At 44.7% G+C, this 60,948-nt stretch overlaps 1 protein-coding gene and 1 long non-coding RNA gene across 2 annotated transcripts in view; one reads left to right on the forward strand and one right to left on the reverse strand.

Moving 5' to 3' along the window:
- BRINP1 (BMP/retinoic acid inducible neural specific 1) overlaps positions 1 to 14,936 on the reverse strand; it is an 87,592-nt gene extending 72,656 nt beyond the window's left edge. The window contains exon 1 of the mRNA XM_021414066.1: positions 14,672 to 14,936. The gene's annotated coding sequence lies outside the window, so the exon portion shown is untranslated. The remainder of the gene's footprint in view (positions 1 to 14,671) is intronic.
- LOC110406956 lies at positions 37,720 to 39,658 on the forward strand. Its single transcript, XR_002443656.1, has 3 exons — positions 37,720 to 37,813; positions 38,728 to 38,889; positions 39,448 to 39,658. It is a non-coding gene; the product is annotated as an uncharacterized LOC110406956 (long non-coding RNA).

Below are 60,948 nucleotides of genomic sequence, written 5' to 3' on the forward strand. Positions count from 1 at the left end.
TTCCATGTTAGACAACAGTGGAACAAGTTGGAGGCAGAAAAAGATGATAGAAGATGAAGAAATTTTAAAGTTGGGACTTAGTAACTTGAAGGGTGATCTTATCCCTTGTCACCTGCACATCCATAATATTGCAACCCCATCCCTTTGACAGCAACAGTACCACCGAGCACTGAATTATCCCCTGGAAGAGTCCTTGAGCAAAATGCTTCGTGATGCCAAGCTGCACTGTAGAGTCTCTTTGGAGAGGAAGAATGCTCCTGCAGGGAGAGATTGCCCATCCAAGCCAGGTACTGGAAATCATTAGCCCTTCATTGCCAGAGGATTTGAAGGCTGCTGACAGATCGAAAAGAATTGGCATGGACACTTGACCTTTCTCCATTGCCAGCAGGAAATCATTGACCAGGAAGAATAGCACATGCTCTTCTCGTCTCTGCAAGGGGAGGGAAGAAGGTCTGAAGACTACAGAGCTATTTGTAAAACAAACGCTACAGCTTCAACACAACCTGTGCAGTTGGCCAGTGCTGCACTTATGGGCATAATGGAGGGGTGACTTTCAGTTTGGCATGTGTCAGATGTCATCACAGCTCCTCCTGTTCCAAAGGGGACTTTTAGAATGAGGGTCTACCCAGAAGATTCCTTGTGGATGCCGATAGATTCACATCTTTGCAGGCTGGGAACAGGACAGGACATGTTGAAGTGCAGCTTATTATTCATTAGTACAGTGTCCTGCCAAAGAAAGAGCCAGGTCCCCTGCACCAGCATGCACGCAGCCGAATTCCCTACTCTGCATCCTCCTCAAGTGACTGCCTGACAGCGATCTGAAGCAGGCATCACATTTGTTTCTCTAACAGCCTGACTCCCAGGAAGACACTGTGCAATCAGCTAGCCAAAACCAAATCTGAAAAACACCTCCATCACTGGTCATGACTAATTAATTCTGCTTCGACATTCCCCAGGGCACCTACCAGCTAGTAAAAGCTGCTGGAGAAAGAGACACTGCTGTGGAAAAGGAATAAATAGATTTTCTTCAACTGCAGCCATAGAATTAGATAATAAATAACTAGATAGATAAATAATTTTCTATGAGTGGCAAATCAAATGCAGAACAAGAATAAGAATGGCTAGCTGGCTTATCCCGTGAGATCGAAGGTGTTTGGAAGGAGTTTCCAAAGAAGGATATTTAAAGTCTACTGTGCTCGTGAAGGCATAAGCCTGAAGTCATCTATCATGTCTAATGTGACTGTTTACAAAGACAGCCAACTATTCTTGGACATTTTATTCTTGATATAATATTCTTGGCTCAAAGTAGCTCAAGGAAGCGTCTTCCTAATTTACATCTCAGTTTTCTCCCTTCCCCTGCCTGGATTGCAGGCTTTGTTCCCAGAGTATCAGTACAGTCCCCCCCCACCAGCTGCCATGTGCTTGGTCTCTATTCTCCAGAGAGCTGTAGGTACCAGCCCAGATATGGATTCTTCAGTCTTTTCTCCTGTCTGGCCCTTAAATGCTTCTCCTCCCTAAATCCATGTGCTCTGTTCACATCAGTCCATTAACCACACAACAGAGACTCCAGAGACAAAAATGTTATTCTGCACAACTTGAGGACATCGGCAGGAGTTCCAGCAGCATCCCGGATTCAGGTACTGACCCCATACTGTGCATTGTACCAAGCAGATGGCAGTCTAATCCCTGCCAGCACGCAATGCCCAGTGCGCAGAGAGCACCCGTAACCCCTGTCTGATCAAATATGCATACTCACATCTGATTTTACTTGAGCACTAGAAGTCCCTGTGCACTAACTCATCCAGGCAAATCAAATGCAAGACATCCAGACTTCAGTTCCTGCTACAGCAAAGAGGAAGAAACTGTTCATTCCTCTTTGCCCACATATCTCTGCTCTGTAAGTCTTCGCTCTACCTTTGGCCCTTGAGGATACAGGTCCCAGCTTTCAGACAGGTTTATGCTTTCCTCCTTAGACATTCAGTTTGGATCCTGTGCTCCTCCTGCAACCAAGGCTTCCACTCCCTGCCCACCTTCCTACACACCTTCAGCTGAAATCTGTTCACATCTGTCCCTTCCCTCCTTCTTTGCTTCTCTTCTCCTTCACCCATCCTGCTCCTTGTTCAGCCCTTGCAGCAGGCCCAGACAGGACGCGTTATTAACACTTGCCACTTCATTAGTCATCTTCTGCAGGAGGAACAGAGGAGGAGAAAAGAGGAAAGTGCAAAAAGGGAGAGGAAGGAAAGTCGGATTAGAGAAAGAATGACAAAGAATTGAAGGTGTGAATGAGAAAGCGCTGCAGAAGAAGAAGTATGAGAAAAACCTAATGGGTGAGAAAGGGATTTATAATTAATCTGCAGTCGTGTGAGAGAGCAGGGGAATGGAAGTCAAGACCATATACTTCTCCAAAGGCTTCCACTACTGATGTACTCTATGACTCCAGACTAATCTTTTTATTTTCTCTTTTATCTCCCACTGCTCTGTACCCTTTGAGCATAAGTTATTTGAGGTATGAATTGTTTTTAACTGTGTGTAGCACAAAGGAAACTGCAATCATAAGCACTGAAGATGTGAGACATTATTTTTAACACACGCTAAAATCAGACACAAAAAAGTGCTTAGGGATCGACTGACAATGCTTATTAATTCAGGCTGAATCCATTAGATAGCAGTTGTCAAAAAAAAAAAAAAAAAACAGGATGGGAGAAATTTAAACCAGTCAAAGTACAACTGCATTATTTCTAAACTCTCACATTCAGCTGTTGACTTTCATAGTACTTTACTCTCTTCTAGTCTAAACCTACATTTAAGAGAGAATTTAAAGTAAAACTGCTAGATTTACCAAAAAAAAAAAAAAAAAAAAGAATGAGCTAATCCTTATTTCCAAAATGTGAGAAATAATCCCAAGAAATAATCTCAGGGAGATTAGGTTTACTTTTTCCATTAGAAATTGCCATGTACTGCTGTTTTATTTTCAGACAGTCACAGCATCCCTTTTCTCTCTCTGAATTCTTGCTTTCCTCTTCTTTTGGATCTTCTCTGTTTTTTTAAGCACGGCTGTCTCTTAACATGTAACCAGAGGCATAAGGTACCTACAGAAAATTGGAATGAGTGATATCCAAATGCATTTGACATTAAACAAAACGCATAGCTCACTACTATCAGCGATCCCTAATCCAACAAACCAAAGAGTGCTCCGAATGAGATGTAGACAGCAGGAACAGAAGCAGCATTTACAGGGCATCCTGCTCTCCTGCTCCTCGCGCATCCTCTGCCATCCATTCCCACTCCTGAGCTCTCAAGCGTGCTGCTCTGCTCCCAGCCACCCACTGCCAGTCTCAGTCCTAGAGATACTGAGGGAAGCATCACCTGCTTAGCTTCCTGCGTCCAGTGGATCCACTGAATTGTATTCACAGATATCTGCAGACAAACAGTAACGCTGCGCAAGCACAGCAGAGTGTGTGTTTGTCCCCAGCCCTTCTGGCCATGTCTACTACGGCACCTGGGGCAGGATCATGCCCCAGCACCAGAGAAGTATACCTGATCTCTGTGACAGGATGGGTTTGGGGACTGCTCTTTGCTGGTCTCAGGGCTCTGTGCTCCCTCCCTTCCTCTCAGAGCCTGTTGTATTAACAGGGGAGAAGATGCATCTGTGCATTACCTTGACATGAGCTGCAAAGGCAGAGAAAAACCCAGAGCTGCGTCCTTCCTAACACAGTGATTCTTCCACCATGAGCAGCCTGGAGGAGCAGAAATGAGAAAAAAATGCTATGGGAAAACACACTGACTGTTTTCAAAATTAAAAACAAACAAAGTAATGAGAAACACTGCAGGAGAATCCACTGGTAGGAAGGACTTCTGCTCTTCTTTTTAATGTAAGCAGTTTTATCATTAATTGCCATTTACTGCAAATGTTGAAGTTGCTAAAAAAGCTAATACACTGCACTGAAATAGCAATCTTTATTCAGGTGTCTCAAAGCACAGTATGTATGTGCATGCATGGATACGTGCACTTGCATACTTCCTTGCGCACACTGTGTAAGCAAAAACCCCACATCTGTGTGCAGGAGAGGGAAAGAGGTACAATTAACATATTCTTCCTTTACATATTCCAGCAAAAGGTTAACTTCATTAGTGGTCTTAGGTAATGAGAAGATAAGTAAATGCAGGTCAAACTTCTAAACACAGAGCCATTTTGCTGAGGTGGTAGTCAGATGCAAACTGGAGCTGCTCTTGCCCAATACTGGAAATGTAAAGACTCAGCACTGCTTAACACCAGTCTTTGGGGGACTATATTTCCTGAGGACACAGGTTGCTGAATTCTTCAAAAAATCCAGATTTCTCCTCATGCCAAATGTGGAGCTGAGTTCCCTCAGTGGTTCATATTCACTGTGTGAGCCGGAGGGCTCGGAACTGCAGCTTCGACTGAAGAAATTCAGCTCCTACGTACGGAAACACATGCATTTAAAAAGCTCTTCTGGAAGATACCAACCTAAGTGACCTGCCCAAGGTCATATATAACACGTCGGTGACAGCATCAGAATTGAACTATCTTGCCACGGCGCTGCTTTATTCACACAGCGCTGCTGCATCCCAAAACAGCCGCTGCTCCCGGTCCGCTGCTGCCTTCCACTCCTTATCGCAGTCTCCTTAGAGACGCATCTGTCCTGTGCTCCGTAAACCATAATATACCCATAGTCTTTTATTCACTATCCGTCACTGTGCAGTTTTATTGCAGATCCCTGAGTTATCCAGCCTAGCTTACAATCTGCTTATTCCTGCCAGCCGTTCTCCTTTCCAACCCGCACCTCACCTTTCAGCTTTGTCAGTGTTTTAAGTCTTTCAGGTTCTTGAAATGCAGGGACAATTCTCATTCCCTGGGGTAAATCCAGCAAAATTTCGCCAACACCAACCTGCTGGTTTCTTTCTCCCTTTGCTCTATTTTTAATGCAAATGGTTGGAAGCCAGAACCTAGCACTGGTCTCTGCAGTCACATTTGAACCAGTCCTTCAAGAATACTAACTCACAACTGCCATTTTAAAGCTCTGATTCCAATTCTTGCTGTCTTTAAATTTTACTTCCCCCCTCTTTTCTTCTCCCTTCATCAGAAATCAATCTTCCAATAATGCAAGTAAGCTGCAGTCCAACCCACAGCTACTTTTTGGCGTGCATCTTTCTCATGCATTTTGCAGAATGAAAACTCTATTGTCCATCCTTCTTTCCTGCCAAGCCTATAAGCACAGTAATCATCACACCTACAGAACACCTTGCTGGCCGATTTGCACCTGCCTGTCACATCTCTCTATTGTTTGCAAGCCAGGAAGCAAAAGAATCATTTTTTTCTCGATGTGGCAATTTGTCTCAGCACTTGCACTTGCTTTGCCAGTGAACTTTGTGTTCCTGCCTACCAGCTCTCCTCTCCTTCCCAGCTCCAGCCACATATCTCTCCCCGAGCTTTATTCTATCTACAGTATGAGCTCTCCTCACAGCCATCTTTCATCACATCCCATCTTTCTGAAGGAAATACACTTTAATTACCTGCCCTAGGGCAGCTGGTTGGGGAAGAACAGTCTCTTTGCACACCTGGTGATGTCTACAGCCACAAGACATGTGGTCTTCAGAAAGCATCCCCTGCCAAAGCAAAGCACCCCTGTCTGTATACAACAGCCTGCCGTCCCTCTGGCAACAGGAAAATAAGGCTGATGTGAGAGGAAGGGTATGGAGGAGGCCAGGTTCCTCTGTCTTCCCACCAATGCAGCCCTGGTGGTGGTGGAAGACACTGGGCAGGAGACAGGATTCTGGCCAGCATACAGCATCATGGGGTGGTCCCCATCTGGGGAGCACCTTGGAACACCGTGGTGCACAGGGCTGCAGCACTGGATGGAGGAGATGGGACACAAAAGGGCTCTGTCATTGGTATCTCCTCTACCAGGGCAGTTTGGTTGAAACTCCAGATGCACCAAGTCATTTATCTCTGCCGCAGCCTTCCTCCATGAGCCTGGGCAAATTCTTTAAGGTGACAATTCACACACATCCTAGAGGCTGATTTTCCAAGTGTTCAACATATCCCGCTGTGATATTTAAGGCCCTGTTTTCTCAAACATTCCGTTATCTTGCCACTGACTAGTTTCAAAATTAGTAAAGGCTAAGAGTGAGCTCCCGTTCCTGCAAACTGAAATGCTTCCACTGACTGTAATAGGATTTGAATTGATCCCTGAGCCTTGTGCTGCACTTCCCCTGCTACAGAGCAGAGGTGACAGCATTCCCTGCCTCTTTTCCTACTCCTCTGTCTGGACTGCAGGCCCTCAAGGGCAGAGAGCTTGCACTCATACAGTACCTTGCACAGGAGACTGCAAGCTCCTCAGGGCTCCGTGTCATCCCGCAGACAACAGCAGTGATCGAGGAAGTCGAAATGTGCAGCTCAGGGTCATTGCAACTGCTTACAACCACCCATTTTATGCGCTGCTTCAATATCTACTATAATCTTTGAAATTACTTACGTGGGAGTTGACATAGAAGAAGAGACTGTTGGATTGATATTCTGTTTGGCAATGATGAAAACCTTTTTAAAAAATACCACCTAAATCCAGCACCCACAGAAGCAATTTGCTAATCTCTTTGCTGACTGAGCTTCAATCAGTCGTATTACCACCACCAGCCATATTACCTGGACAACCATGTTATATCCTTCCTAGGCAGAGAGAAAATGTCCTTCCTGACCCCAGAAGATGGTCAGCTTTTGCTTTGAAGCATGAGATCTGATTACCATTGTCCTAGATTGCAGAGCTGCAAATGCTATTAATTGCTACAAAGTTGTGTAGCCCTTTACACTTCAAATCCACCCAGACTTTCATCTCAGCGACATCCTGCAGCAGGGAATTCTGTAGCTTCGCTATAGGCCGAAGAAAGGACTATTTCCTTTTAATTTGCTTTAAAAGTTGTGCCCTTTAATTTTGATGTGTCCCTTGTTCTTGTATCATCAAAGCATTAAAATGTTTCTGATCGCTTTTCTTTCTAACCTTCAGATACTTTTGTGCTGGAACCCAAATGTACCTTCTTACTCCTAAGCTTTCCCAGACTAAATAAACTAGTCTTTCCAGTCTTTCCTCATTTAACTTGTTAATATTTGTAAAGCAATTTAAAATATATTAATATAGTTCAATTATAATATTGTTTCTATTTTTCATCCTTCCTTTTAATGTCTCAAGTATCCATTTAATTTGCCATCCATCTCCATTGATTCTCCTTCTGACGATATGTTAGTCTTTATAATATCCTGGGGAATATTTCTTCTGCCTTCCTGACCAGCATTTTGGAACAAAGGAACTGAACTCCATCGGATCATAAACATGATTCACTCTGCACTCCACACGCGTATGGATTTGCAGTTGCTTATACTTTGATCTTGGAATCAGATTTCATTATGCCCATGGTAATTGGAAATCTGTCTGTGTGAATCAGGCTGCAGGATCAGGCCCTTTGCAGACATGATGGCTGCGGGTTGGTGACACTTCAGCACATATTTAAAAGCCTGCGTTCAATGTTCTTTGGGCAATATTTAAGCCCTCAGTAATGTATTCTGCAGAAGATGCCATGAAGACAAGGATATGATCCAATGTCCGCCCAGTCACCAGGAGGGCAAGGATGGAAAATGAAAGATAGTTATTCACTCCTTCTCATCCTACAGAAAGTTGGAGGCACCCAAGGAAATCATGTGGCAGCAGATGTACAAAACAAAACAAAACAAAACCAACAACAAAATTGAAACTCTTTTGCACACAACCTGAAACTATTTCCTTTACTGCACAATGTTGTGAAAACCAAAAGCACAAAAAGACTCTGGGAGGAAATAACCGCGCTCACAAGAGCTAGGCCTCCCAGTGACACTGCACACAGCCACCGTGAGACAGCTGGTGACTTCGAGCATCCCCAGCCAGCTGGGGGAAAGCTCCAGGCTTTCCCAATCCCACTCCCCTCAGGGCCCACTATTGACCCATAGGACACAAAGCCATTGCTAAATGGACCCTTCACTTCACCCAGGGTGGCAGCTCTCGTATAGCTCTTCCGTTGTCATCCCATCTCAGAGTCTTAACTGAGGGACTTCCATTGGCCTTTGATGTTTTTTTATTTCTTGGAGCACCCCGTATTTATTTTTCCCATTCTGTAAAGATACTCCGTTCCAGCAATTTCAACAAATGTTGCTTCCTCCCATTGTTTTGGTGGTACCACTTCTGAGCTGCTCTCATTTTCAGCGCAGTCTGACCCAGCTCCATCGCCAACACAAACCACCGCTTCCTCCATTTCACTACCGAACATCCTGAGCAGCACACTCAGTTCTGATCACTAACTTTTACCATTAACTTTCCTCCCTGAAAAGCAAAGAAGATTATTGATATGTGTATCTATAAATGCATAAAAAAATTAAAATATATATATATATTTATAAGAACTCATAGGCTGCTTTTAGCCAGCACAGCATAAATATTGATGGAGAATCCTAACTGGTGGCTTTCCACTGCCTGGTTACATTCATCTGGCTGGCCTAAAATACAGTGCAGCAACCCACCCTCATTTTCAAATACTTTACAGTTCTCTTCAGGAGAATGGAAATGGCAGATAAACACATTATCAGCATTCTCAGGCACAAAACAGTGAAGCCTGGAGTTGTTTTGCAGAAACAACTCCGAATTTGGATGGCATGACATAAGCAATTCTAGAAATAGCTCCTGGTCTTAAGGCTACATTACATGTGTCCCCATCGCTGCTTTCCCTCCGTTCACAGTTTCAGTACAACCAATATGTTGTCTTTGTTAATTCTCTCCTCCTCAGCATTTCTCAAGCGTTCCTCAGCCTCACCTCGCGTCTCATAATCTCTCCCTGCTCCCTTAAAACACGCAGCTGCTTTTGACTGCAAGTCTCCCCCCCGCACGGAGCAGTGCAAGAAATGCCTCGAATAACTCTAGCATCCTCATACTGCAGGCAAGGAGGTGGCCTGAGCCAGGAGGGACCTAAAGCCACATATGTACCCCAGCATATGTCTGAGGGTTTTGCTACCCGCTCACCATCTGTACCTGCCTGAAGAGCAGTCACATGCAGAAAGCAGTCAGGCTGCTCCAGCACTCGTAGCCTGCCTGGCTGCTGCGTATTCCACCGATCCCAGAAGTCCAGCTAGAGACTCGCACCTGCTTGTCTCGGTTCTCCTGCTTGTCCTGATGCACTGGCCTCCTGCCGGGGTCACAGTTCAGTTCCTTCTGTCCTTCCATGCTTCGTTTTAGCTTCTTTGCACTTTTCTAACTATTTCTCTGAACAAACATCTTTTATTTATTCTCCTGGTCCTGGCAGCATGTCTGGAATGTATTGCTTACACAAGGCAATGGTTCTACAGCTCACCCTCCCCATCTTCCACGCTGCTTAGCAAGTCAGCATCCTCAACAGCAAGGATAAATTATCACAAAGGTCTCCAGTGTTTGCAGTGTATCTGACAACCTCATACATTGCTCCAGCAGGTAAAGAGATGGCTAAATGGGATCAGTTGTGCCGACTCAGTACTTCTGGCCAAAACTGCATCCAAAACCATGACGGACACAGCAGAATCTAGAGAGCAGGCCAGGTTCTAAATCACATTCTAAATCAAACCCCATGATAGAGATCCTCACTCACCACGAAGCCAGTTAACTCCCCTGGCTTCGGCAGGCTGTGCTGACTTACAGCAAGCAGATCCTGGCTTTTCACAGGTACTCACTGTACAACGCATTCCAGCTGCAATATGCATAGGTACAAAAGTCCCAGCCACAAGAACACTTGCCAGAAGGCTCCAGGTTTTTTCTTCTATAAGCACAGTGGAAGAACACGCTTTCTCCCAGGAGAGCCACGAGACAGGTCACAAACATGAAGGGACTGCAAGAACCAAAGCTCCTCTGTGGTTTTAGGTCCCCTTACTCTGCTGGAAATCATGCAAAATGGGAGAGCAGAGGGGAGTGTGAGAGCTCCCTCTGCTCCTGTGTTGTGTTTTCATTTCCAACAAAACGCCCTGGAGCCAGTTTTTTTCTGGAGCTGCCCTCGTGTGTGAGAACCCCTTGTAGCTTGGTTTGCAAGGCTTTGTGTCACTCCTTGGTACGTATCAGCACAGAGTTGGCTTTGTTGTGATTTGTTAACCTGGGAAAGATGTCACTGCGATGGTGTTATTCTATTCAAAAGTGCTCACTGCTAATGCACACAAAAAAAATTGTTGTAGGGATTGAAAGCTGTACTGGTGCTCCTCACACCTGAGCTTCTACCTCTTCCCAGCATTTCTATCACCAACACCAACACAGCACAATGACGGCGTGTCTGGCAAACGCTGTTCACCCTGTCCTCCTCTGGCAGCCACCATTTGAAGAAGTCAGTTTAGATTCTTTGCTCTGCTCAGCTTCCGCTGCTTCAACTTACTGCTATTCCCACTGCCACTGTAAGGGAAGAACCATCAGCAGCACAACAAAATAGGAGGGAGAAATGGTGCGAGCAAGAGCATTGCAGCTTACTGTGTCAACACCCAGAGACGTGCCGTCAGCAGGGTGGGGGGGCTCGGTGTCACCAAGGGGACCCAGCACTGAGCAGGCCTGGCAGCAGGCATGGCAACAGTGCTGAGAGTAGGTAAGCAATGCCTTGTAGGCAATCGTAAGATGGATGTGGAGCACATGACTTCAGAAGAACAAATAGAAAAAATAAGTACGCATCTTTCTCTCCTTCTCTTGTGATGCTGCTCAGAGGCCTTCCTGCTTCCAGGCTGCAAACAAACAGCTCTGAGGTCTGCAGAGGGGCAGACATGTTGTATACCCAGCCCAAGCACTGAGGGGACCCAGGCCCTGACGCTCAGCTTCTTTTCGTAGTGGCATGCTCATGCCACCTTCACTTCGGATCTCATCCAGCATCCCCGAAGTAAATTTCACCCTTTAGATTTTCTTCATCACAGCCTGCATCCACTGCCTCTCTGATTTCTGTTCTTTCTTGCACCCCTCCCACCCACTAGTCCTAGCACTTTTTCTTCCCTGAAATGGAACGGTTCAGCTCATCATGCCAGCACAGCTGTCCCATGCCTACTCTCAAACATCACCTCGTTCATCAAGTCCATCCCTGCCCATGCTTGACTCCCTCTGGACAGAGGAACCCAGCAGCCGTACCCTATTTCCCATTCCCACACTGACCACAGGCCGCAGCCCCATCACATCGAGCTCTGCACCTCTGCACGGCAACACAGAGCTGCACGGCGAGCAGGGAAAAGCCCAGAGCACTCGGGGCTGCCCCACAGAGCTGGGATGCTCTGCCCCAGCCCAGCCCCATAGGGCGGCCGTGAGAGCAGGACCGTGGCTCTACCAGCAGCCCGCTCCCTCCATGCATGGATGTTCTCCCTCTCTGAGAAGCGTTCTGGGAGGAAATGGGCCAAGGTCCTTAGGGTTGTTAAAGATCTCGTGGTAGTTTTGCGAGAGGGACGGCGTAAATCAAACCGTAGGACACCAGCTACCCAACTCCGGGTAATTTATATTCTGCCTCACTAACTTCATCTCTGCACTTTCAATGCGTGATTTTTCACTTCCCCTGTAGTATTTGCTGGCACGGAGAAGCTGCTGGGCTCTGTCCCAGAAGTAGCTGCATTTCATCACCAGCTAAAGGGTTCCTGCGTGCATGGGGCCAGATCCTCAGCAGGACTCCTGCACCCGCCAGGATCCGGCCCAAACTCATTCAGCTGCACCTGGGCTCCTCGGAAAAGAGAGCCCTGTTGTTATTTACCGCTTTCCTCACCCTCGCCCCCAAGTTATAAACAGCGCTTGGCTCCCACTCCGGGCAGGGGGAGGCGGGCGGGCCCTGCTCGGCTCCGCTCGGCCCGGCTCGGCTCTGTTCGGCCCCATTCGGTCCCGCTCGGCTCCGCTCGGCTCCGCGCCCGATCGCTGCGTGGAGCCACAGCGCCCCCTCCTGGGCTAAAGCAGCGCCGCCCGCCCCGCGGCCGCGGAACGGCTCCGCACGGGCGCAGCGGGACGCGGAGCTGCGCGGCGGCGAATGGAGCTTTGCCGCCGAGGTAACACAAGAGAGGTCCCTGCGTGGTGCCCAGTCCGGGAGCGACGTGCTGTGGGGTGCCTCAGGGCTTTGCAGCTTCGTTTCCTGAGCTCTGGCAATACTAATTTTGCTTTTTTTTTGAGGGGATTGAGTAAACCTCCCTGCGTCAGCTGCTCCACACGCTGGGTGTAAACTCCAAAAATGCACATCCAGCTCGGGAGGTGGGCAGGGAGATGATACGGATGGGTCTTGGCCAGTGCCGGTTTGCACAGCCCCTTCCCGAGCAGCGCTCAGAGCAGGTGCTGGGATTGTGCCTGAGCAGAACAGGAGGCTCTGAGGTATTTCTGCTGCACAGACAGCAGCAGTCAGAGCTCCACAGGAGTGTACAGCATCAGCCTCACGCATACTTCCAGTGTAGTAAGCAGTGCAGGTGAGGAGGGAACGGGGTTACGCTCTCCATCAGGATTCTGTGATCGTCTCCTTTGGGATGCCCTATTACCTACAGCACACCTTTCCACCCTGTGTTCCTCCTCTCCAAAGTTTCACCATGGACTTCAGTTGGCCTCATCGCAATCCTGCTCTGGGAGAACAGCACAGCCTCCTTCCTAGGCCCTATGGAACGGGGAAGGGGAGGAAGGTCAGAGGGGGACGCTGCTTAAATACCTCTAATGCACTGACATCACCTCCCCTGTGTGTACTGTGCCTGCCCTGATTGGGGGGTGCTTGCAAAAGCGGATTTGTGTTTGCACTCTGCGGATGGGAATTGCTCTGAACCTAGGTGAGACTGAAGCAGAGCCTGCACTGCGCGTATTTAGCTATAGATGCATGTGTGATTTTGCTCACAGATGGAAAAAGCCATGCGACTCTTGCAGAGCTCTTCACATTCTCACAGAGTGGTCCTTGAACAGAGAAGGAATGACGGCTGTGGGATTGCCTCTGCTCCCCCAAGCCATTCCCTGGTCCCTGGCTGCTGCTCTGCTCTTCCAGCAGTGAAATCAGTGCTGAGTTCCTGGGAACAAGCAAAGAGCACTAAAACAAACGTAGACTCACAAAACGCTTTTTCTGCTGAGTGGCAAAGGGCTTTGGAGGCAGACAAACCCCAAATCAATGCCTGGAATCAGCTACAAAAGAGAAGACGATACTGAAGGAGTAAATCACCTACCAGGAGACCCGCAAGGAAGACAGCGTGTGCATGCTTGTGTGAACGTCTGAATCCTTGATTCACATAATGAGCCCTGCACATTACGGCGTTCATGTGTAGATCAGCACCGTGTGTCTGCGTGCAGGGGAACTGCGGGGCTGTGCAGCTTCCAGGCGAGGGTGAGACCAAGATGCCGTGCTTAGCGTGGGGTGGATGGGGCGAGTTCACAACGTGTGTCTTGTGTGCTTAGCGTGTGCAAGCGTGCAAGGAAAACCCGACTGCTTGTCTGTGTGCTGTGTGGGAGGGAGAGAGCCTGGGTTTGTCTGGCTGTCACTCACGAGCAGATCTGATCAATCTTTTTCCTTTTCAAGGCGTAATATATATATATCCTTCTATATTTCTTGCTGCAAAGCATCACCTCCTTTTGACTTGGTGTCTCCTCAGTAACCCTCACGTACTTCTCTACAACTCCCAGAAAAGCAGCTTAACTGCCATTAACAAATTATTATGCACCCAGATGAGCAGCCAGAGTAAAGCACGAAGGATCCTTCTGCCCTACCTAGTGCAGATGTCAATCACAAGGCTAAATCCACACATTAATGCTGTCAGCGCTTCATCTGCCGCTTGTTCCTCTCCACAAAAAGAAAACTGTATGTAAGAACTGACCCCCCCTCTCCCTTCTTGTCTCTCAAGTAAAAGCACAGAGTGACTCTCCGACGCCAAAAGGCACACACACACCTACAGCATCACTCTCTTTTGGTCATAGCTGGATTTTAACCCCAAGCTATGCCGGACCCCGGGGATGATGTCATGGTGGGGAGATGCCCTCTGTCATCCTATTCCCCATGGGCAGGAAAAGGGAAACTTGTGCTCCACGACAGCACTGAGCACTGAGCTGAGGGAATCCAATCTCCTGCTCTGTGGGATGCGGCCCCTCCGCCATCGCTGCCCTCCCCCGGCTCTGCTGCTGTCTCCCAGTCCCCACTCCAAGTAGAGGCAATCAGCCCAGTGTGAGATTCGAGGCGACAGACTTTCCTTTTCCTCCGCGATTTGCTTGTCACTTGCTAAAACGGAGCGGTGGATTAAGTGGAGATGACACCATCTCCTTGGGGACGGTCCCCCCCCCCCTCTCCGGGATGTATCGATACTCGGAATACAGATGGAGCCTGGCTGCCTCCCACCCCCGGCTCGCTGCCAACACAGCCGGGGCTGAGCCCCCCCATTGCCGGGCATCCTCCAAGGGCTGCGTCCTTCCCAGCGCTCCCAGTGCTCCCAAGTGCCGACAAAGCTCGGCCCCACGCTCCCCCCACAAGTACTACACAGGACCTCTGCCATCCAGCCCCCCGGGAACTCCGTGCTGCCCAAGGTGGGGGTGCGGAGCGGAGGCACACTTGTGCGGGGCTGGGGACGGAGGTGCCGCGGGCGTTACACAACGCGGCCGAGGCAGGACGGGGACGCCGGGGCAGTGGCATCGCTGCAGCCGCAGCGCCGCGCTCGCCTTACCTGATGCTAATGTCCCTCTCTGGCGGAGATCTGCTCGCCCGTGGGTTTTATTCGGCTCGGTAGGAACTTGTGGGAGAGCTTCTCTGTCCAGCTTGCATACTGGGTGCTGGCTTGATAATGCAGGCGTGAAAATCCTGGGGCTCTAGCAGTCCTTTTCATGCTCAGACAGAAAATCCCCCTCCTTGATCCAGATCGCGGGCATTAAGGGCAGAGGAAAAAAAATCCTTCTTTTTTTCTTCCCTCTTTCTTTCTGCTTTTCCTTTTATTCTTTCTTCCCCCCCCCCCTTTCCTTATTCCTGTGCCCCCCCCTCTCCTCTGCTGCTCAGTTCGTAGCCATCGGGGGAAGGAGCAGAGGCAGCAGGGAGAATGGAGAGGGGGTTAGAAATAAAAATGAAAAGGGCTCCAGGAGGGAAGCGAGAGGCTGGGCTTGCCACAGGGGGAGGGGCTTGGAGCGGCCTGGAGAGGATGAATGGGGAAGAGGAAAGCAGGGAGGAGCCCCAGCCTGGCCATTTTATTCTAAGAAGTGTTTTGTACATAATTAGGAAAGGGGGTGGGGCGGAGAGGGGGGGAGCAAAAAGGAGGGACTTAAGCTCCGTCCAGACGGAGCCTGGGCCGTGGGAAGGGAGGGTGAGACGGGGAAGGGCCGCTGGACGGGGCTGGGGGAATCTAAACTTGCCCGCTCCCCGTTTTCGGAGAGCAATCTGCAGCGGAGCTGGTTACGATTCCAGGCAGCCCCCATCCATTAAATATTTTTAATACATATTTTTTCCTTTTCCTCTCCGTTCCCCTCCCTCCCTCCTTTTCTCCCTACCGGAGCAAGGCAGCGCAGGGCTCGATCCTCCGAGCAGGCTGGATGGAAGGAAGGAAGGAAGGAAGGAAGGAGGGCGGGAGGACGCGGGGGCTGCTCCCCCAGCCCTGGCTCCGCGCTGGGCTTCCACCGCCTCTCGGGGCGGGGGGAAGGAGCCGGCCGGCCGGGTGCGGTTCAGCACCACGGACAGCTCCGTCCCGGCGGGGCGGCGGCGCCCAGGGACCGCCCTGAGCCCCCGGAGCCTTCCCCGGGCAGCATCGGGCGAGCAGAACCGAGTCGAGCCGAGCTGAGCTCCCCCGAGCCTCCTCACTCGGTTCTAGGCTGGGTTCGCTTGGCAGAGTGGGTTAAAATCCCAATGCGCGACTAGGGAAGGTTTGGGAATGGGATCTCCTGCTCCTCCGCAGCTTGCCTCTGGTTCATGTTAGCAGGATGGACCTCTGCAACTGCCTGAGTGTTTCAAAAAATATAAGAAAGGCAAGGGAGGAATGAGTTGGAGATGGAGGTGCCTCAAGGGCATCGCTCACCCAGACAAATCTCCGCAGCCCAGCAAAGCCCAGAAAGCGCAGAAAGAGCATTTAACACTCCCTACCATTGTGAGAGGTTTCTAGCCAGAGACCTCTCAGACAAATCATTAGCAGTGCTGTGTTGCCAGAAGGGAAAACACTCAGCCACGTTGTGCAGGGTATATGGGGCAGGGAGGACAATGGAAGATACCCTCCTCCCATCTCCTTTCTCTGGCCTGCAAGGACAGTCAGTTCTGCCCTTCTCTCACCCATCCCCTGTGGCTGCAGAACATTGTCTTAAGCTAAATCTTCAGCAAATCTTTCCTAAGCAGAATTAGAAGTTGTTTGCTTAAAATCCAGGCTGCTCTGATAGGGTTGAGGCTTAGCTTATCTCAGTTACAGTGTACCCAAAGCTTTTGAGTTTTACTTTTTTCCAGGCAAAGTTCAGCTGCAAAGCATACTTCTTGGTACACCACTCTGATTCTATCATATTGGCTCATGTAAGAAATCATGAAATAATTCTCACAGATCTTCCTGGTACAAGGCCGCAGGGGAATGGCATACACCATGACAGAGAGGTTTGAGAGATTAGCTCTTTTATAGGCCATAAATCTGCAAAGCATTTGTTTAAACAAACAAATAGTGCCTGGAGTTAACACTAGTGCGTATTTTCATTGTTGATCATGGCATTTACCAGAAATGAGAGGGAGATCTGAGATCTTAGAGAGAGATCTTAGATGAGGATGTTTTAAATCAAAACAAAATCTCCAGGAAGAAACAACTGCTGTTGTCACATGGGATTTACTGATTCATCTAACAGAACAATACTGGGTATCTTTCCTCATTGCCCCAGGGAAGGTTACTGTGTGATTAGGTCTAGCAAGACCTGGGACAGCTCAGATGAATATTTCATATTCCTGTGAGGAGTCAGTGAGAGAAAACAGGTGAGCTGATACTACTCAGTCACCCAAAGGTCTCAGAGACCTAAAGAACAACTCAAAAATTCTCTACAAAGTAACACCTTCTTCCACAAGGTCAGAGTCAGCAAAAGCCTGTGATCAGTGTCCTGCCTGAAAACAAGAATTACCATCGGTATCATAAACTTATAAGAGGAGAACAAAGCAAAATGAAAAGAGAAGTTTTGCCCATAATTCTCCTGCCCCGGACTGTTGTCTCTCTTCCACCCCAGTTCATAAACACACTATTCCCTCCTCTTTTCCAAAAGCTTTTACTGTCTCTGTATCAAAAGAGGATTATTTGGTGCATTGAGTATTCAACATGTTCTTTTACAGTATTGTTGTGTTCAATGAGCATTGCTCATCTGAATGGACACTCACTGCATAGTCCACTGGTTTAATTTGCTGCTTTGGAAACCTAAGCAGGTTACAGCATATTTAGCTATGTGTCTGTTCTTATGTGTCAAAGATAAGGCTTTTGGATGCCATTTTTAAAAACAAAATTATTTCACTCCAGTAGCTTTCTCTTCTCAGTCATCTCTTCTTTTTAGCCTTGGATATTTCAGCTCGCCTTCTGCCTGCAATGAACGAAGCCTGGATCTTCACCCCAGATCAGCAAAGCTCCATTGAACAAGAGTCTTTATTTCTTCTTCCAGTGAGGAGTTTTTCTGAGTTGTTAACAATTTTAGCGTGTCCAATTCTCACTTCTTCTCTTCCAACAGTTTTCTTGAAAGCAATGATTAGGGTTTTTTAAATTACAATATTCTTTCCATGAAGAAAATAGAAACTAGTCAATCAAGACAGGATATGAAGGAGAATAGAAATTCGTAACATGTGGTGTAAAAAAAAGTCTCCCATTTGCAAATAGTAGGCAAAAAAAATGGTGGTGAGGATAGAGAAACAGTAATTTGGGCTGTCAGAAGCTTAGCAAGACATTACATGAAACTGAGAGATCTGAAAAGCAGAAATAAGTGTCCATGTTCAGGTGAGTTTCCACTGCACGCTCCAACTGTTATTTCCTAGTGCAAAAGTATCTGTATGTGCCAACTGCACATGGTGAGTACTTCATTTCTATCTGTGATTCTACAGCAAAAACTCACTTCAGAGTCCCCTAGGTTGGTGAAAATAATCAGACCCTACTCTTGAGTTTTTCTTGTGCTACCAGCAAACTTCTTCTTTCTAGGTACCCTCTTGTGTTACCCTCCTTGAGGATGCAGTATGTATTCTTGTCAATGTTTTGCAGACTTCCTTGTTTATTACAGGCTAAAAATGGATTAAACTTGCTTTGTGAGCATAGTATTGGTATTCTGGTGCTCTCCCAGTCTCTTACGAAATGCATTTCCTATCTCCCCTGCAAGCAATACCACAATAAGTACTGATCTTATTTAGACCGTGTTATGTGTTTGTTGAGTAGATATCCAGCTCCTAAGCACTAACCATATTAATTTGCTGTTGGTATCCCTTAACAGGGTGGCAGGTGTCTCACTGTTCACAAAGTTGGATGGGTGATACATGGGGCTGTGTGGCCAGATAAATACCAGGCTGTTTTGATGGATGACAGAAGAAGTCTGGGAGTGGACTCAATGGTCAGGGTTAAGAGGCAAGGAGTGGACAGAGACTTGTTTGCACCATGCCCAGTGCAGAATTAAAGGTTTATAGACAAAGCTAAGCAAAAATTTTGACAGGTCCCAGGAGAGTGGGAAGAAACTGTTGGGAACTTGGTTTATCTGAAAGGAGTTCTTGGTACTGGCTCCTCTGCATTAAATTGAATCATCCTCAGAGCAGTTCTAGAAGACTGAAAGACACCGAACTCACTGAATTCTCCAAGTGGGTGCTGTTCCATCTTTGCTCTGCAACTAAATTAACATATCCCCAAATTACCTATTGAGATAAATCACTTTCCAGTTTCAAATCAGCAAAGGAAGAAATACCACAGTTTTAAAATTGAACTTGCTGTCCTAGGCACTCATCTTTCAGGATACTTGTTCTGAGCACTGTGAGCCTCTGGGGCTGCAGAATGAGGTTTTCAATCTCCTGAGATTTAGCTTTCTGATGAGCTTTTTTTTTTTTTTTTTTTTTTTTTTTTTACTATTGGTCTTGGGTAGAAAGCAGATGGCTTGTGAAAAAAAAAAGTGATAGTAGTTTGTCACTGAAGCTTAAAATAAGACAGAGACCACTATAAGGTCAATTCTAGGAAGACACCGTGGGCAGAAAAGAGTAGGAACAGATCAATTCCCAGCTCAGAAGACAAGTTGATATGAAAGTTCTTAGCTAGGGTTAATTGAAGCAAAATTAATGATATGACCCACTGGATAAATGTGGAATTATAACACAACAGGTTTTTAGTTTCAGGTATTTGTCTAAACATTTTCTTCAGTCAATGGAAAGAGTTTTAACTTGAGGTATTTTCTTGTTATCTTAGACACTATCTTAGATATAAGATGAATTTCCTCCTGAAACTAGCTCTCTTTTTTGACTCTATGGGGAAAAAAATTAGCAGCTTAGACTGAACTGCAAAATTTTAGTTGGATGAAGTCAGAAGAGTTGAGTCCTATCCTCTGGAGCTTGCTGATGTGCATGGGAATGCAAGCAAATGAATCCATATCTGCTGAGTTTCCCATCTTAGTCACAAATCTATCCTTTTTATTAGCACTCTTTCATATTCACCATTGTTACTATTGTGTAGTAACAAGTACAAGCCATCAGTATTCATCACCTGCCGCTTAGCTTCCTTCTGAACTTGGACTAAGGCTTTTAAAATCGAACTACTTGTAACTCCCAAACCATCATGAGCTGCACACTGCACAGAAGGCTTCAAGCCTCACTTTTCTTCTATCTGCAATCACTTAGCACTTCAGACCACTCAAAAAAGTGTTGGTAGATGAAACCTACATGCAGTCAAATGCAAGAACTAGAGTGTTCAATTGTGCTTTTTTGTCTTATTCTTCACTCCAACTTATCTATGCTCTTGCACCTGTTTGATTTATCTGGGAGCCCCAGAAATGTTCATTGCAAATGGGATGGCAAAGGAAGATGCACTGTTATCTCCTGATGCTTGTGAAACAGGCATGAGAAAAAAATCTTTTAGCCCAACAGGGATTGCTGGATGAACTGGACAACCACTGGCATTTGTATTCTTTATAAACTAATTCTGAAGCAAGTCTATTCTGATTTACCCAAGAGAAGAAGCCAATGCATGTCTAGCAGGCCTGAGATAAGACTGTACCATCAGATGTTAGTATACAATAGTAGTACCACCCGCAGCATAAAACCAATTCATAGCATACATACACATCTGACTGCATGACTTAAATTAATGCTGGTATAGTGTAACTGTATGGAAAACTTTTGGGGTTTTGGGGGGGTTTTCTTTTCCTTTGGTCTTCTTGAAGGGATGGTACAAGGCTGCTTCATCTTTCTCTTTTTAACTTTGGTCTATAAATATTGATCAAGACACAAAATAAAGGGGATACATTTCATTTTCTGGGGCCTGAGGATCCATAACACTAGGGCAGGCAAGGCAGTCCAGCACCTTGCAACAACTCCATGCAACCAAATTGCACCTTTTCATCAACACTAGTCTAGGTCAGAATGAACTATCTCCAGTATCTCCTCACAAAACAATAGACCTGGCAAGCTCCTCTGTTGTAATCACACTTTGCCTCAGGTGTGCAGTATGTCACAAGGTTGAGAAGTGGTGCATGCCAGCACCCTGAGGACTGGGATTATTGTTATCATACAGTAACCACAATAACATTCAACCAGGACGTGCATTATTCCTCACTTACAGCAGTGACTTTTTGTCTTGTTAAGAAAAAGTTGAGGTGGGCAGTTTTCAGGAACTATGTTGAAAGATGTCTACCAGAGTGCTTTACAGAAAATCTCTGCATAAACACAGCCTCTTAGACTGGCTAGTGGTCAGAGTAGAAGACAAGTCAAAACATTTGGGAGTGTGTTTTGGGAAATGCAGTCAAGCTACCCAAGAACAAGCCCTTGAGTACCATATACAGGTGTCTAGGATGAAGATCCTGGTGCATAGTGAGGAGCACAGCTGCCAGACTGTTTAGATATAGCTTTTACGCCACAGTTTCCCAAGCAGCATGTTAAAGAGCATGTATAAAAACTGCACCTTGTTTATTTTATTTGGAATCTTCCCAAAGCAAAGACTACTACTTGCTCTGTGTAGGCACCTCTCCCAGAGCCCTCCTCAACTCAGCTGCTGCCTTTCACTGCTAGCAGTAGTATTGCTAACAGTGAACTTTACTTACATGATTCTTTACCTCCTGCAATCCAGACATGTCTGGGTGGCATCATGGTACGTCTTAGGGTAGTATGGTTAGGTTACCCACAGTTAGGGTAGTATGGTCAGGCTGAGGTTGGACTTGATGATCTTGAAGGTCTTTTCCAACCTAAGCAATTCTATAAGTGCTAAACTGATTACAGATTTCTATAAGCTTTCCAGGCTAAGCACTCCATTCACTGCATTTCTTTTGTACCACGTTATTTCCCACCTTTTCCCTGTCTTGGGATCGTGTTTGCCCATGGCAGCTTCTAAGATAGCCCCGGAGCACTATCCTCCCCAGTGTCCCAGTGCTATTACAGTAAACTCACACCTTAGGTTCAGTCTTTAGAACCAACACTGCTTTTCGGTTGCCAGCAATTGATTTTGTGCACAGATATTCAAGACTATGTCTGTCAAATGTTTCTGTACGTAGTGTTCAATTCTTTTTTTTCCAGCTTTTCTTTTCCAGGAAGAAATCTCCGGAAACAAACAGTTCTTTCCCTGCTAGTTTTAGACCTCTTCCCTCCAAGCCACTCAGCATTTAATTCTTCCCACATCTCTTGAGGAAAATGAACCTGTTCTCTTATGGAGGGAGTGACCTATTGCACAGGAAGCACAGGACCTACTCGGACACCTGAAGTCTATTTCTGGCTCTGCTGCTGTATGGCCATATAACCTCAGGGGGATCATTTCACTCTCGCTTCCATCTATGCAATACAAGTGGTAACACATCAATCTAATTCTCTCATCTTGTCAGAATTATAGTTGTTCCTACAGCTGTCACCCAGAAGCCAGAACTGAGCTAACTGCAGTTATACACCCAGCTTTTTGTCCACAAGCAGAGTGGAGGCACTATGGCAGCAGACATTAATGTATTTGTACTGGGTTTACCCAGCTAGTGTGGGAAATGGCAGCGCTGAAAGCATCATGGTTTGCACTCACGTCTCCATTCCTGCAGTTACCCACACCAGCAAGACTAAGACAATACAGGAATGCTAACACGCGCTGCCAAAGCATCATTTGGCTTTGTAGACTTTCCCAAGGGGAGATACAGGGCTTGCCTTGCAGACCTCAATATCACAACAGGTGAAATCAAAAGGAGATGCTAGTCACCCTGTTGTTTCCCCTGCAGTTTATGAGAAAGAACGTGTTTTGCACAAAACCAGAAGCAGAAGTAGGGACAAACTCAGATATCCCCAGCCTCTGTTAAGTGTCGTTAATCTCCAAATCATCCATCTTTACACATGTGCTGACAAAAGCCACCATAGAGGGGCAAAGTAATTATTTTTATTCTCTTTCTTTCCATTCTGCTTCACCAATAGCTGATCAATATTGTCATTAAAGCTCTGAGAATAGGTTCTGTTGGTTAATCTACACCTTTAGTACCACACAGGAAAACAAAGGAAAACAAAAACCCCTCGATCACATCATTCTTCCATCATCACCAGCCCCTTTGTTCAGAAAAAGGGGCACGTCCATGGATGTCTCTTTCACAAATGACACAGCGCACAGGTCTGTGTTTTCAATAGGCATTTGGAGCCTGGGAGATATTTCTCACCAGTGACAATCTGTAGGTAGGTCAGATTTAGAGGATGAACTGACGGAGGTATCCTTTAAATAGCTGGCTTATTGTATACTTAGCGTATTCCTTTAACAGGCTCATACTATCATTAAGTCTTCTATGGAGGAATGGAGCCATTGTGACAGTGCAACACCGACCTCATTAGCTTTGCTGAGGATTTATTTAACAGGTTTATTCTAACAAGTTTTTTCTTTAAATGTCTGATAACTGATTTGTTATAACTCTTTTTAATGAGTCTCTGTCTTCATCTGTTGAGTTTAATTCTTTTTGCTGCCTCTCAGTAAGCTTTTGCATCTATGCAGAAGGCCGATTGTATGGTGTTTAGGTTTTGATAAGCTTTATTCTTTCAGCAGATATTCATTTCAGTGTGCTGAAGCAGGGGGATGTACCAATATTCCTGTGAATAGTGAGGTGTGGAAGAAGGAACTTTTTTTGACTTCTGAATTTCAGTACAGTGTCTTTCATCCCAGTGAGAGCCAAGCAGTGTTACAAACCATCACATTCAAGTCCTGCTTGCTAAAAAGTAAGATTCCAATTGAATCCAAGTAGGTTTATCATCAGATCCATAGACAAAACTCCCAACTGGTGCACTCACCAACAGAATGGTAGGAGAGAGCTGGAGAACCATGGACAAGCTTACTCCAAGATCATGTGCTCTGATCATGTATCCACTGCACTTTGATGCTGTCTTCAGTGACAAGGAGAGATGCTCACCATAGCTTTACAGGATCAACACAAGGTTATCCTGACCCTAATGCTGAAGGTGAGATAGGTACAATTTCTCCAACAGGCTAAAATATTCTACTACTCTTTCTCTTCCTGAGGTAGAATAATGAACATTAAAACGTGCACAGATGATCACTTAGCTGCTTTGTATAACTCTAGGTACATTTATTTTGAAGGTACTTTACTAGCATCCTCTTCAGATGAGCTTATTCACAATAACATTCAACCAGGACGTGCATCAGCTACAAAGAGCATCATGAGATTGATGTCTGGTGGCAGAATGTTGTGTCATCTTTAGAATGTAATTTTGAACAGCAAAGAGAGAAGGTTCAGGGACAAGCCAACAATTTTGCCTTCAAGAAGCTGTGAATCTGCTGTAAGAATAAGGAACATCTCTGCAGAAAGGGAGGAAGGAGTGTACGTATATGTCTGTGTGCACATAGGTAGACAGAAAACCTCGGCCTTCTGTATTTATTTCGTCATACATTTAGAGTAAGGTGGAAATACTCTTATCATTTTTATAGACAAGAATCTGACGGACTGAGGGGTCTGATCCCCAAAGTAAAAGAAAAAATGTGCCAAGAAAACAAGTTTAACAATTTCTTCTAAAATAGCAGGCCTTTTCCTTCACCTCTGGACCAACCACCTTCTAATGGAAGCTTGAATTCCGTAGTGCCTTAAAATGCATGACTTCGTATCACCAGAAATACGTGAAGAATTAACCAGTGTATGTTTGTGTGTAAAGGAAGACTTGACTCCCTGGGGATAACTGGCTGTCCTCACTTTTGCCACCTCATCTCTGCCAGTGTTTCTTTCAGGGGGTCTGCTCAAAAGGTTTTATAATATAAATCAAAAGGAAAAAGAAAAATTCAAAATAATTATCCATGAAAATGTTACTACGGAGTTCTCAGCATGAAGGGATGTATTTCCACCACACAGTGATATACATGCTTCCTGCTGCTAAAGATAACCTTTTCTACCCCTTAGAACCCAAATGGGGAAACATCTCCAATAACAGAAGGCTCTGAGAGCAATCCATCAAACACATGGTTCCCCCAAACAAGCCATATTCACCAGAGACAAAATGTTCCATCTCAGCACTTATTACAAACATACAAATTGATCAATACCTACAGAATAGAGCTGGATGTACATTTTCTGATGAAATGTGTTTGTTGTTTTTTTTCTTTTTCATTCAACAATGTTAGTTTTTTTTTAGACACCAAACTTCACAGGGGAAAGGTTTTTCTTCAGTAAACCTTCTCAGTCTCTGGATGGTACTTCCAATAAAAACAAAGGGAAACTTTCAGCCTGGCAACATGGGATGTGCAGGTGTGTCCAGAAGGTCAGATCCTGGGGTTCTAACTTAGTTACTACTTAATTCTTACATGATCTGTCTGTACCCAAGCACCAGGTAGAGTTCTCCAATACGTAGAGCCTGTAGGAAAGGGCACTGTGGATCCACCTTATGGTTTGTCTGACCCTTCCATCTTCTGTGCTCACTCTTCTGTCCTATTGATCAACACTAACGTGAGGCATAGAGAGCCAGAGGCAGAAATGGCAGTCCCTGTACTCTGGCACAGAGTGTAATGCATATAGTAGGATTTCTTTCCAGCTCTTCTGCATAAAACCCACACTGGTGCTGTGGAAAGACCAAATTTTGCTCCTGGAACGCATCTTTACCTACAGCTTTTCCTGCTGATAGCATATTGCAGAAGTAATTTGAGACAGGACAACTCTATTGACGCTGCTCTTCAGTCCCAATGATAAAATTAATTCAGCTTGAGCCAAAGTCTGACCTTAGCCACAATTCTGGGTGTGCAGAGGCTGTTGACTGAAGATTTGTTTTGACATCTCTTACAGAGCAAGAAGGAAACATCATCTCCCCAGTTCTCCAGCTTGACTTGCTCTCTGTAAGTATAAACCTCCTCTATAGAAGAAAGCCCCATCTGCCACTGCATCTCCTCAAATATCACCTCTTATTCCAACCCCTCCACTGCAGTTTTGTGACCACTGCACAGTGCCTTTGAGAAAGCGATGACTGTCTGAGCTGACCTGCATAGGCTTAGATCTCTATCTGCAGCAGCAAGGCGACCTTCTACCAATGGGCTTCTGTTCTGTTTGCAGAGATAATAAAAGAAGATATACCTTGGCTTCCCACCAGTTTAACATAGTTGTTTAATACAGTAATTCTGTGAGAATGTACATGTTGTGAATGACTTACTGTTATTACATGCATTTAGGGCAGCCTGAAGATTCAAAAACAGAGATAAAAGTGCTATTATCCAAGGGACCCCTTTGCCCAGAACAGTGTTTATGAAAATCATTTTGTTCTCTTGCAATTTGATTTTCCATTTTATTAAACTGTAAAGCATGTTAAAAGGAGAGTGGAAATACATTTGCTTGCTGGAGCCACCTCAATCAGATCAGGAGAGGGCATGGGATCATCCCTCCAATTTCTCTTCTATCTTGTGAGAAGAAATGTGGTCCTGGAAATTGGAAATAAAGGTGTGGGATTTAACTGATACAGATATTTTCTACCAACTGGTGGTAGAGCACCAGAGAGGTTTAAAAGCCAGGCTGCAAAGGTGGAAAACAGCACTGGCAGATCACAGCTACCAATTTCAATTATCACCATTGTACCACTTGAACAGTCCCCACTGTGACTCTGAACAGCCACCCTCTCTTCTGCAAAATGGGACTTTGTTTTTCTGTTGTTTGTTTTAGATAAAAGATTCTATTATAGTCTGAGTCGTCATTAAAACCAATGCTTTTACCGAAGCTCCAGAATGTCAAGGTTTTGTCCATTTGCTTTGAGTAGATGCTTCCTTCATTTGGAAAGAAGTAAGCAGTACATTCATACCTCCTTAAACCAGCGGAAAAAAGATAATGAATATGAATGTTCTTTGGTCAGCAAAAGAGGGCACACTCCACCTCTCCAAATTCTTTTGCTATTTTTTTACCTAAAGTCATATGCTCTTCAGTCAATATTGTTACCTTGGAAAAAAGAGTTTTTATTCTGGAATATTTTAGTTTCTAAAAATTCTTCTGTATATTCAGATGGGAATATCCTCAGTCCACATATGTCTCTACTTTCGTGTCTGAAGATTCCCTGGTACAACAGCGCCTTGATCTTTGCAAGAGCTCTGAATTGCTCCCATATTGAAGTTGATAATTTTGTTTTTCCCACTTTTTCATTTGAGTAATTTCACCAGTTACCATCTGAAACAAGAACGTTGCTAAGGCTTCTTAATGGCTGTTACTTCTGCCTTGTGGAGGTTTGTCAGAGCAGGCAAAACTCATCAATATCGCCCCACCTGCAGTGCTGATCTTGTCATCCTCACCAGCAAGGGAAGGCTAATATGTGCAGGAATGCTTACAGAAGTGTAGCAGCAACATTTTTGCTGTTATTCATGTAATTAATGATCGGTTTATGCTGGTCTCCAACTTTCAGATAATTTCTCTGACCATGGCACTTCCAGTGACAGAACAAAGAAGATGAAAGGGCAATGCTATGTATTTGTGGTAGAAATAGAATAGAAAAAAAAATAGTGAAGATATCTAGAAAATAGTACATCCTGCTAGAAATAGAATGGTGATATAGCAGATCTGTTCAGTTTCGGATTGGAGAGCTCCGGGAAAAAATCCATGTATTGACACAATGTCCATGACAAGTTCAAGCATTAAAAAAAAAAAAAAACCACAACATTTTTCTCTACAATCTGTAAGATACTTTCTATAAAATAGAAAACATGAAATGGGAAAGGATGTTTTATGTTCCTTCTATTTTCTGATCCTTCAAAACGGTCACGCAAGATTTTCTAGCTTTTATTTTCTATTATGAAGATTGGAAGCTTGATGTTTTTATCAATTAGCTAGCAGATGAACTATCCAATAATTGTATGTCACCAGAATATGTCTTTCAGAATAGAATTGATATTATGAGGTTCACAATAATCTGATTAAAACGATACCAGTGCACATTACTGATGAAGTCCTTTTTTCCCATTATTTTCTCAGAATGCCTTGCATCCTATTCCAAATAAAACAAATTATTAGATTTTCCCTTGTGTATATGCTCCCTTCTCCTTTCCGATACCACTTCTCAGGCTCCAGCAAACATTGCTGAGCTCTACTCCAAGAGTTGCCTCTTTTCCAAGCCAGTGAGTTCCTTTTTCTGTAGGGTTTATTGAAGTACCTTTAAGAATTACTATCTTGATCTAGCTGCCCATGGAAGGGGTGTTGGAACTGGATGATCTCTGAGCTGCCTCCCAACCTAAGCCATTCTGAGATTCTATAAACATTTCATTTTCTTGGTGATACGGAACAGTCAGCACCCAGAGACCTATCATAGCTTTAAAATGTTGCCAAAGGCAGCTTTTCACCCAAGTGCCAAATCCAAAAGAGTATGTTCATAATATTAATCTCATTGCCACAGCGCTGTCATTTTAGTAGTGGGTGAGTAAATCTGTGCTCCTTGCCTCAGTATTAAAACATCACACAGGGACAGGATGACCTGAGATACAGAAAATAAGCAAAATGACAGCAAAAGCTGTCCTCCCACCAAGCTGTGAAGGGGGAAGTGGCAATCCCTGTTCCAGGAAGCTGTGCCATTCCTGGAGAGCCCCCTCCTGCACAGTCAGATATAGGACGATCTAACCTGACTCACTTTTCCACCCACTGTATTTCCTAAGCATTGATTAGATTTTGCAATCAGAGATCAATTGATAATTTCATAAAACTAAGTGAATGGTTGTCAAGACTAATCAGCCTGGTATGGTGTGTATGCATCGACCTTCAATCCCAGGAGCACGTGTCAAAGATAAAGTGCCTCTTTGCAAAGCCTCTCCCTCCCACTCTCCCCAGGCTATTGCTGTTTATGAACCGAGCTTTTGTTTAATTGGTTACAGCAAACAGGGAAATAAATAATACCAATACTCAGTCTGTCTCTAGTGACTCCCAGATGGCCATGGTGAGCAAGCTTTGCTCTGCAAGCAGCCCTCAGGAAAAGTTTGTAAGTCTGCTATGAGGGAAAAAGCACACTGACTTCCAGCTCCACTACAGAGGACTGCATTTCTCCTGTACTTTAGTAAGGGGAGTGAAGTAAGAATCGTGTGAAAAATTTATTTGCGCCTTTTCAATTCATATTGCAGAGCTGGCTGTCTTTTCCTCTCCAGATCCTCAGCGTGAACTGCAAGGACATGACACAGGCAAGGCTCATCCCATGTGTTGTCCTTCCTCTTTTCCATTCCCCCTTGACCTACAGTTGTCCTTGAAAGACTATCAATATTATCCAACATTTACAGACATGAGAAGGGAGCAAGAGAATTAAATTACTAACATGAAAATTGACTGAAATCTTTCAAGAGCATCACTGTATTTCATATCTGTTTCCATTTGCTCATCATTTTACACCAAGTAAATGTAGCAATTCCTTTTCACTTGCATCTCCACATATGCTTTTCTGCAATTTGTTATTCCTAGAGCTTGAAAAACTTACAAGCCATGCAAATTCTTTCCTACTGCCAGAGATTTCCACGTACAGACATTAATTTTCTGAGACATCTTCACAGTGCATAGCCACTAGTGCTCGGATCCCAGGCAGCTCCTCCTCTTCCAACAGATGCTCAAAGCATTCACAAGGTGGTAGTTACTATGCAGCGATTGGTCAGTTAAAGCACCAAGTCCTGTTGGACCTATTTCCATGTTTGATCATGGCTCCCAAACTGTTGTAGCTAGAGGCTTGCACAGTTTCTGCAAGTCCTCACACAACATCACAGCAGCAAAACAGTTCAATTTCACATAGACTGGAAGAGAACTCAAAGTGCTGATTGACTTAGAATTCCCAGCTGAGGTTCCCAGGAACCCTGTGTTGCACAATGCTTTCACAGTCACCTCTACATGGCTCTCTAATCATGGAAAAAATAAAAGCCCTTTTGACTTTGGTATAAACATGGCATGAAGCGTGAAATTAACCCATGTTGTACATCATTTGGAATAACCACTTGTGTGCAGATTCTAGTCTAAGTAATTAGCCAAATAATTAATAATCTGCTAAATAATTAGCACACAATTAGGTGTGGACAAAAATCAAGTGCCTAATTAAGTATGTGTTCCTTGAGTTTGTGTTGTACTGAAGAAGATCAGAATGCAAACTATATTTTAAGCCCATAATTGCACATTCTGGCTGGTGTGGCTTTGGAATAGCTTTTCTAATGATGTCACACGTGCCTTAACGTTATTTCGAAGGTGTTTCTCTTGATTAATAGCAGGCCTGTCTCTAACTTCTTAGAGCATCTGTCCCCAAGAACTTTACAAGAGATAGGATTTACTACTGTTAAAATCCACCTCCAGAAACCCATTGTGGACAAACAGAACCACGTGTCCAGGGGATGCCGCATTGCATTCATTGTGGTTCTAGAGGGAAATATTGTGCATGATGGCCTTAATTCCCTTACCTGAGTTGTCTTGCTCTGGATGTACCATCATTCAATCTATTTCAAGCAAGACTTTTCACCTTAAGTTTGCTATGGGACGGGATAGTGGTTCAGTGTCCAGATGGAGATCAGGGATGAGTGGTGTCTCTCATCTGGGACTTGGACCAATGCTCTTTAATAGCTTCATCAATGACATCAACAGTGGCATCAAGTGCACCTCAGCAATTTTTTTTGTTACGAGTAGGGAAGCATTAGCACAGGTTGCCCAGAGATGGGTGGATGCCCCATTCCTGGAGACATTCAATGTCAGGCTGTACTGGACTCTGAGCAACCTGATCTATCTGTAGGTATCCCTTTCCATTGCAGGGGAATTGGACCAGATGAATTTTAAGGGTCCCTTCCAACTCTAATGATTCTGTGATTCTAAGAGTTGATGGCACTGGATAACCTGGAACTTTCTAAAGGAGGAAGGAACATACTCCCTGAAGATTTTTTTTTCTTGGATTTGCTTCTTTCCATTTCTCAGAGTTGCACAAGAAAATGCTCATTAATCAAAATGAGAGGAAGCTGTTTTTGCCCACGGTGAAAACCAGCAGTGCTAGCTCTGTGAGGTAAAGCCACGAGAATCCAAAAGCCTTCTCCAAGATGTCAGCAGATGGCCACCTGGTAGAAGGACATTTAGTGTTATGCCTCACCTCCAAACTCACTGATGAATTGATGCCTTACACACCTTCTTCTCGCCTTCCAAAGAACTATTCATCATGGGAGGCAGGACAGCAGGCAACCTGGCTAAGTGGCACAATAAGCAAATCCTGTCTCTTGAGAGGTGTGTTCTGTACAGCTTCCAGCACACATGCAGGTCTCCATCTGCAGCCGTGCTGAGCCAGTCCTCCCCTGGATGGGTGTGGGGAAGGAAGCTTTGGCTGCATTTTTCCCCCTGAGGCTGATGTGATATATTAGGTGGAGGTGACACATGGGTCAAGTGAGCACCTGTTCTCCCGAGGCCTCAGGGAGCCTTACTAACATGGGAAGAATTTGTTTTAACAGCTAGAATCTGGGGGAGATTATCACTATACATTCTCTCCCTGGGAGTTGTAAACTGCTGGAATTCACGTCTGCCCTTTGGGATGCTGAACAGAAGAGAGGAAAGGTCTCTCCACAAGGACAGGAGGAAGGGCTTTGGCTCTATAAAGCCAGGCTCTGTGTCAGCTTTCAGTGTGGATTACAGAAGTTGATGGATATCCTTGATATGTTAAGGGTGACAATGAAAACTCTCCACCAAGGAACCTGGAGTAGAGAGCTGAGCCCATTTTGTGTAATTCAGAGGATTTGACATTTTGTTAAGACAAGGGATAACTTCCATTTAACAATCACTCGAAAAGATGCAGCTAGTGTCTCATGTTGTCAGTGCTCAAGGAGCATTTGGATAATGCCCTCAATAATATGCTTCAACTTTTCATTTATCCCTGAAGTGACCAGACAGCTGGACTGGATGATTTCATAGAATCATAGAATCAAAGAATGGCCTGGGTTGAAAAGGACCTCAAGGATCGAGTCTCAACCCCCCCTGCTAAGTGCAGGGTCGACAACCACTAGACCAGGCTGCTACATTTCTGAAGGTCCCTTCCAACTCAACTATTCTATACAAGAATTGAACATCCCTTCTAATTTTGCAGCACTTGTATGAAGTTAGTTGTTGTCCTTGCCATCTTCCAATATCTGGACATGCAGTGCAGAGACCCAACCTGGTGTTTGCACTTTTTCAAGGGCCACATCTAGGCTCAAGTAGTGCTGGAGACTAGAGAGGAAGGAGGAGTTTTAGAGATCATTTTGGAAGAGAAACCAGTCTTTGGTCACACAAAAACACCCTGGAGAATTTTAATGTCTGAATTGCTTTCTAGGAAAAGGGAATGGGGAAAAGACAAATGCAGTCAGGATGAGAGGAATCAGCATTTTTCCCCACTTGTCTTTAAAATGTTGATTTTATTTGGGCTTGAAATGACCCTTTTGATATTTCCTTTAATATCTTTGTCTTACTCAGTCTAGTTTTAGTAGTCAGAAAAGCTACTCTTTCTCTGGCTCTAAATGAAAGTCATTTTGTTGTTCTGGTTTCCATTTAACTAAAAAAAAAAGAAACAAAAAAAAAAAAAACTGGGTTATTCGCCAGCCGTGTTGGAATTGCTGCTCCCCTCTCATTCCTACTTCTGGTACTATTGGCATCAGTTCAGCAGATGAACAGAGCATTTCAATCTTCTAAAGCTGCCAATCCTGCACCTTTCAAAAACGCCAACTGCACTTACTATGATAGCGATGAATCCCTGAGCTGGTGACGGCAGAGCCCACAGACAGTGCCAGGAGCAGAATCCAGGCTGAGAAGCCTGAGCAGCTCCCTGGAAATCAGTCATGTCCATCTTGTTTTCCACTGGGATCAGCTGAACTCATCCCAGCCTCTCCTGATCCCTAGATGCAAGCACAGGCCACATCATTTGGCCCAAGGACTTTGCTCATCAGCAGCCCAGCTCATCCAGCTGTTGGAGAGAGCTTGGAGCAGCACATCCCTCCTCTGTGTACTGAGACAAAGGCAGGGAGAGTGGGAGTGATGTTTTTCGATACTACTTCTGCCAAACAAACTTCTGCCTTTCCTGCCAAATGTGCCCACCTCAAAGGAATAACACCCTTACACCACCTGCAGCTGCTGTTTCTCCAGCAGAGTGCCACTTGCTTGGAAATGGCTGGTTTCCACCACTGAAAATAAATTGAAGTCACTCGTAGTGGCAGAGATTCCTCCACGAAGAGGCACTGCACACAGGCAAGAGGACTGGGTCACTCAGACTCCTTCACCAGCCACAATCTGTCCTCCTATCCGCAGTGGTCCCAGTGGGTCTGGATAAATCCCTGCACATCCTAAAGCCTTTACTTAAGGCCATATAAACAACACCTCCCCCCCAGCTCCTGTGCAGCCGTCCCATTGATGCCAAGAAGGGATAGCCATGGTAATTAAAAGGTAGCAAAGCTCCTCGTCTGCATGAACAGGGGACGAGTCAATACAGTTCAATCTGCTGCTGAATTGACTGCAATCAATTTCTCTTTCTGCCCATCCAAGGCTGCAGCTGTAAAGCACTCGCAATCTGATCAATGGTGACCTTGAGAGCAATGAAGAGAGACAAAGCCACAGCGCAAACTGAAGGAGGGACGGGGAGAGCAGACATTAAGGGAAAGTAGAGCATAGCCCTCTTCTAGAGCAAAGCAGAGGTGTGTTGCTGTCGTGTGGTATCAGCCAGGGAAGCATGCTGCACATAGGGATGTGTTCTTTCACCAGCCCTCCAGAAAGAGCAAAGCTATCATCCCACTCACGGGCTGCATCATCAGAAAGAGGGCTTAACCACAGGGTGGGATGGTTCTTGCCCAAAAGGCATTAGAAGTGATACTGATACGTCACCACTCCTTACTTCTCATCTCCATGCTGCAGGAATGGAATACTCCCAAAGGCAGTGCCAGGCATCCAAGGTAGCCCAGCATCCACACTTGGCTTTGGGATGAGTCTGCCCATCTCAGGCAGCTCCTGCAGAGATATCCAAGGAAATAAAACAAGATTGTGTCTTAGCACTTGCTCTCACACTCCCAACCAGCTCCATCCCAACCCAATCACTGGTAATGAATTAATAATTAATCAATCACTACCTGATTTCATTTTCAGCTTGCAAGATGAGAAAAAGAAATGAGATCTTAAAATAATACTCTGCAATGGGTTGTGTCTGTCTCTAGCAAATGCAATTTAACTGCCTTAATGAAATGCTAATTGGTAGAAAATATATATAAAAAACATCCTGAATACTACTCTAATTAAATTTCCTTTTTCCAGATCTGCAAAGCAAAATGCTCAGTGCAGAAAGAACAGTAAACAGGCGCAAAAGCTGTCCTTTTCAAGAGGGGGTAAAACTACAAAGAACGGAACGAGGGTTCTTCGGGAATAACACCATTGTTGTTCCTAATTGTGTGCGTGTGTTGTGTGCGCATGTGGCACAGCAAAATAAAAATGATGTTTATGGAGAGCTGCCTGCTTCTTTGCTGATGGACTGGAGGCGCTGATCTGACAATTAAAGCATCATCTCAGTAATAGCCATAAATAAACAGGCAGCATTAGAACAGACTTGCAATAAAGATGATATTAAAAGCAGAACAAAATGAGAAGCAGCTCTGAATGGGAAAGGGTGAAGTGTAAGTCACGTTGATTTGTTCTTTCTTGCAGATAAGGAAACAATGAGATGTCCTTACAGTGGACCCCAACACTCAGCAAAGCTACTATAAAAAAAAGTGAAGGACGGGTCTCTAACAAGGGGCAGTGAGTTTGTAAATGGCTTTTAATCAGAAAGAGGGAGGAAAAAAGGGAATAAAGTGGACACAAAGAGAGCTGGTTAGAAGTCTTCCATGGAAACTTGTGTAGGAAAATATTGATTTGTCAAAATTTCAGGTTCTTGCAGGCCAGGGTCAGTTCCAACCCATCTTCTGTAATTCATAGAAGTTCTGAATTGTCAGAAATGTGACACTGTCAGAATGTCAAGTTCCCAATTTCAAGCTGGAATAGCTTTTCATATAGAAATTGTATATCGCTACAATAAGAAGAAAAAAAGATTTAAGAAAAAAACCCACAAAAACAATACCTCATTTACCAACACAAAATGCCAGCTGACCTAACACAGCTACTGTCCACTCCCCACAAATTACTGACCTAGGAACTCTTCTAAAGTTCAAAGCCTTCGTTCTCTTTTGGAGAAAAGTGCTGACACTCCAAGAACTCCCCTAAGTAGGAGAGCAGAGCAGCATCCTCTGCTGTGATGGACATGCTGCAGCACAAACCTGTCCATAGCAATTCCATCAGCAAGACATTGTCTGCCTCTCTCATGTAGCATCAGGGTTCTCCAGCAAGCACCACCACTAACAGCAGCTTGAGCCTAGTAGTCCACACGGAGAGCACACTACACTTGCTCCAGGCCCTATCTGTAGTACTATCTTTAAACCCAACTTGCCAGCTTTAAGAGAGCCTTTAAATGCCTTTGTAAATAGCTTTTCCAGCTGAGTATAATTACCTTAATTAAAACCCCACCTCATCCTTCTGACTGGAATGGCACACGTAATCACTGTGTTTATCTTAATGATCTCATTAGCAGCTGGATCAGAAAGTCCTTCAGCACCTCTGCCAATGGGCTGAGACCTGGATGAGTGTCATGTGAGAAGTCACACATCTGCCTCTGAGGATTGAACATGTGTGCTGAGGTTTTGGGCTGGATGGGTGGACAAGGTATCTTCATCTTCTGTTTTACACAAGCCTTGCTAATTTCTGGCTCCCCCTTTCTTCCATGGTATTGGAATCACTTGAAACTCTGAAGACCGGGCTTGGGTGTGTCCTAATGTCTTCAGAAGGTAAAGGGTGTCTAGGCTTTTTATGCCTAGCGGAGGAACAGATAGCAAGATAGTGATTGCTATGTGGTAGCAGAAAATACTTTTGTTCCATGGTTAGAGCAGGTAGGGGGTGTTCATTGGCCACTAGTCTAAACAGAGCAAGCCAATTTTCTTTCTGTGTCCCAAGGAGTTGCTTATGGGGCTTAGAAAGCAGAGAATAGCCACTTCGGATATGCATCCTACTTACCTTGTGTCTGCTTTTTATGGATACATCATGTAAAGCTGTCCACTCCTTTCCTTTAGCTGTTGCTATCAGGCTCACAAAGTCCAGAGGTAGATTTGACCACTTACACTTGCTCTGCGTTAGATAATGGGACTGCTGGGGCAGCAGATTATTCTAAAAAGACCTTTTCTATTTCCAGCTCCCACATCCTCGTTCCGCTCAAGCGGAAGGGGGACCTCAGTTTTTGGGCTGTAGGCTGGTGAGAGCTGAAGTGAGGCAGCAGCAAAGTCCGGCCAAAGGGATCTGGGAGACTGGCTGCTTCTTCCTCCTCATAGGCTGTGCAGACACCAGCACTGCTTCTTCTTCCTTGCTGCCATGAAAATTGCCTTATTGAATTTTTAAATAAACTGTGCTGGTTGGAATATCTAAAGAGCCTTTGCACAGATCCTGACAGGGTCCTTTCTTTCTTTCTTTTTTTTTTTTTTTTAAATTAAAAATCTTGGCCTCAGGCGAAATGGAAATGTCTTCAACTTTGCAATCAGTGCTCATGTAACATATCTGAAACGCAGTTTATAAACTGGTGATTTGATGGGATTTATTCCTGGGGGCTGTAATGAATGGATTTGCAGATTCTTAGAGCCCAGGATGACATGACACAAATTGCTACCAATGACCATCACAAGGGACGAGGGGAGAATGGGGGAGGAAAAGAAAAGAGCAGTCCAGTTCTAATTGCTGAGTTACACATGGGAATCACATTGTCTCCTTACATCCTCCTCTGTATCTTTGACCTACCAAGACGTCAAGTCTGTGCTGAGGGCAACACATTTAGGAAACGAAAGAAAAAATATGACCAAGTGGAAAACTTCTATGAGTTGCAGGACCAGTGACCTGCGTGCACCATCTGCCTGATGGAGGTGGGAAATTAAAAACTAAGGACCTGCTGCTAAAGGCTGAGTGTGAACAGTCACAAGGAAGCTGCTGAGGAGAAAGAGGCTTGAACTGTGCCTTGAGGCAGCTGTCCCCACTCTCTGAGCTGGATCTTCTGATTAGCTAAGGCCAAAGGGAAATCTGGCTGAGAGATGGCCAGGGAAAAGAGGGAAAGTAGAGTAAAATACCTTGTTTGCCTTTCCTCTCTCAAGGATACAGCTCCACTGGCCTTAGCTAAGGATGAAATGGATAATGAAATCACTAACGTCCTTGGGTTAAATGGGTCGAGAACATGAAGGGAGGGAGCCACTGAGGTAAGACTGAATGTTGAGCAGAGCAGCAGAAGAGCTGACCACAGAGATCCAGTGAGGCCAGAGCTGTGTAGAGGAGAAGCTGAGCACTGAGGCTCTTTGCTGACGCCATCCAGAGCATGCAAAGACAAGTGATGCAGAGATCATCTGTCATTACTAATGCAAGGCTAATGCAAGCTGTGAAAGCCATACATCATTGTGCAAAGCTGGATCGGATGCTTCAGGGATGTTGTCTTGGAGATAGAGCCCCTCGGCTGCAGATCTTTCTCCTCGGCACTGACACACCAGGCTCAGCTGTCACCTGGTGGGATCATCTCACCTGGAACAAGCAAGGAGGGAATGTTCCCTGTCCCCAGAGGGATGTCCCACATCCTAAGTATTTGGAAATTGCACCTCACAACAAACAACGTGCTGTCCTCACAGCCCTGTAATTCACACCTGCGTATCCCACAAGCATCACCTTATTTTTTCTTCACGCAGCTAATCCAAAGGCAACCCTGATCTCTGCCAGCCCATGCCTGACCAGTGCCAACCCGCTCTCCTCATCCCACCACATGACACACGGACCACCTTTAGACACACAGCAGCACTCAGCAGAGTGTGTGCGGAAGGAAAGCTCAGAGTTGCAGCAGGAGGAGGAACGGGCTCCTAGGCAGATTGCACAATGCCTGTGAGGTCAAAAGTATATGAGCTGTGGGGTATCGGAGCTAAGCTGTAGGGCAGGGAGAGGAATGTGCTGAGATGCTGAGCACTGCTCTGGGAAAGGAAGCAGGTCGGAGCAGAGCTGGGCTTCACAGTTTGAGGCAGGCCTGGGAAATGTTGTTTTTGCTCTGCCTCTCCCCCCGCACTGTAAATGATTCTTATCCATCATTATTATGTCACTGTGCATGGGGATGGCCTAAGGGCTCTGTGGAGGTCAGCAAGCTGATCCATAAAAAGGCGCCCAGCAATCAGCTGACTTTGTTGTGCACTGAAAAGGAGCGGGTGAGATCTTTAAATCTCTGGAATCAGAAACTGCTTGGACCATTCGTAGCCTGAAACTGCAGTTTTCAGCATCCATCATTTCTCTAACGGCTTCTCAGGATCTATTTGATATGACTTCTCTCAGGGTTCTCTCAACCAAAACTGAAAATTCATTGAAAAATCTTTTTTTTAAAAAAAAGGAAATGTAGTCAGTTTCAATATCTTCTTCACTCAAAAGTTTTGGGGGAAGGGAGGTTTGGACACTGTCCAGAAGCTATCACTGGTGTGAGATGGAAAATGACAGTTCTCTAGTTTGCAATGTCTTTTCTCATTCTGTAGCTTAGCAAATTATGGGATTCAAGGGCTTTTTGTTTGCTTTGTCAATACATGACAAGAAGAAAGAGAAAGGTTTGCACCCTGTTAAAAGAGCAAGTTTCACTTGATTGAAAGAGATTGGTTTTCTATATGTATTTTACTTATTTTGACTTTGCAGAGGACTTGAAATTTCATCCTTGCAACTTGCTTCGGGATATGACCATTTTTCAAACTCACAAAAATGTTTGGAGACAGATAACCCAGCACAGCTGTGCTACCCTGGAAAACGAGAGGCTCTCTCTGTTGCCTTACACGTCCCCAAAGCATTGTGACAAACTGGTGAAAGGTGAATGAGTTCTTTCCACTGCCTCTCAAAACCTCTTTTGCTCTGGATCAAGTGTATATGCATTGGTCCATTGTGGTGCCTGCAAACAGCTTCATTTCCCACTGCCAAGCTGTATTTAAGGGTAGTCAATGCCTTGCTATGGCATGTCCTCAGGAAATATTTCGTCTCCTGGTTGAATCCAGAAACAAGTGGTGTCTGATGGGCAGCCTGGTGACAAAACTCCTTGTGACTTGTTTAATGACCCCAGAAACAGAAGAATCCCTTTCTTTCACAGCAAAGGTGCCTTAAAGCCTCATCTGGAGAAGATCCCATGTGGGTGGAAGACCATCATGAAGCTCAACCCCACGGGATGCTACACTCTGACCTCCACAAGCAATGAGGAGCACCGAACAGCAGCCTGGATAGGGCTTTATCCAGAAGGATGGAGAGAGGAGAGGTAAATACAGAGAGTGTGCAACCAAAGGGCAGAAAGACTGTGGGAGGGTTTCGTCATTCCCCTGTCTAGAAGATATTTCTCCGTTGACTCTATTTAAAGTCAGCCTCAGGCTTGTGGGCTTGGAGAGCTTTTAGCAGATGAAAGAACTCACTCATCAGGCGGAGTTTTTTTGATATATATTTTTTTCTCCCCAGCTCTCGCCGCTCTGTTTTAAAGCCATTTCAGCAATTGTTGAAAACTGTCAGATGCCTTTGACAGATCAATACCTTACCGTGGAATTTGCATGGCCTGTTAGCCAATCAAAATGCAAATTGGGGATACATTTAAAACACGAGCCCCCAATTTGTCTTCCAAACGCTGCTGGAAAGTCATGAAAGCAATTTAGCTGTTCCTGGGACTGCACCTTGTCTCGAGCCTCACTTCTGGCAAAGCTGCAGTATTTATTATTACTTATTTTATTTTATTTTTTTTTTGCCATGCGGGAATGTGAGTGTGTGTATGTGCACACGCTACGGGCGTCGTTTCCAAGCTGTGAGCATAAATCTTCCTTTCTGACAGAGTGAGATTTATGGCCCTGCCACGAGGCTCCCAGCACCTCCCAGCCCAGCGACACAGCTCGGGATGGGGATGGAGCAAGGGACGGCTCGGGCTCCCTTTGCCTTTCCCAGATGGCACCGGGGTTTAGAGACAGAGCAGCGCCAACAGCTCACACTGCGGCAATAATGAGAGCTGTTTAATGAAGGTTGAGTCAATAAAAACATGCTCCCCTCTCAACAAATGAATGCTTTTATTCCTCCTCCTTGCTTTTCCCGCTCGGAGCTTTGTGTGAGGGGAAACTGCCGGATCGACATCACAAGAGACGAGCGTCTTTGGTTTGGCCCTGGGTAGGGCAGCTGGTGTCCTGGTGGCACAGGTTGTTGTGTTGGTCCCTGTTCCTGCTCCTCAAGCTGAGTGAGCAAGTCTGCCTCCAAGCATTCGCCCCCAGCCAGCAGCATCCATCCATCCATCCCACTCTGGGAACCCGCTCTGAGCCTGCTTAACTGGTTTGATGTCTTTTTCTAATAGAAAACAGTTTTTTTTCCCTCCTCTTAAACCTTCTGAAACAAAAGGCCTGCTTTGTCTGAAAATAATTCATTTCCCCCGAAAATATTCCTCCCCCCATTATAAACCTACGGTTTTGATTTAAAGCTACCTGCAAAGGTGATTTTGTCTTTAATGAGAACTTGAAATGCTCTATGCAAGACAGAAAGCCTGATCAGCCCATTCGTCAGCTGGAAATGACATTATTTCATGCAGACTCATGCATGAAAATTTACCTATATTCTTTTTTAAACTGGTTTGGAAACAAAAGGCCCTGTCAGCTGTTATCTACCCATAGAGCTGTCTATTTCTTAAAGTTGGGCTGAACCCACTGGCAACTCATTATGGATTGCTTCTTCCCCTGGAGACCTGGGAACGTGCAGATTCTGCTGCGTGGGACCTTTCCTGGCATCCAGTGCAGGATGGTTATGCTGGAAATGATCTTCCAGTGGACTGGGTTCCCTCCAAAAGAAATTCTTTCACACCTATCAGATTTGGTTAACAAAATGAAATGGGTAAATCTTCACTGTGAGATTATTCAGTGATTTTCAGTTGTTCCTCCTCGGCGATTGATTAGTTTTCCACTCCCCGCTTTCCTTGAAGGTCTGGGTTCTCCCTCTCCCTGCAGTCTGCTCTCGTCTGGCTCACCGAGGCAGCCAGATGGTGTAATTTGCAGGTACCTCCACAGCACTTACTTGTCTGACATGCCCGAACTGATTGAAACATGCACAGAAACATTTGAAACCTCATTGAAAGGGTCTGGATAAAGTCCTGGAATGTGATAGATCTGCGAGGCAGACCAGGCACACTCAACCACCCCTAGAGACTGCATGAAAACCCAGGGGAAAGAGTTTGTGTGTGCACATCTGTGCATGGAGAGGAGGTTGTGTATGGGGGATTACTATAGACCTTTAGATGGCTATTTCCCAGTAAATAAATACAGTGTGGTTGCTCATACTGCATTTGTATGTGGATGTGTATACTACTGGGCACACAGAACTCCCCCATTTTTGTCAGTCTCTGTGCCACATGCGTGTGCTGTAGGAATGTGTGGGTACACCAGGACGTGCCTGGCATGCACAGACCACACCAGTGTTTGAAGCCAGCATGCCTGCAGAGAATGCAAGTGGCAAAGAACAGATGCTCATGTGCACAGGGTTTCTGGCTGCATGCACAGCACTGCTCCGTGCACACTGCCTGCGGGCAGAGGTCGGGTGTGGGCTGTGCAGCTGATGGCCTCGATGGCTGATGCTGGTTGGTTCCTCCAGTTGGAAAACTGTAGACAACTTCCCCTCAGTGAGTGCACGCAGGAGGCTGTGGGAGAAAGGTGCCACACGTTTTTGTCACTGGGACAGGCTGCCCAGGGAGTGGTGGAGTCACTGTCCCTGGAGGTGTTCCAGAAGTGCAGAGATGTGGCACTGAGGGACGTGGTAAGTGGGCATGGTGGGGTGGGTTGGGGTTGAGCTTGGTGATCTTAGAGGTCTTTTCCAGCCTTAATGATTCTGTGATTACCTCGAGGTCAACATTATCCACATACTGTGATTCCACGGTTTCACCTTTTCTCTTATGCCTTTGTGCCCTCAGTGACACCTGAGCACCTTGGAAGTGTGCCGAGAGAGATGTGCATGGAAAATGCACCAAAGCAGATTTAAAAGTAATTTTTTCCTGGGCATCTCCTGCTTCTTCCTTTCAGGGTACCCTGTCAGATGTGAAACGATTGGTGAAGGGTCAGTGTGCGTGATGCTGGGCCAGCTCCTGGGGAGATGCCTTCCAGTGCTTGAAGGCAGCTTATGAACAGGAAGGGAAGAGACTTTTTACATGGTCTGATAGTGACAGGACAAGGGGGAATGGCTTTAAACTAAAAGAAGGGAGATTTCAGTTAGCTGTTAGGAAGAAGTTCTTTCCTCAGAGAGCGGTGAGGTCCCAGCACTGCTGCCCAGAGCTGTGGGTGCCCCATCCCTGGAGGTGCCCAATGCCATGGATATGCCCTGGGCAGCACGATCTGGGGGGGGGGGGAACCAGCCCATGGCAGGGGGCAGAACTAGATGATCTTTAAGATCCCTTCCAACATAACCCAGTCTATGATTCTATGAGATCTGCAGCAACCACAGGGAGCAGAGCTTGCTGAGACCCTTCCGAGCAGTGGGCTGCAGAGAACTGAGTTAAAATGCTTCCAAATGTGGGAGGAGAGTCAGCGCTCAGTGTCTGGATCAGTGCATTCCAGGGAGGATGCCTGCTGCCATATGAATAAAATCTCCCCTGGAAATGTGTCTGTGAACTGCAGTGGCTTTGTAAACAAACACCTGGCAAGAACAGAATGGAATCAAGCACTGATTTAAATGCAGTTAGAAAACTGGCAGGAAAAAAAAATATATATATATTAATTGTATTTTATTGCTGGAATGAAAAATAAAACAAAACAGCAAAAAAGCCTTTCTCACGCTTCAGCTGGGACAGGAGGAGCTGAGCAAGGGGCGAGACATGCTCACACAGTGCCCTGTCATGCCGGGGCTGGCAGCACCCTGTCAGCACATCGTGAGAAGGAGCTCCATCTTTCTTTCTTACATGGCCTGACAGCTTTTCAGAAGAGATTTATACAGGGACAGATCGGAATATCTGTCATAGCAAACCACCGTGATCAAGAGAAATGAGGCGCTGCGCCTCCAAGCTGGGACCTCACGTTTCTTTTAGGGAGGGGAGTTGTTCCAGTGGTGGGCACAACCGTGGGAGCTGCCATGGGAGCGGACGGTCCCTGGGCTACATGGCTACGAGTTGTCAGTGCCGGGATTTATCTGACTGTGTACAGACATCTGGAGAGCACAGGCCTGCATCCCTGTGGCTTGGAGAGCCTCCCTTTATGATCAAGGCAGAGAAGCTGTCACTTCGAGAGCCCAATTCGTCTCTTTCTAAGGCAGACGTCTAAAGCAAGTCGTACGAATTGTGCTGCGGAATTGCTTATTTCTCTTTCCCAAATATAAGGGGAGTCTAGACAGCTCACTTGGCTGAAGGTGGTTGGAAGGGAGAAGAGGTGAGACTCAGCTCTAGTGTGGAGATGGGCCATCCCATGGCGTCTGCCCACAGCCCTGCAGGAGCACCACTGCAACCACTGGCACGAGGGGCAGTGATGCACGGGGCGTGCATCTCATGGCGGGCGGGTGGTCCGCAGTGCTGCGAGTTGCTGGGGTGCAGCCAGCGTATCAGGAATTTTAAACAAGCCCAGAGCGACGAAATTTCAAATTTGCCCAGATGGATTTAAAGGAAAAAAAAGTCATGGAAATTCTCTGATGGAAAGTCTCACCATTAGCATTAGGCGGCAAGTCTGCTCTGCTCGCCCCCTGAGCCACTCTGCTGTGACAAAGCCACGGGAGCATTTTACAAGGACAAAGGTTGCTGGCTGGTGAGCAGCAGCGTATTAACATGGAAATGACAGCAATCCATGTCAGAGCACGGTGCCCATGCAAATCTTTCTTAGGCTATTAGCAGGATGTGGAACGCGTCCTCAGATGTGGGATGCTAACGTGCAGGCACCGGGTGACTGGTTCGCAGCCTCACAGTGCTGAATGGCTGCTCTGAAGCAAACCTGCTATGTCGTATCACTGGGGGGAAGAAAGCAAAAAAAAAAGAGAGAGATAAAAAAAAAAACAGATTGCAATTCAGCCCCCTGCTTTTGCAGTGAAGCTCCTCTGGACCCCAGCTGCGGTGTAAATTGAGATTCCGCATGAATGCTGTTGCCTGCTTTCACTGCTCGTTGGGTGCAATTTACTTGTCTTATCCGATTTACACTATGCACTCAGGTTTGGAGCATAAATATACAAGCTCATATAACTATGCGAGCATCTTTTTTTTCTGTCTCCCATCTCTCACACCGGCCCAGATCCATCAAATTCAGAGGAGGAGACTTTAATTTTGGTGATCTTTCTCTTCTCACCCAAAGCCCCACTGATTTCTGTGCTGAGGCTTCCTAACCACATCGGTAGAGTTTTCCATTGGTTTTCATTTTATCCTCTGATTTGAAGGGTTTAAGTGGGAATTAAGTGATACCTAGGCTTTGAGCACAGTCCCCCCTCCTAGGGGTGAATTTCAGCCTAAATGAAAAGTGAATGCATTAGGAACATGCTCCCCAAGCATGAATAAATGTTCTCAGGGTGCTCCTTAACAACATACAATCTTCCACGCAACAGGTTCCTTTGCTTGGATTAACAACCTGGAGGAGAAGGATTAATATAATTGCTACTCCTCACCACAACCACAGAAAATAATCGCAATGAAGTTAAATAAAACCTTTGAAACCTGTCAGGGTTGGTTGTGGTTTTTTTTTTTTTTTGCACTGTTTCAGTCTGTGCATATCTTTCAGGAAGTTCTCTGATGTCAAGCAGGATGTGCAAGTATTCCCCTTCTCCTCCTCACTTTTCAGGAAGGTTTTTATGCTCAGGTCAAAAAAAAAAAACAGGAATTTTTCAGAGAGCAACACCCAAGCTGACCTTTCCCAGCCCAGTTTCACATATCACAGAATTGTAAGGGGTGGAAGGGACAACTGGAGATCATCTAGTCCAACGTCCCAAATATTTTAGATCATTCCATGAGAACAAAAAGAAGGGATCTATCTGATCTAGCTCATTTCAATAGTGGTCAAAAACTGTCACCAGGACCGTACCAGGGTAAGTGCAGCTGTATTTCCCATGTACTCTTTCCCAGGCCCCAGCGAACAGCAGCTGAGGGACTCCCTGAGCCAGAGGTGTTATCTTTGGTTTCTATGCTGTTGATGGACTTTTTTTCTTCTGTGAAGGTCCTAAAAGCTTCACAAAACATGTAGTCAGGTCGTAGAGCTGTGTTTCTTGTGAGTGCCAGAAGTTTACATAGGTTCCAAAAGCAAAGCATGAAACCACACCGTATTTCCATCTCTGGGTACACTACCAAACATCACACCTTGATGAGGAAATAAGAAAATCTCTTCTTCAGGAGACATTATGATTTTGATACACAGTGGATTTTTGTTGTTGTTGTTTATATATATATATATCTTTCTGGAATAAAAATATTCTGCAGCAAATATTGCAAGAAAAGCATTTCCCTGCAATCAGCAGCCCCTTGAAAATGGCTCGCAGTGCTCCTCCAACCCATCGCCATCAGTGCTGGTACCTGATTAGAGACAGATCTGATGTACTACAACGTATTTGTCCTGCTGCCCAGAAGTGGAACATCAGGAGCTGCTGGACTGTGACCAGTTGAGTAATTCTCAACAAATACATGGAAATAAACATAATCATCTTCATCACATTAATCACAGTCTCACAGGAAACCTTCATGGATTTCAGTGAATTCAGAGCCAGTCTGTTCATTATCCCTCATTCTCCGATGGCCCTGGACAGCCAGAGCAAAATTCACCCTTGTATAAAATCCAGCACAAGGCCAATGCATCACCTGCATGCCCTTAGCATGGTTCTGTGCTTTTAACCTCTGCAAGTTGACGTGGTGATGAGGCCTTGTAGGATCTGAGGAGACACACACAGTGAAGGCCAAGCAGCAGAGCACCAGATCTGTGCTTCTGAAGCCTTTTCCAACCTACAGGTCCTTTCCTTCCCTCTTTGGCTGTCAAGACCCTCTGCTTGTTACTAAGGCACTAAGGAATAACCACTTCACTTACATGGAAAGGTTTTCAACTCCCACAGAACATTCCCACTCTAGGAAACTTGTTTTAACACTTGCTTTCACCAGTACAAAAACAGCGGTAGAAAGCCAAGCCTGCTGGCTTCAAGAGGAAGAATAAGCCTCCATTCTGCAGCAAGCACCACGGGCTCTTTAAAGTCTTCCCAGAGCAGGAGTTAGTCTCTCTCTCTTTCTTTCCTTGATCACTTTGTGCATGTTTTCGTAGACCTGAACTTCTATTCTGAATTACTTTTGAAGCCGAACCTGTTACAAGTCTGCAGATCAGATCCTGGTTCATCTCACTGAATCATAGAATCATGGAATGGCTTAGGTTGGAGGCGACCTTAAAGATCATGTAGTTCCAGCCTCCCTGCCACGGGCTGGTTGCCAACCATTAGATCAGGCTGCCCAGGACCCATCCAACCTGGCCTTGAATGCCTCCTGAGACAGGGCATCCACAGCTTCTCTGGGCAGCCTGTGCCAGGGCCTCACCACCCTTGAGTAAAAAAATTCTTCTTAACATCTGACCTAAATCTCCCCTTCTTCAGTTTAAAGCCATTCCCCCTTGTCCTGTCACTAACAGACTATATAAAAAGTCAGTCCCCCTCCCAATTGTAAGATCCCTTTGCTCTTGTTTTGAGCCTATGCCGATGATAGGTACTGTCCTTCTGCAGCAAAGGCACTGTCAGTCCCTTTCCATCCCCATCACATATTAACTCCCTGAAAGGAGATTGTGGCAAGGTGAGGATCAGTCGCTTCTCCCAGGTAACAACAACAGGACAAAAGGGAATGGCCTTGAGTTGTTCCAGGGGAGGTTCAAGTTGGATATTAGGAAGAATTTCTTCTCATAAAGAGCAGCTGAGCACTGGCACAGGCTGCCCAGGGAGTGGTGGAGTCGCCATCCCTGGAGGTGTTTAAGGAAAGGGTATATGCAGTACTTAGAGACATGGTCTAGTGGGCAATATTGGTGGTAGGTGAATGGTTGGACTTGATTGTCTTAGAGCTCTTTTCCAACCTTACAGATTCTATGATTCAGATAGCTTCAGATCCACATAAACAGCTCTTCTGTGCAAGTGGATGAAACCTTTCTGCCTTGGCTTTGCCTAGGAGAGACAGAGAGATGCCCCTCAGGCACAATGAAAAGGACCCAACCAACGCTGTGATGACAGCACAGTAAAAATTCCTGGGCCCTAAATATTTTATCATCATAAAATAAACATAGATCTTCTCATCATGAAATATACATTAAAAAATGTTTAAACATGTTAATTATTAAACCAATATTGATTCATATTGGATGAAGCATTAACGGGTGGAGTTTGCAGGAGGAAAATTGGCAAATGTATTTAATGTCGAAAGAGCGCTTGCCACATATCAATATTCATCAGGCCTAACCACTAATAATCATAAAAGTGACATGCTGGATTTATAGCTCCTGTGTGTGAAGGCAAGCCTGTGCAAAGCGACAAACTGAAATATTAAGATGGGGGGGCACAAAAATTCAATTCTTTTTTTCACCGGCTCATCATTGTGATTTTATGGATAAACTGGGGATTTGTGCATGAGACTGAGCAAACAGGCTCTTGGGAGGCTGTTCTGGAGCAGGTTATCAGGAGGGCACAATCTGGTGCTCATGATCACAACTGGGGTAAGACTGCTTTGCAAAATAACTAGCATCACAGTACACAAGGAGGCGAATGTTGCTCATATATCCTCTCTTTGGACTTTTATTAAAAAAAATCTTAAATGGATTATCTGAAAGTGGGAGAGTGGAAAATGCATCATTTGCCACCTTTAGCATTGGCAGGGTTGAAGGTGAAGCTGGAGCGTGGGGAGTTTTACAGTGCAAGTCAGTTGCTTTGATTTGGGGTTGTAAATACTCCCCTGAGGAGAATTCCTTGTTCACTGCCTCTGCACAAATATTTTTTGCAGCATTTCTTCCACTGGAACATCTAGTTATGGTGATACTTTCTGACTGCAACACAGACAGACATGGAAGGTACTGGAGACCATAATTGCCATTGATATAGGAAGCTTTCTGAAGGTCCTTAATTTGATTTAGTTTTAAATGCAAATGCCCATCCAAACCACTGAAGGAGAAGGAACCCTTATGTGAATAGCCTGCCTCAGAACATTCCTGGCACTGTCATCTGGCATTGTTTTTCATTTCTATCTAGATACTCTTTTCCCTTGGTTTACCTCAAGGTGATCAGGTATACCAAGACCTGACTCCTCAATCTGCAATACTGTGAGATTATGTGAATTTAGTAGTATTTTTGTGATATGCTTGAGTCTGGTGGAGCTGTAGAATTGCAGAGTTCAATATATTTAAAACATCTTCTTGAGAAGAGTGTCTCCTTTTTTGATCTTTAAACAAAAAGCACAATGAGGTTCACTGACTGTGTTCAAGGACTCCAATTTAAATTTGTTCAGTCTACAAATCAAAAAAGAAATTTGTTTTCTTAACAGCCACCTCTGCAAACGCAGTATGGTACTAGGGAGTTAACAGGTGCTCTCTGCCTTGCATGCCAAATTTATTTAATACTTCTTATTTCTGTGCCACTTTGAAGGACTGATACAAGTTAGAAACAGCAAATGGACAGAAATCTTTCCTTCTGAGACTTGGAGAGGATTCCTACGACTACCAATGGGCAGAGTCAAGCCAAGAAATCTAGCTTACTGCTTCTTGGTCTTGGTGAGAGGGCTGGTACCTGACCTAACTGCTGGCATAATTTCCTGCTGATGTATAGGTGCATAAGCTGTTGCACAGACAACAAGAATGGTGAAAAAAAGGAGATTAGATGAGGAGGACATGACCACTACATTGACCAACTGCAACCCTGAAAACAGCCATCTTATAGGTCTTTATTCTCCCCCCTTTACCCATCAGCCTTTATTGCTGTCAGGAAAGAACTGCTATTCCTTTTTTTCTCACTACAAAACATATGCCAGTGTGACAGCAAATGTCAACCTTTTTCTGTGGGACAACACGTTCAAAGGCCAAAACCTTTAACATCTGGCAGCTGTAGTATTCTGTTGAACAACAGCTTTATTGTCAATGTTTATCCACTGGAGAAATGCTTCTGAGCCTATGCATAGAGATGATACACTAAATTGTCCATTTAATTTCCACTTACTGTGAGATTCGGCATACATTAAATAATATTTGATCATTAAAAGCATGTTTATGGACTCTCATATTGCTATCAGTGATACGTGACTAATACATAGTAAAGTGCATTTTGTCATGATCGGTTGATTTCAGAGTAATTTGTCATTGGCAATTGTTAGTCTGGGGGTTCTCTTCCACTCTCTCCTAATGCGGCTCCATAAGACGTGCCTGGAGGGAGTCCTGCTATGGTGGTGTCCTTGTTCAATGTCCTTGTCTAAAACAAGGTGTAGAGCAACCCACTCAAGGAGAGGTCCAAACTATGGGATGGGCCCTGGCACTGTTTTTTGGAGTGACACTGACTTCATTGGGAGCATCTAGGGAGTAAGAGGGATTTCTAGAGTGAAGAACAGTGCCATTCGTGTCTCTGGCATCCAGCTGGATAACATGACATGCCTCAATCAATGCACAGCCAAAAACAGCCTTTAAGAGCTGGCTGGACTGGTTTCCTAAGAAAAACATGCTGTTTTGGATGTGAGAACACCTATATCACCCTATTTTGATACACTATCCCATCCAATAGCATTTGAACTAATTGACCAATCGCAATCAACTGTGATATAGAGCTAGTAGCCTCAAAGACATTACATACTCACAAGTTTCATGAAAAAGTTAATTCCATCTGAGTTCCTAATTAACTACACACCCAGGAATTCAACCACAAGATACATATTCATGGAAAACGAGCTTCATTTCCACCGATCACAGAAGTAGCTGGCATCTTGATGGGATGTTCTCCCACTGGAAAACATCAATTTGTCAAAATCAAAACATGCTACAGGAACAAACGCTGCTTTCAGTAAAATTTCATTTGGAGACAGCTGTTTAGTCTGTGGTAACAGAATATTTAGTTGGTTGTTTGGTTTGTTTTTTGTTTGTTTGTTTGATTGTTTTTTTCAATGTGAGTTCTTTTTTTCAGTCATAAAATATTATCCTTCGCCTAAAGATACGTTATCATTCTTGCGCACAGAAAATAAGTGTGTGTAGGGGGTGGGAAGGGGTGGTGGGAGGTGGGCAGAGAACTGTTGGTGGTTTGCAAAAAATTTTCTTCTCAATGTGTACTGAAATAGAAAGTCTGAGTTCTGACCAGAGCACTAAAAAAGAGCTCTCCTGTACCCAGCTGCACTATCTGTGGTAATGGGCAGCTAAGTCTTCATCACGTGTTTACCCACTGTATCCAGATGATATCACCAATAATGCTCATCTAACACAAACACATCTGGCATTCAGGCTGAAAGCAAAGCCAGGTACTCCAGTTCTCCTTGCCTAAGTTTTTGGCAACCTAATGCTTACATCCCATTGCCAAGCTGTTAGTCTCTTTGGTAACCAGCAGAAGCTATGTCCCTCTAGCAGATGTACTACTGACGGGAGAATGCAGATCTCTCTTTGCTTGACAGTGTTGTTCCTCAAATCCCCCCTATATACTATCTCGATTATTTCAGCATTTCCTCTCTCCTAGACCAGGACCATCTCTTACCCAATAAAATCAAACCAGCTCTCGCAGTGACCTGGACGTCAGTAAAGAGTCACCCAGCACTGACCTGGATGCATTTGGAGAGGGTGTTCAGTCCCAAGGGGCTAAAGCCACCCCCTGCAGTGAAACAGGTCAGTGCTGTTTAAAGACACAAAGAAGAGCTAGATTTGTTCAGATCAGGGTTACCCAGTGAACCGGGATCCCTCTATCTCACCTTCCTCCATCTGTCCAGTTTCATGGTGATAACACCTTTTTTTGGTCTCTCTATTGAGACTATGCTTTTTGGACTCAGGCTGTGTCACAGCCTGGGCAGCAGTTAGTCCACTGACAGCTTGATCTCAGTTGGATCTCTAGATATTGCTAAAATAAACCCTAACAGGCACCATTCAGCATGGCAAGCTTGCCCATGAGCTGGGATGTAATGACATGGGACACGCTTTGCAAATGCATCTGTCTTCTGGCCTAACAGCAGCCGCATTGTATGGGGAGCAATTAGGAGGTCACAGAAATGCTGTCACTGATGGCTTTTCTGTCTGCCTTTGGAAAATGTTCTCAACACATAGCTAATAAGTAGGTTTCTTTTATACCACTTTGATAGTTAAGGACAGCAGGAGGAAACAAGCAGAAGACCCAGCTCGGCACTATTATTCCTTTTAACTTTGCTTAGCAAATGATTCTGAAGTGCTCAACACAATAACTCCCCCTTTTAAGCATAGGTTTTCTACTCCTCTTCCTCTGCTAGGGTCTAATTTTAAGGGAGCACTTTGGGATTTTAATAACGGAATTATACACTTTCCCCACAGGTCTTTAATCTCTTGATGTTTATCCCATCAGTTGCATCTCTGGCAAGCCTTTATCCTAGGATGTTTGTCTATTAAATTAACGGTATTTCAGAAGAAGAGAAGCCATTTGCAAGCAGTAAATCACAAGGCAGTGGCATTCACTTAACTCTCTCGCTGTTGCATCACTCAGTATATTATACACTGTTCTATATACTCAGTATATCACCAAGTTCTTTATCTTCCCTGCCACCCCCGCCCTCCGCCTCCATGCTGTCTGCAAAATGCACAAACCTTTCAGAGTAAGGAGAATCAAAGGAGAAGGAGGCAGGAAAGATTTGTGCAAACAGAGAACTGGGAAAGTTTTGAATACTTGGATGGCACTTGCTGGAGTTGGATTTTGGCTGGGGCTGGATTTTGCCTGGGGTTGCTAATGGAGAAGAGGGAGAGAAATACCCTACATATCAGGGTATGTCAGAGCGGGTCAAAAATACTCACTAAGGATGCCCGACAGAACCTCAGTGTCAAAGAGAATGCAGCAAACAGAGTGCCTGGAGGGAAACCAGACTGGGAAGGAGGCAAGCCCTGCTAACAGTGTACAGCCAAGTACTGCAGCACAGAAAGTTCAACACATTCACATGTCATATGATAAAGAAATAGAATGAGTTGGACTGACTGCCACAGAAATGGGAATCATAATCCTGTTATGCACTGAAACCGAATGAATGTGTGGAATCTTGAATGGCTTTGGATATCTCGATGTCCAAAGGGACCTTTCCATAAGAAAACAACTTGCAATTGAGGTTCCCATGTATTTTCAGAGCTTTACACTTTGTAAAAGAGTCACCAACACTGGGAAATACTGACTTTTTCTCCTTGGATTCTTCCCATTCTGAGAAGGGAGTGGGTTCAGTTTCACTGATGTGCTGAGAACCACAAGGTTCCTAGGAGGAAGCTGTCTTGGTGCATCTGCAAACAAATGGGAAACATTTCCATGCAAGCATTTGTAAGGTGTCTTACACTGTTTTCCTCCCATTGTTTTCTTAGATGGAATTCAGAATGTTAAGGGTAGTGTGAACCAATAATTTGGGGGAAAAAATCAGAACAGGTTGTACAAAGCAATCTGATCCGATGATTTCTATTTTATTTCCCTGTTGACTTCTTGTTTCCTACCCTCCTTGTAATCACCTTTTACAACACATTCATGCAGAAATCCCATTTTCTAAATCAAAACTCTCTTAGAAGGAAAAAAAATTTAGAAACAGCAAACCATGGTCACAGGCTGTGCAGCCTAACACTTTGGAAATTATATCTTCCCTCCCTCTTTGATATACCATCTGAAAAATAAATAAATAAATAAATAAAAACAATGAAATACCAACACCAAAACCCTACAGCAAAATGGGGGGGAAAAAAAAGTGGTTATTCTGCCCAAGTGAGCCTTTTTCTGTCTATCCCGCTGAGGCACCTTGACCAGTTGCTGTCCTGGTTTCATGGATTTTAAGAGGCCCACCTCCACTTGGTAATCCTCCCCCTGTAGCCACGTCATTTGGATTCCTCTAGTTATCTCCATGTTAAGCAAAGTGACTTAGGTCATGCTAATCCCTATCAGCTCTTTGAAGACTTGACTATTGCATGCTGCTTGCAAGAGATAACAGTGATGGAGGTGATACCCAGTTGAAGTTGATCACAGGTGATGAGTGATCCTGGCTGGGGACGGAATAAAAAATGCAGAACACACTTCCACTGGGCTTGTTCCAATCTGGAGCTAAGCTTGCCCTTTTCATCATTGCCCAGAGCTGCTTTGGGTGAGGGATCCCCAGTTTCAGGCTGCTTTTCTGGGGCTGGAGATTCAGCTTCATTCTCTGTGCCTCAGGTCAATTCCACAACCATCTGCTTCTAAAACTGTCCTCTGTTTGTTTATTTCTCTCTTTTTCTCTTCTGCTTTTTGAAATTCCTCTTTGGATCTCATAAATCTTCCTTATGGAAATATATTTGCAATAGGCACGTTTCCAAGAAACATTCAGACTTCAACAAGGCAGCTTTTTATTCCATGCGGAGAAGTTTGTCACTATTTTTCTGGATGACTTTCATCCATGAATCTTGGAAGCTTTGGAGTCCCCTCCAGTAGGATATAATTGGAAGTAGCTGCTCTGTCTGATAGCCCAGCTTTCAGAGTATGGCTTCCAGTTTTATAGCTGCAAATAACTGTGGGCAATTTTGCCTATGCTTAATTTCAACACGTTGTTTCCTCCAATTTTTAAGTCCTTAATTTTCAGGAAAGCACAGAGCTGAATGCTCATGTGCTCTCCTGTAAAAACACTTTATAGCCAAATGTGATGACATGATTCTCTGCCTCTGCTAACCTTCACAGTTTTTTGCTCACAGACCGGAGATCCAAGTGATGCTGGGATCATCAGGTAATGTGATCACCAGAAAAAAGACCATTGCTTGGTTAGGCTGATAGATCTGCGGCTCCCAAAGAGCAGATGTGTAACTCGTTTCTTATTCACTCATTCTCTTGGTAAATTTAGCAATCTTTTAAGCAGGGTTAAATTTAGTATTACTCATAGAAAATACACAATGCAGAGAAACACAACTGACATTTCGAGTCAATCCCACTGGTCCAAGAGAGGATCGATCTGCAAGTGTTGGATCCAAATGGTGTTCTCCAGCCTTTTCTTCAAACTCCCCAATCATGATGAATCGAGTTGTATATGAGGAAAAATTCCTTCTCAGAAAAAGTGGTCAGGCACTGGCACAGGCTGCCCAGGGAGATGGTGGAGTCACTGTCCCTGGAAATGTTCAAAAACCATGGAGACGTGGCACTGACTGACATGGGTTAGCAGGCATGCTGGGGACGGGGTGGAGTTGGGCTTGGTGATCTTAGTGGGCTTTTCCAGCCTTAATGTTTCTGTGATTCTACGATTCCACCATTTTCCTGGGCTATTTTTTATCCTAACATTTCACTCTCTACAATGTTAGAAAGCTCATCTAAATATCCTCTATAATTTAAGACCATCTTTGAGCCACTCCAAAATTAAATTGCCTCATGTTTAGAAGAGGATAGATAAACCTCAGATACTAGATCTTATGGCTGTACCAGCTGTTAGCCCATAGAAACCTTTGCAGGGGCCTCACTGCTGTTGCTAAATTCTTAGAAAAAGATTTTCCCAGGAAAGTGAGCTAGTGCTTTTCCATGCTCCACCATCTGCGCTTGCTGGAGACCAGCACGGTTACTGGCATCCCGCAAATCTGTCAATAGGAGACAAAACCATTAAGAAACCAGCAGAGATCACTTTAAAATGCAAACAAAGCAGAATAGTGAGACACTTCAGGCCACATCCCTAACTACCGTAAATCAGTGAAACTCATGTATTTCAAGCAAACTATGCCAATTTGTGCCAGCTGAGGATTCGGTTCTTCGTCATTAACTCCTCCAGTGTTACACAGCCAGGTTTCAGAGGCTTTGAATGACTTCCTGCTTTGAGTTTACAGCTGTTCCAGCAAGGCCTTTGGTTTATCCCATTAATTTATCATTAGCCTGTGTAAACAAAAAGAACAAAACAAAAAATGGATGGGAAAAAAGGAAGCCAAGCAGATGCACTCACTTTTCCTCCACTTCAGACAGACTTTAGGTAAGAAGCATTACCAAAGTGGAGATCTACTGGGACTTGTTTCCTAGTTAAGATAAGGATGTTGGTTGAGATCTAAGGCATGAAGAATCTCAATTCAAATTAATGAAAAAATAAATAAATAAGCCTTCAACTCTTACCCAAGAGTCTTCTTTTTCATTAAAAGAATATTTCACTCTACATTTCAGTGTTTTCCAATCATTCTGATTCCACCTGGAATCGAATGCAGATGTCCTGAAACACCAGCAAGGAAGCTAATTCTGACAGCATTTCTGAAACATAAGAAAGTAGAAAATGACAAATGTTGAAAAATAAATCCCACTCTCTTGATATCATCCATCCATTTTGGCAGATTAATAGGTGTCGACAGTTTGCAAATGCTTCAGGTACATAAAGAAAGGGCAGAGACCTTACCTGACCACAGCCTTTGTGTCAGGTTGATTCCAGCTCACAAACATCACCTTGTAGTGGATCCTGAACTGCATTATGCTGTTATGCTTGGGGATATCTGTGCAACCAAAACTAACATCCACATGGACAAACTATTCTTGATGTTTAGAAAAGAAAAAGATCTGTCATTCTATTTTTTTTCAAAGAAAAACACAGAAGGATAACTCCTTCTTTAAGCTGCTTAACTTGTCTAATGAACATCTCATTTGTTTCTGGCTATAGCCACCAGGTGTATTGCCAGTTTTTGCCCTTCATACTGATTTCCCACAGTAGGGAATGGATGGAGAGTCCCAGAAGGGATTGACAGGGTTTCATGGGTATATACCCTTGTTACATCAATGAGAAAATAAATAGGCCAAAAGTTTTGCATTTCTGTAAGCACTCTTGAGAAATTTTCCAGGCGTTATTTGTTTTGCCTCATGGTGTTGTTTATAAAGTTGACTCATAGTGCCATACCAAGGGTCATGCCAGTTCAAAATTAAACCTCAAGATACCCAGCCCATCAAAAATATATCCTAACACGTTTCCTACTGATGTTGGTCCTGGTAACAACACAAATACAAGACAAGGATTTCACTGGATGGAAACAAACTGGGATCAATCTTCCTGCAAGCAGTGGCAGACTCAGAAATCTCCCTCACAAGATAATGATAAAGGCAGCTTTCCTGTCTTTCTGGCAGAGTTATCTTATGTTCTTTCACAACCTCAATAGGTGGCATGTGTCCCCAGTACAGGACTTAACTTTGCTATTTCTGATTCTTGTCATGTTGCCTCCATAGGTAGCTTATCAGGCAGACAAACCAATATTCTTTCTCAGTCATAAAGGAAGTTTTGGGCAGATTCATCTTTCCATAAAAACTCTAAACATTTATTTGAGTAGACTTCTGATAGAAAGACGGATGACTATTTACATGGGTGTATTAGAGTGCATACAAAACCACATATACACTGCAGCTGGTCTATGTGCATATTGCTTTGCAGAGTTGTGCTTTCCCAAGCACGGTGTCAGGGAATCTGTCCTGTCACACCGCTCCTTGGTGACAGATGCTCTGTGCGCTGCTGCAGCCTCATTGCACTGACAGAGCCTCTGCAACATGGAGACAGCAGCAGCAATCCTGGCTGTGGTGCTCACAAGAAGGAGAGCTGCTGGGCTGGGTTTGTAACCAGACAAGATAAAGTGGCTCTTCATCAGGCTTTTTCTCTTTGGGGATTCCAGTTATACAGTGAGAGTCCAGACCTGGTAACTATCCCCACTGCAGGAGAGGAAAGGGGAAAGGAGAAGCTTGATGAGACTAAAATCTTCCCCAAAGCCATCATAAACTGCTCAGCTGATTCGATGGATTAGATAGGCCACATGTCAGATGGCCAATGCTGACGCTGAGCAGGGCGTTTGGATTGCAAAATGGCAGAATATTTGACGTCATTGAGATGGAACCTCTGTCACTCCAGAGCTCCCACTCATAGTGGTGATAAGTCACATAGAAATGATCTGGGATGATGTCTCTATTCTTCTTTTGATTTTTTGAAGTCAGTATGGCACTTTAAGTCACGCCTAGATTTCATTGCTCACACAGTGCTGAACATTGTTCTTTACCTTGCCACACAGACCTGAACAGTACACTCAGGCACTCACCATTGCCTGTCCAATTTGGAAAATTCAGGACCAGAGTGCAGCACTGCTCCCTATGCCCTATATACTTTCTGCTTTATGCTGTCATTGCATGGGATTAACATAACAATAAACAATGTCTTCCAGTTCAGGAGCTTTGCAGTGAGCCTACACAGAACATACAGGTAATAGAGAAACCTTGTGTTTCAGATGAGAAGACTAAGTCTCACAATGTTCTTGGTGGAAAAACACCCCAAATCTGGGCTGAATTTTCAGCAGTACATCCAGATCAGTAAAACATTATCCTGGAAATCTCATTCTACCCGGATAGGCTTTCTTTATGGGTTTTCCATATTTCTAGCTGTCAAATATATTTAAAACATGACATCAAGAGCCTCTCCACGTAATATTCTGCCTCTTCTTTCTCTAAGTGGTGAAGAAATGAGGGAAGTTAGGAACACATGAAATTGTAAATCAAAAATTACTACTGGTAGTAGTAATATTCCTGTTAATTACTGTAATATAACTCCATTTAGGAACCCTGCCAGGGACTTTGGTTTAGGTCCTATTCAAGGTGAGGAAGCAGGTGGCAAAACCACTTTCTATCTCAACAAATTTCCCCATTCCCTATTTGTAGCACACATCAACCTGGCCCTTTGATGTGGTACAAGATACTTTGCCTCCCAGGAGAAATGGGGGCCAGATGCTCTGACACAAAGTAGCTCCATTACATCTCTATTGCTTTCCACAAGGCATCACAAATTCAAATTGGTCAAAGACTTTGCTCCTGAGAGCCATTGGCGTGAACCAAAGAAAAGATGCAAGTGTTATAGTTTTTGAAGCAGACTGTCAAAAAAGAAGCGGAGTTTTACCCTGAGACAGCCCCTTTAGGCCTCAGGGAAAATAAATTGCTGAAGTTTAGAAGCTCACGAAAGTTTGAACAGTTATGAAGAAAATATGTAGCAATGGTGTAATTATAATGCTCGTTCTTGTTCAAAGATGTGTCTTGTACCGAAAGCTGAAGAATAAGGTTTTCTATCTCATAGAATGGTAGAATCACAGAACTGTTTGTGTTGGAAGGCTAAAACTGTGAAGGCTATCTCATCCAACTCCCTGCAGTGCACAGAGACACCCACAGCTCCACCATTGCTCAGAGCACCATCCAGCCTGACCTTGGCTGTCTGCATGGATGGAGCACTCGTGGGAGGTTCTGCACTTATGCATGCAACAGCCTTTCTATGCATCCTCACAGGTGCATCCACAAGGACTGCAAAGTGCTGCATGTTTCTGTGCATAGGCACTGTGCACACTATGCCACTATGCTGGGTTTTACACCAGTCCTCACCCATTGGCTTGTGTGGCTCCCTTTAATCTGCATATCATAAAAATATGCTTACCTTGCTTCTGTGTTTATGGAGATACAAATTCTCTCACATTCGCATAAGCACGTAGGAGCTTTGCCTTATAAGCCACTTTACTGCAGAGAAGATAATCTAACCCGGCTGGCTGGACAAACAGTTAGACAGCACAGCATGTATTTGAGCACATAGATATAATTTTGTACAGCCTGCGTTTGATTGCTTACATATATATACTGTCACTGAGTGCACTTGACTGCATTGCCATGGCTGCTCATGTTTAAAACCCATCTGTATGAATCACATCTGTGCATATAGCAGTTTTCTAAGCGCAGACAGTGCTGAAATGGCTCGGGACCAGATGCTCCATATCCCCCCACCAATTCAGGCACAACTTTATAGTGAGCACACAGTTGAAGCCTTTCCCTGCAGAGCTCAAGTTTTGCCGCTGCATTTTTTTTTTTTCCACCGAGAGGATATTTACCTACAGTGAGGCTGTGTGCGTGCAGGTGTATTTGTGATGGCAAGCGATGGGGATTGTGGATATGGACACTGAGGCAATGTGAGCTGCCACCAGTGCATTGGCAGAGGCAGCTGGTAGCCTCCCACTGGGTCCAGTTCAGTCCCCATGCAGGCAGCGAGCGTATGAACGCCTCGTATGTGCACGGCAATACGCGTGTGTGTGAATGCACTTCCCTCTAGTGGGCAAATGCATGGCAGAGCTTGGAATTTTATTACAGATTCAGAATATTTCCTCTAGCTCGAGCAGTGAAGTCTTGTGTTCTTAGTGCTGAAGGTCACAGGCAGAGGACATCAGCACCTTCGTGGTGGATGTCTGAAGGCTGACTCAGCTCATTGGCACAACAGCACGTGTGTGGCTGCAGCTCCATCACTTGGTTGTGTCTTCATAGGATCCCACAGTGCTACATTAGAGCTGGTACTGGGGATGGTGTAGGGTGAGCCATGATCCCCACCGCAACCCGCATCACCTGCTGCAGGAGCCCTGGCAAAGCAGAAATCTCAGTCCCTCCAATCAGCCTCCAAAGCGAATCCTCAGAGCACCGTTTGGAGGGAGAATCCCAAGATATTTTTTGATCAAACGAGATCAAAACAAGCTTATTGAAATATTCCATTTGATAATGTCAAAATGTTTCATTTTGAGAACGTCAAAACACTGCGATCTAAATGTTTAATTAAGTGGCACGTATGTGCAGAATATTGCCATTATTTCAGTTCAGTTTTAGGGTTTTTTTTTCTAATATTTCCCTGATACTGTAGCAAAATCAAATAAGAGGGCAAAAAACTGTCAAATCAAAAGATTTTCTTTTGATTGCTAATTGTTCTAATATTTTTCTACTGTAAGTGGCTCTACGCTTGAAAATATTTTCAAGCACTTTTTAATTAAACTATCCCTCCCAGAGAAATTTCTATATCACCGTAAGACTCTGCTCCTCTGTTCTCCTCAGTCAGTTCTAGGGTTTGTGCTTCTTAATCCGTGTTGAATTAAAATCTCATGTTTCCCGGCTCACAAATTACTGGGCTCGATAGGCCATCATGTTTGGAAGATTTAATCAGAAGGCTGAGAGTCCTCCTTCACCCAGTTCCTCTGCCCGTTCTGATGGAGGGAGGTGGGAGTAATGAACGCTGATTGAACCTCACTCCGGGAATGAGTGAAGGAAAAAAAAAAAAAAAAAAAGCCCTATCACTCTTGTGTGATTCAATTACCTCTGAGAACTTTTATTCTCTTGGGGATTTATTCATACGTTCGTGATGAATTCAATTTGTGAGGGATGTAAGGGACAGTGACGGCGCCCACGCGATGCTGCTGTGATGTGAGGACGTGGCGGTGGTGGAAGGAAGCCAGGCGGCCTCAGGGAGTGGAGAAAGTCCTTCCTGTCAAGGTGACACGAGGGACTCGAGCAGAGGGATGGGACCAAGGAGGATTCGAGGAAGGAGAAGAAGCAGGAAGGAGAGGCACCAGGGAATGCAACCACGACCCGCAATGCCATTTCCCAGTGCTTACTTTAATTTCCAGAATGCAAAGCCCGGTCAAAATGTTGTCAAATTTGTGTCAAATATTATTGCAAATCAAAGCATAATCCTGGCCTAGAGAAGAGGAGATGAGTAGAGAGGCAGTTTCTAATTCTGTGTTTTAACAAACAACTCAGAGTTTTTTTAAAGAAAATAATGGTATTTTTAAGCAAGCTGAGTTATGGATATGGAGCTCTTCCCCTGCTATTCATTTAAATTTTAGCAAAGAGAGAAATGAGTGGAAAAAGCTGGATTTGTCCTCCTTTAAAAGAAGGTTTTTTTTCCTGAACAAAATTCTGTAGGATCTCTAATGTGGTTTTGTTTGTGTTGGTATTTAATTCTTTAATATCACAAATGAAAACCGCCAACTCTCTTTAATTATAGCGAAACTGTTCCTCTTTGAGCTGCAGAAGTGCTTCTCATCACAACCACTGTCCAAACACAATCACAGAGAAATGCTTCGTTCCCCGTGGTCAGAACACACAGCTAACTCCCTGAATTTTTAACGTTTGTTTTTGTCACACATCAAAATGCAAATGCAAAATTACCCTTGGATCCAAATTGTCAAAATATTATTGGGAACAACATAATGCTTGATTTTTATGAGCATCTTCTACTTCAACAATATCAAGCTATTACAATGAAAAGTGAACATAACAGGAAACATCAAATAACATTTGCTCATTGTTTCAATATAAGCCATGTGTTTAAAGAGTGCGACTTCAGCGATGCCATCAAAATGAACATTTTCACCATAGCCAAAAGAAAAAGTCCCACTTCTACACATTGAAAAGAGAAACTATGTGTTTATGCTTTCTTCTGTTGAAA

This window comes from Numida meleagris, chromosome 16 (genome assembly GCF_002078875.1).
Source record: "Numida meleagris isolate 19003 breed g44 Domestic line chromosome 16, NumMel1.0, whole genome shotgun sequence".
In the NCBI taxonomy this organism is placed as follows: Eukaryota; Metazoa; Chordata; class Aves; order Galliformes; family Numididae; genus Numida; species Numida meleagris.